The sequence below is a fragment of the Parus major genome, chromosome 5 (assembly GCF_001522545.3).
Source record: "Parus major isolate Abel chromosome 5, Parus_major1.1, whole genome shotgun sequence".
In the NCBI taxonomy this organism is placed as follows: Eukaryota; Metazoa; Chordata; class Aves; order Passeriformes; family Paridae; genus Parus; species Parus major.
The window spans coordinates 30,173,691-30,245,779 of NC_031774.1; positions in this window are offsets into that span (position 1 = coordinate 30,173,691).

The window sequence follows — 72,089 nt, forward strand, 5'->3', positions numbered from 1 at the left end:
AACAGTTATTAAAAAAAGATGCATGGAGTATTTCATGAACCAGCCAGTGAAGTCAACATAGAAAAGTTCCAGATAGCCAAACAGCAGTTAGCAGCTAATTGTATGATAGCTAAAATAGTACTGAGACTCCCTGCTCTTTTTATATATACCTTTATGCCTGATTGAATAATAGAATATACTACGCATAATGTGTGCATGCTTAAACCACTGTGGTCAGACAAAAAATCGAAGGACAAATTGGTGTTGGTTGACATTTTATGGATAGGATAGCCCCAAGCCCTGATTCAAACACATCTGCCTACAAAAATGGTAGCCTCACTCTGTCTCCAAGGCTTTCAGGTACGATTTATACAGTTGCAAGCCAAGCAACCACATACATGTTGCTCCTTCGTGCCCCAATGCATCTAGTACATGACTGGGCCTGTATTCCTGGCTGCACTTTAGGGTAAAAGAACCACCAATAAATCAAGACAAGCAGCATTTCCTAATTATCTTTCCTAGGTGACAAACTGAATTGGCTGTACATACTGCAGATTTGCTGTATACTCAGAAAATACCTCAGAAACTGAAAGCAGTCTAGAGCCAAATAAATGCTTTCTCCCCACACCAAAAATATTTCATTGCCTGTTACAATAGTGGCAATCTGCTCTAGTCTTCTTGACTGGCTACTCTTGGTATTGAATTTTATTAACTGATTTTTCTAATTTCTCTGTTAAGGAAGAGTGCTAACAGTGATAGAATAATAAGTATATTTTTGTATACAATTCAGTCTGGTTCAAAGGTCACTCCAAATGAGCCTGAACAGTCTTATGCTTTGGGAGTTTGCATTGTTCAAGAGAATTTACCAAGAATCAGTGTAAGTGCATCCATGCTACTGGTAGATATAATTTCGCTTTTCAAAGGAGAAATTTAAGATGTTTTAGAGCAGTAGAAATTGAAAAGTACAATGCAGACAGACAATTATCTTTTTTGTAGTCAAGAAGTCATTTATGTCAGTAACATTTGAATTAAGTATTACCATTTTCTTTATCACGACTTTTTGAGGGACATTTTTCTCTGAGTATGTGGGCTAAAAATTCCAGACACCACCTATGGTGATTAGTAGCAAGGAAAAAAGTCAGATGGAAGTCACTGTACCAATAAATGGCTTAGAATATTTGATTTTGGTTATTTGGCCCACAAGCTGTAAAAATGATTGAAAAGAGCTATAATACACTTCGTAGTTTATTTTTTTCTTTCTGTGAAAGCATTGAAAGCAAAATATAAACTCAAATGATTGCTCAGACACTGAAAAAAGAGTTAGACTTCTTCCTGGAAATAGGCATCTCCTGATGTGGCTGTTACAGGTGACTTCTCCCTCTGCACCCCTAAAGGCTGTCTCAAAGATCCCTTTATGAAGGAGACCACAAGTAATACTGTGAAACATTCCTGCTCTCCAGCTCTCCTGCTTTACACTCTCTGTAAACAAACCTTAGCTTAGATCAGAGAGTGTGGATACAAGATAACCCCTTCTGCAAACAGTGTATGACTTCTAAAGCTAACACAGCAAGTATATTGTCCCTCTCCCTGGACCCTTTGCTGGGGCGGAGGGAGTCTTCTCATAACTCAGCAGTCAAAGGATTCTTTGATGTGTTTGAGCCCCTGTGCTGAGATCCCTGCTCAGTGGCATGGGAGTGTTTAGGAGCTCCAGCTTTGTGAGGCTGAAGTGTCGGGTCAGGCTGAGGCATGATTTGCAAAGTTTGCCAAGACTGTGTCTGATCTCAGAGTGCCTGTGGAGCGACCAAAATAGTGCATCTGATGTACTGACGTGCACATAACACTGGAATGGTGAGTGTCTTTGATTGCATAAAGGGGTACTTTGCAGGCTCCTGTGCCTGTGACTCAGAGCAGATACTTTCCAAATGTCTGGGGCTTATTCTGTTAGAAGAAAAAAAAAAAAAAAGAAAAGAAAAAAGAAAAGTGCCAACATTTTCTTTTTATAAGTCCAAAGGAACATTTCACAATAAAAAATACTTTTTATTTTTTTAAACCAGCTCACACTGGTATTTTTAATGTGTCTCTGAGCTGCTGATTAAGAGCCTAATCCAACTTTTTCAGAAAGGAGGGTGTCTTTGACTGTTTTGAAAACAAATGTACGGAGCTATTTCTAGCTCAGAAAATGCAAAATTCTTGAATGGGGTATATTCTTAAAAGGCCCCTTTTGATTTATTTATGTATATCCTTGTGTTTTACTTCACAATAGTTCTTGTTTCTTGTCTTTTATAGAAGAATCTTTTAGGTGTTGGTTCTTTTCTGTTTACTGTTTTCATTCTTAACTAGGATTTTAAATTATGAGAGGATTAAACTAGGAAAAAACCTAGTCCCTAAGTAGGAATCTAAAATTTGGTACTTTTATCCATGTATAAGTTGCTTATATTAAATAGGAATGACCTGGTTTTCCCTGTAATGCCAGCATTGCAGAGAACAACTGAAATTATAGAGAGAAATGGAGATTTAATCAAATTTAAAAAAAAAAATCAATTTGTCTAAGTAGACAGTTAGGAAACAGTTATTTGTGGGTGAGTCTTTTTAAAACCACTATAAAGAGAAGATAATTTGGAATGACACAAGATCTTTAAGTTGCTGTTAGTGGTGTCATCTTAGTCCTCTACATCTGTTTTAGTCCAGTCAGTAGAGCCAAAGCTTCATCACAATTTTCTGCTTACCATACCCTAAGTTCATCAGAACTTGGGAACTGCAGCCCAAAGCCTCTATCAGCTAATACTGGCAATTTTAAAAATGAAAATGAACAAGCTGTTCTTTTAAATTGAATGCAAGTGGTTTGATGTCTGTGAAATTATTATGTCAAAGATTATTTCCCCTCACATAACCACCTATTTCTATCCAAGTGCTATGATATTCCACCCCAAGTATTCTAAGTCTATTTTCATTCAACAATAAGGTTTGGAGAAAACCAGAAAAGTATGTTTTCCTAAGAAGGATCCATCAACTTGCAGAGTTGAAAACAGAGCATTCCATACATGACCCTTTATGTCACTGGATTTGAGTGATCCTGGAGTTAGGATTCATAAATTCCTATGTTAATACAGTTCTTGCAGTACATTGCTTTGGAGTGTATGTCCATGATCATATTATCCTCATTGGCTTATCCCTTGCAAGGTCTGCAGGACACCTGTTGAGGTAGCTGCAAATTTTTCAAAGCTGCCACTCAGAACAGCCTTGAAAATGTCAAGGCTCTGCTCAGAGCCTTCCTGCTGCAAAAGCTGGCAGTCCTGTGAAAGTGAAACCATATTTAGTAGGTGGTATTAAGTGTGTTTATTTCTCAGAGCCAAAAATCTTCTTAACTCTCAAATCGTATCAAATCTGAGATTAAATCAATGCAATCTCCTCACATAAACACTTTGAAACACACCAGGCTGCATCAGTCTACTAGTTCTGCAAAGTACTGAAACTAAGCTATGTAGCTCTGCTTTTTTATTTAGAAAATTGCACAGAGCTTCCTTTTTTCCCTTTCACTTGGCAAATCTTCCTGGTGAGTTGAACTTATTTGCTTCAGTTCTGTGCAATAGGTGAGAGAATGCTTAAACATCTTGGGAATTTCCACATAAATCTGCTTTATTTTCATTTCCTCCATCTCAATTCCAGCTAAAAGGCAAATGTAAGAAGTTGTACACAAGGGCAATTTCAGGATCTATACCCAACATCTGCAAAGTTATTAAATGCAGTTATTTCTGCAAAGGCTTTTAGTTATACACAATATTGTCTAGACAAAACAAAAGCAGTTTGCTTTCTCTTCAAATAAAAACAAACTCTTAAATTTTAAAAGGCATTATGGAATCTGACCAAAACTAACAAAAGCTAAGTAATTCCAAGATAAGTGTGATTGAATCAGAGCAACTTTGTTCGGTTCATGCTGGTCAAAAGTACAAGTGCATCACAAAGCCGACAGAATTGACTTCAACAGAAAAGTTTTAGATCTTTGCTTTTCACTTAAGGTCTCCTTTTATTTTTCAGAGCTTTTGATATTTTGGGGTAAAGGTGTTGTGATTAACAGGAAGTAGTTCACATGCAATCAACAGAAGGAATAAGAGCTTCAGAGATTTTAAGAGCTAATGAGGTCTCTATTTGTATATATCCATTATGAAGTATTTCAGATGTCTTCACTAGCAATTTCCTCAATCATTTAGCTATTCTATAATTATGATTATTAAATTAGACAATATGCCAGCAGAAGTTTACAAAATTGTGATACATTCTGTTCAATTTTATTGAAATTTTTCATGGGACCCATGCAGTTCATGAAGGAGAAAAAAGGGGACAATATCTTAATTATGGGGGGGGAAATTTGAAGTGCTCTAGATGACATATATCCTCTTTATATCTAAAAAAAATATAGTGTGTACTGGTGGTGATTTCATTACCTTCTGATCAAAACCAACATATTCAATGTGGAGAATCTGACTCCAATCCTAGCTTTTGTCAGCTTTCTTTAAATGGTTCTACAAACAATTTACAGAACTGACCCACAAAAACTTACATACACTGTGGTGTGGGAGTTCTCTTATGAGTGAAATATTCTATAGATAGAATAACCATATCCAGCACTCACATAATGGAATTACAGCCTTGGTGTCGATATAAGCTACTTTTTATCCGAGGGTGCTCCCACTGCAGACCTGACTGTGGTTATGACCCAAAGATTCCTTTGAGCATTGGCTTTGTCCTTATGCAATCACTCCTATATATCTAGCAGGAATAAGCTGACCATTTGGTAACAAAGGGTTTTAGTTGCTCAGGCTGCACGTTTGCCTTGGAACAATTTGCTGGCACTAGCACCATCATGAAGCATACCTCAAGTGAAATTCTGCAGCGTAACTTTTCTTACCTAGCTTACATTAGTAGTTAAATTGATTCATGTTTTCAGGGAAGAAATATGTGAAACTTTCCTGATTAATTTTTATCTAGGTTTCCCCTTTACCCAGCTGCCATTCACAGAGGAACATTCCTCTTCCCCAAATACAATGGTGCTTTAAACTGGAATTGTCTGGCCTGGTTTTGGGTGTAAATTAGAGTTTAGGTACTAATTTCATAGAGCATAATAATTTTCAGAGAAAAAACTGGTTGGGATATATAGGTGTCCACACTGACCTGTCTGCCTTCCTGCTGCTCTTTGCTATGAAGAATCCTACAATAGTTGAGATTGGAATGGACCTTTGGAGATCATCAGGTCCAAAGTCCTCTGTTCAGATCAAGGTCAACTAGTGAAAGGTGTTCAGGGTTGTGTCCATTTTGGTCTCAATATTTTCAAACTCAGAGGTTTGTATTTGTGGCCATTGCTTAAAGTCCTTCCACGTGGCTCTGTCATCTTCAGTACCACCACCAGGTATGTGTAAACACTGTGACTGGATTCTCTGCTAGGTCTGCACTTTCCAGACTGAACAGTCCCAGCACTCTCTCAACCACTCCTTGTATGATGAGAGCCAACAGGATAGGTTCTCTAGTATCTTAGTGATATTTGTGGCCCTTTGTGGTACTGGCTCCATGCTCCTCTTATATTGCATTCAGCACACCTGATGTGGTCTCACCAGTGCTGGTTAGAGGGGAAGGATCACTTCCCTCAGACTCCTGGAGACGCCGTTCCTACTGCAGCCCAGGAATGTTTGCATTCTTTGCTGCAAGGATGTATTGCAGGCTTACATTCAAAAAATGTTGAACATGAGAAAGGCTGAAATCTTTACCAAGCAAATGTATTGCAAATTTTAAAGTCACTTGTTTTGCTGAAGAACAAAGTGATGTTCCCAGAAGTTTTAATAGTATCATGTGGATTTCAAGAGCATTAATGTGTGATCTTTTTGCATCGGAATTATTCATGCCTTAGTTTGGCTACTTTGGTGGTTATCTCTCTAGCAATCCAACCCTGGAGTCATCAGGATATCTTCTATACTAATGTGTATAAAAGAAAAGGAGGAGCACCCCAGGTGCTCCATGTTGCAGTTTCTTGCAGAAAAAGAAAAAAAAACAACCAAAGAAAGGCTAGATATGTTTGTTATCTGTCACTATATGGTGCTTCTCCTTTGTTCTTCTCAGGGATGAGGCCATGGAAGTAAGCATGGTCCTGTGTGTGCAAGGTTCACAAACATTTATCAGTAAGTCATGTAGAGACACAGATTTTAATATTATTTACATGCCAGCCTGGGTTTTTAATGCCTAACTAGTGTTAAACAACTGGGCTTTTTTTCTGTCTCGTTTGTTTTTCCTCCAGTTTTCCATCTGCAAAATTCAGACAACTCTATGTCCTTACCAAAGGAGAGCAAATCAAAAACTTGGAAAGCAACTTTGAACAACATAGAGAATCTTTTCTGCTTGCACTTTTTGGACTCCATCTTGTTCTGAAACAAAAACTTTGTCAAATACTGCTTCACTCTAATGCCAGGATTTGATCTTATTACTTAAAATCTCTGTTGGATTTTATAGACTTTTGTAATTAAAACTGTTCAAAGTTTTCCCTCAGGACAAACTGAGTAAGATCTTTAGGGTTTAATCCATTATTTTTTATTGATATTCCTTAAATCTCTTAAGGGTACTTTGCTTATAAGTGCATGTTTGTTTTCATACGCAAATACCACAGAAGGGCTTATCTTTAATGATATTTTTATTATGTGTGTTTTACAGTTTTTCATATTTAATACACCTAATTAATTTATAGAATGGTAACCCTTTAACCCATTTTAACTAGTCACTGTGTGTGATAAAGACGGGATTTTATTGAGAAAGAATTAAACTCATCCTTCCCCTAATAATTTTCACTGGAAGGATCACTCCTCTGCTCTGAAAAGTCAGGCCCTTTGAACCTTCTTTCAGGTTATGTGAAGTCCACACATTATAGAGCCCTGAAACTGGAGGTCTAAGTGTTTATCCTTCAGCAATTAAAGAGAAATCAACCTATCCCATATGCTGCAGTCTTTATTAAATATTTGTCTTCCTGATTCTGATTTTTTAAAATTTGTGTGCATTTTTGATTTGACTGATATTTACATTGCTTTTCCGAGTGATCTTTGTCAGAAATGTGAGCAAAAATTTCTCATTATTTTAATTTCTGTGTATTGAGAACTTTCCTCCTAGCTCATTTTACTCCATCTCTTCCAATTGTACTACTTCCTACATAGTGTGATATTTTTAGAATATTTTACATCTACTTTTCTTGTTTGTGGACCAATGAATAGCCTCTCACTGTGCTGCCTTTTCACTCTACTATGCTGAACTAACAAGTTTTCAGGGGCATTCTCCCCTCAGTACAAATTCCTATAACATCATGACCATTTTTCACTATGTTTGCTTGGATTGATTGTATATTTTGAAAGAAAGTTACTTCTATGTGCTGTTACTGAAATGAATATTTTTTAATTCTTAAAACTTTGGAAGAAATAAGTGTTAACCTGGCCATGTTATTAAGTAATTCTTTTTATGGTCACACTGTTATTTGTTAATTTTCATTACACTAAACAAACTGAAAGTCTAACATTGCTGAGTTTTGCATGTCTCTTTCAGGGCAAAATAATTAATTCAAAGTGCTTTGCTTCACCTTAGGCTATTTGGCCTAGGGAATTTATGGTGGTAAAATTCCTAACATTGAGCTATCATTCTGTTCAGTACTCCAAACATGAGTAGATTTTTGGCAATTGGAACAAAAAGACTGATAGAGTCATGCTTTTTTTTATTGTATCCATCACTGTTAGTATACAAGTAGCAATCCTATAAGATACTTGCTGCTCCCTTGCTAATTGTTTTAATGAAGATTGTAACATATCTGCAAGGCAAAATCAATTTTTTAATTTGTCATGATCCTTAATCTTTCTCTTTTTCTCATGATACTGTTTTAGAGCTCTCTTCAAGGATCCAGATATTGTAAAAATGCTTTAAAACTTACTCATTTACCCTAGCTCTTCTTTCTTTGTGCCACAATTTGCAATTTTACATTTACAAGTGCATTAAAACTGGTAGAAATTAATTTCATAATTATGTTATCACACTTCTATGAGATATCAAATCTTCCCAGAGTTATACCTGAGATTTAAAAAAACTGTGATAGACCATATCTGTTTCATTCTTCATCTAGATAACTATATTTGCTGTATAATGTTTTCTGTATATGCCTAAATTAGATGACAGTGATGTTTTCAATGAGATTGAGTTAGCCTAGAACTACAGGGTATTAAGTAAGGAAATGTGAACTCATTAAATAATTCAGTAGAGAAAACCTCACAGTTTTCACATCCTCTGTAAGTTCAAACTGTGACAAAGGTTTACAATTTAAAAGATTTTTCCTAAAGGACTGCAAATCCTCCATGAAAAATAGCCCCAGTGAAACCAAGGACAATTTGTTTTCATTACAAGTCATAGGGCCATAGAATATTTTGGGTTGGAAGGGACGTTTAAAGGACACCTAGCTCAACCCCCCCTGACATGGGCAGGGACATCTTTCCCTAGATTAGGTTGTTCAGAGCCCCATCCAACCTGGTCTTGAACACTTCCAGGGCTGGGGCATCCACCACTTCCCTCCTGGGCAATTGATTCCAGTACATCACCTAAGTAAAGAATTTCTTCTTAAAACCTAATCTAAACCTCCCCTCTTTCAGCTTAAAGCCATTACGCCTTGCCCTATCACTACTTGCCCTTGTAAAAAGCCTCTCTCCACCTCTCTTGTAGCACCCTTTAGGTACAAAGTGCTGTAGGGATGGACAGCTTCTAATTTCCCAACCTGTCTTCATAGGTGAGGTGCTTCATCTCTCTGATCATCTTCATGACCCTCCTGTGGACTTGCTCCAGCAGGTTCATGTCCTCCTTATGTTGGGAGCCCCAGTGCTGGGTGCAGCACTGCAGATATGATATCATGAGAGTGGAGTAGAGGGAGAGAATTACCTGCTGCCCATGCTTCTTTTGATGGAGTCCAGGATATAACCAGCTTTTTGGGCTGCAATTGTGTACTGTCATGTTGAGCTTCTTGTCAACCACATCCCTCAAGTCCTGCTCCTCAGGGCTGCTCTCAATCCATTTTCCACCCAGCCTGTATTTGTGCTTGGAATTGCCCCAATATATGTGCAGGACCCTGCACTTGGCCTTCATGAGGAATGCACAGTCCCAACTCTTCAGCCAGTCACGATCCCTTTTGATGGCATCCCTTCCCTCCATGTTTTCAAATGCACCACACAGCTCAGTGTCACCAGCAAACTTGCAGAGGGTCCCACTGTCCATGTCACCAGCAAAGATGTTAGTGCCAGTCCCAGTATTGACCCCTCATGAAAATCACTGGTCTCCACTTGAACATTGAGTTGCTGTGGTTCCCCAGCTCTTATTTTATTCAATTTATTAAAGTAGGTATTATATCATTGTCATTATTTTCTAATGGAACTGAACTCAGAAAAACTCTGTTTTCTTCTTAGATTGGAAAACCAGGGCCTTATTGTCATTTACACTTGAATGCCTTTGTGCTACTCTAGTGGTCTAATAGCAGTCTAAAGCACTCTGAGAATGGATAGAAACAAAGGCTTCAGGAGATTATAAAGAATATTAATACTCTCTAAAACATCGCCAAACAATTAGAAAATTTAATTTTGAAAAATGTTGTCTATCAAAGAGGTTTTACTGAAAACAACTTAGAGCAATGAAAAGTTGAGTCAGGATAAGTGTGCCTTTACTGTATCTAAATAGAGAGAAATAAGTAAAATCAAGGACATTTGGAAAATTCTCCAGTTTCATCTTTGAACAGATATTAGAACATCTACACTTTTTTAAAACCCTCAAAATCTCCTTTTTAGACTGTGTTTGAGAGAGGGAAGCAAACCAAAATACTGATTGATAAATTATTTAAAAAAAAATATTTTCTATTAAAAAATATTTTGCATCCAAGGGCAAGGGGTTTTTCATAGTCTAAATCTCCTGCTTCTGCTGTCACAAAATGGCATCTGAGCTCTCTAGTTCTGCAAGACTAAATATTGCTCATTGTCAACATCAGGCCAGGGTTACTTTCTGAAAGAAATTTTGTATTTGGGGGAAATTAGAAAGCATTTTTGTGGCATGCTGATGTTTGAAAAACAATGGTTGTTTAGAATTGCTTAGAGGAGTGGAATGTCAGAAGTAGTCTGAGAGAAAATGGATTTGTTGGCAGAAGACAGGCAAAGTGGTCAAAGCTGTGTGTTAAGTGCAGCTAGTGACATGGCTTTTTGGGTTGTGTTGTACATAGCACACTTGTGGATTTGGTTAATGTGGTTAATACGGCATGTTGATTGCCATAGCCAGCAGCCAGATGTTAAATTCCTGTAATATTATCAACATATCTAGAAAAATGTCAAACTTTTTGGCTAACACAAAATTTGAATTCTCAAATAATCGGAAAACAAGGGCTCAATGGATTCCATTTATTTTTAATGAAGCTATTTAAAAAATGAGAGTGCAGAATGTGGAATTGCCTTCATTCCTCCTTCCTTGGATATCTTTCAGGTGTGTGCCTCAACTCCTTCATCTGTAACTGGTTCTAACAGTCCTTGTAGGACTGTGCCTATGACAAGAGCTCATACCCCTCTTTTGTTACAAGTATAATGGAACATGTATTTAACTCCAATGCAGTCATAAGCTTTCTGGTTGAATGTGCCATTTTAGAGATGAAGATGTTAATTAAATGCGCTATGAATAAAAAATGCAGATGAACTCAAACCCAATGTTATATATTAACATTGTAGGACACTATGCAGATACATATATAGAATATTATATATGTTCTTCTGGCTGAATGACTTCTATAGGACATTCTTAAACAAAAATGTTGCAATGTAGGAGTGATGTTTATACCAGGTGCAATAATTTCTTTAATGTTTCATCTTCATCTACTGAAAATGCTGAAATACTTACTTGGTCTTTTCAAGGCCAATAACCTTAGAATATTTAGAAGTTTTATGTACAGGAAATCATACTTGATTTACTGATACCTCTAAACGTATTCATCTGTTTTCTTCTTGTTATCACATTAGAGTACAATCCTTGCTTCACATTTATGGTGCATATAAAACTCTATTCTATTTATCATTCTTGACACACATCTGCTTGCATTTCCTCAGAATGAGCTGTTTTCAGCTAAAAATAGCTCTCAGCTATAGATATTTTTATTTTTTCAGTAAAATTTAATATTTTTATTTGGAAAATATATCCGTGTCTTCAAGATTACTTTTTTGTAACTCACTGCAAATTATTATGACGTGCTAAACCCACAGATTCTTTGAATGTCCAGCACAAGTGTCTGTGGTTAAAGGTTACTTATTTTCTAGCAAGCAGAGGTCACTTGGTTCCTGCAAGTGTTATAAACACTTTGTTAGTATTTGCTTAGAAGCATAACCTTTTCAGCATTGTGTATTTTCTTAACACTTGCATTTGGTCTCTTTGTTTATTTTTATTTTTATTTTTCTGGAAAATTGAAAGTTAATATCAGTCACAATTCATGAGCCTTTGAGAGATTAACATTTCAGCTTTGTACTGTTCATTATGGAATGGCACAGGCATTCATCCATCTAAGTCCAAACACACACATGCAGGATGTCTGATGAACAGGTGCCCTATGATACTTGCAAAAGTTAGGTAATACCAGAATTAAATGTTGGTTTCCTTATGAGTGGGCATATGCACACAATTTTTGTCACAGGGAAACAGGTATTTTTCTTCAGAAGCTTTCTGTCTCATTCCCAGTAAAACCTAACTGATCTTCATTTAACAAGAGTATTATCTTAATTTTTCTCTTTCCAGTTGCATGGATGGCCCTATGTTATTTTAGTGCATATTATTGAAACTCTCTTTTGTGGTTGTTTATATAGTGTATTTCTCCTTATATCCAAAGTTTAGGAGCACAGTGTTTGAGAACAAGTCCTTTTATTTTTCATACAGATGAATCTAGTACTCATTTGACATGGATGGAGAAAGTAGGCTCTGTAAAACAGAGTTTAAATACAGAAATTTTGTATTCCACCATCTTGATCCCAACATTGTTTACAAGCTTTTTTTGCTCTTAAGTGTGTTCAGAAATACAGGAAAAAGTGGTATTCACAGTCCAGGGTTCCAGTCTGCATCTTATGCAGGAGCATCCATTGAAAAATATATGCTTTTCTGTCCAGATTTTGCTAGCTTCAACTCTGCTGCTCATCTCCTTCTGTCTGTCCTTGTTGTAGTTCTGTGTCTCCCCTACTACCATTTGTCATCCAGCTCCATTCCTTTCATTTAGCAGACACACTTTCTGCTTTCCAGATTTTTCATTTCAGTCTTATTTTCATCATAGTCTTGTCATACATTTCTCAGACAAACCTAAGTCTCTGTTCTGGACCCAGCCTTTGCCTGGTCACTACTATCTGATTTGGTTATGTCAAATACTGCTTCCCCCTGAAACACCCAACTCATTTTAATCTCACTTCCAAATTCATGTCCTGCGTTTCTCACCCAGTTTTAACGTTGATGTCTCTTGCCAGTTTGCATTCAGATGCCCTTCAGTGACTATCCACCTTTGTAGTGTCAGGTCCTGCAGAGCTGGAGGTGCCCAGAGCACTGAGGAGAGTGCTGTACTGGGGAGTGTGTCTGCTCAGCTAGGCATTCCAGCTCAGGAAATAGGAACTATGCATTTTTATTTTGCCTTGGGAGAAGTTGTCTAATTCCATTCAAAGTCATAATAAAAGGATGTCCTAAAAGAAAGCATGAGAAATGAGAGAGTTTCAGTTCCCTGGCTCTGTCCTTCCGTGACCTCTCAGACAACAAGGCTCAATCATGCTTCCTCTGGGTCTAGTAGGGAAGGGGAGGGCAAGAGATGCCTCCTGCCTCTCATGACTGGCACCAGACATGGTGTAGCGGAGGAACTGCTGCAGTAGGAGAAGCTGGAGTGGGAAACCATTCCTGTGCATGGGTTTTAATTCCCTGGTTTGTCTCCCTGGTAGCAGCCTTTCCTGGGTGCAGCCTGTGAGGAGTGCTGAGGGGTGCTCTGGGGGGATGTGCAGGGGATAGGGGTTTGTGAGGAGCATGGCCATGTTTGTGACCTGACTTTTCCTGGTGTGGTAGAGACATCTACCTCAGCTTGTTCTGCTGTCTGCATGCCAAGCCACCCCCTCAGACAGAATCTTTGCCACTCATTTGTCATGTAAGTCTGGAATGGAGGGATCATGTCAGCTGACCAGAGAGATGTGTGGTTTGGGCAGGAGAGGCCAGAGCTCATGCTCACCCCATCCTCTGTGAGCCTGGTCCATGCTCCTTCCCGTCGTCTCTTTTCTATGCTCAAACCTGTGCTGCCCCTCTACTCACTAGACCCTTGAGTGGTGGCAGGAGCAGAGCACTGGTGCCATCAGACAGACACTGCAGATGACTGCCTTCCTGCAGACCCTGTTGAGTGGTGTCAGGTTTTTTTAGCATAAGATGATGCCTCATTCACACTGCTGTTTTTCAAACCATAGGGGCTTCTAAATCTGTTACAATGAGAAGAACACTTCAAAGTCCTAAGAGAAAGCAGAAGTCAGATAATAACTGCAGGGAAGGGGAGAAAATTCCCTGAGGAGGAAATCAGAACAAATCAATAAACTGCTATTTTTATTTCTCACAGTCTGGGGGTGAAAGATACCAGAACTTCAAGAATTAACAGTGTACAAGCACTTTAGGAGTTGTCTGGAAGGAGAAGGAAGTTTCAAGTGTCTACTTTTATCAATCATGCAAGTTTTCACATGGTGTTTCTATCATTTCCAGGCCTCCCAGTCATGTGTGCATGCTTGGCTTTCTAAGTGATACAGGTCAAGGGCAAAGTGCCATGCAACAGTTTTAAATTTAGTGATTCCCAAAACACAATTGTGTTGATGAGGTAACCAGCATAATGATGTGCTTTGTCATTTTATAGAGTAATTTTTAAAAGATTAAAAACCTTGGAAGACACAGTAAGGCATGAACGTTTGGCAAGAATTTCATAGATCCATCAGTAAGGCAATGAGACAAATTGATTCTGTTTCCAAGGGTTTTTTGTTTTGTTTTGTTTTTTATTTTCAAGTGCTGCTCAAATTTGCCAGATTAACAGCTTTTCAGAAACTGAAGTTCTTTATTACTGAACATATATTGAACCATTCAGGACCCAAAAATACAGTTTAATTTTTCTTTATTGAACAATACTGCAGTTTAAGAAACTGTCCTCAGTTTGACAAGCTTGAGGCGTTGACCTGTGGGGCATTAAATGAATAAATAAACTATTGCTAAGGTTACCAAACACTGTACTTGAGTAAACAGATGCTTCCAAGAGCCATAACTCACATACAGTTTAAAAGAAGCAGTATTGCTCAAATCATGTGAGTACTTGATAATCTCAGATTCCTGTTTCAAGTTAAGTGCTGTGGTGGACAACTTTCTGAATTGCATATTTTTTGCCTATTAATGCTGTATTTAGGAATTAAAGGCTGGAAAACGGATCTGTTTGAGATCAACATATTGCCCAACACTTCCATAGAGAAACAACATAAATCACAAAATACATTATTTTCTCAAAGGAGGCCTTGGCATATACAGACATCCAGCTTCTTTTGGAATGAATCACACATAGAAGCTGAACTGCTCACTTCTACAGTGACTCATTTTAATAGACTTCTTTGTTAGACCCGGCTCAAGAAACAAACAAATTGATCAGCATAAATATACCCCATCTGCACTGTTTGTTTCAATCACTGTTGGTTCTTATCATGTCATGCTTTGTGTGATGGGGGAAGCTAGTGCCCAAAAATGGACATAAAACCATGTGTAGTGTGAATGGAATGAAACCTCCTCTCCTTTTCAATTAATGCAACAGAGTGTAAAACATTCCTTAATACGTGAAAGCTTCAAGGAAATGTTAACATGACTTAGTAAAAGGACCATCAGCAGCCCTGTGGAAATGAATACAGATTGTTTTGACTATTTCAGTTGAAAGGCACTTTGGTATCTGAAGCAATCTGCATTGTGTGGTCAGATGTAATATGGTTTTTATTCCCCTTAATTGTCAGGAAAAATAGGAGAAGATAATATCATTAGGCCACTGACAAAACCTCAGGCCCATAATACTTTCTGATGCTGAAACTGATAGTTTGTAGATTGTATCTATTTGGATATTACTATAATCCAAAAAATGAGAGACTAAATTAGATATCCAGTCAACTTTTGAATGCTTTCTTAGCCAGCCTGGTGTCTGTGAATATGCCATTTTTGTTCTATTTGGTTTAAGCAGCTTGAGTAGGAGAATCTGGTTAAAAATAACTATTTACATTTTTCATATTTTTCATTTTCTGATCATCTCATTTTTGTGTGTTATCTAACAAATATGTAGGCAACATCTGGAAAGGCCACCAGTTTGCAGTATTTCACCTCTAAGGTAGTTTTTTTATTAGATAGATGTCAGAAACCAGTAGAATTACAAGTACTTTCATGTATTTTAGAACATCCATGAAAAACAGTATGTTTTTAAGCTAAGACTCAATATTGCATTGAGTCACTATCAATATTTGTATTTCTCAGACACCTTTGACTGAAATGATTCCATACCATCTCTGTATGTAAAGTCTTACATGATGCTGCTAAGTGCACTGGTGTGGGATATGTAAGTTCTATGTAGGAGTCATTTAATATAATTTTATGCTTGTTAATCTAGAAGTCTATCTTGTGTAACATTATCACATTTACTTTTTTCATTATAAGCTACCAGTTACTTATCCTTTCAGTGTTTCCCTGAGGAAAAGGATGATTTATCTAAATCCATCTTTTCTGCCATATGAAATGGCTTGACCATAGGAGAGGTTGGAGGAGGAGCTGCTAAAAAAGATGGGAGGGGACAGGGTGTCTAGGGTCACTGATTTCTATGCCAAAAGGATTACAGCACGATTTTCTCCTTCAAATAAGATGCCTCAAAAACCAGTTTTGGATCATGCTTACTCCGTAACTGTATCCCTTCTATTGTGCAATATGGAAATTTCCTGATAGTGACAATACCTGCCAGAAGTAATGTCTAATTATGGGGCCTTAAATTTTGGGTGACTGGTATAAAGAAATGCTCCAAAGAATTTCCAGCTTTGGAAAGACTTGCTTATATATTTGGGTAGTCTGATGAAAATCTGTTAAGTCTAAATTTTATTCATTCTTCTTGCAGGTGACAAAGAAGACACTTTAACTTGCAAGAGTGGAGGGAAGGAACATGGGTACAAGAATTAACTTCTACAGTTGAAAGATGTACTGTGTTTTTTTAATGTATGTTTGAAGCTGGATCTTCCAACATATTTCTTGCCAGCTCACCAACTTAGTAACACTTGGCACAGCTAAAAACTATCTTAAATTAAAATACGATTATGAGTTTGTGGGAGGTATCAAAGATCAAATAACTCAGAAAATGAAGTCCATTCTCTTTTTCCAAGATGGTATTTTGCCATATTATGAAGTAGGTATATTTCAGGCTAATACAGAGAGCTGGCCAAATAAAGCTCCCCATAAAGGTACTGCTTGTATATACTGACATTATCAGCATATTAAAATAAGGGTGAAGTATTGAAGGAAAGTGCTGCCAAAGCCTGAGTGTCCCGACAGCTTCCTTCTCTGTGTGCTAACAAATATTCCAAAGCTTCAGTCTACCTGATGTGTCATTTACTGAATCACTGTATTCTCAGTGTATGAAGAAATTGTGAAGAAGATGGGTTTTTTTTCTGACTGGGGAGAGAAATGTGTGATTTCTCGGAGTTTCCTTTGTTGATTTGTCATTTCTTGCTCAAGTTGGCTAAGCTTGACATAGCTGAAGGTGACCTGATTTTGATCCTGACAAATTCCATTGACTGTGATAGCAGGAAGAGCTGCAGAAAATATATAGTTGAGTGGCAGGACATAATTAATCCTGCCACTCAAGCTAGGAATGCACAATGCCTCATCTTAGAGATAGCACAATTGCAGGCTTTAGGCTTGTTCTGTGATAGTTTTTCTATGAGTTTCCAAACTCTTTCATTAAGCACAGTAGAAGCTGCACAGACTACACAGAAGGAATGATGGCAATCCATGACTATTTTGCAGTCTGATTCCATGGCCTGTCTAACCAAGATCTTTAAAGTTTAAGTTTCAGAGAGTTAACAGTAACACTTCTAATCTGAACATTGCATATTAAAAAAATTATGTCTGCTTATTGACAAAGAGGACTGGCTGATTCTAAATACCTTAGGTGCTACATACTTCCTGATCCAGAGTCACCCTGCTGGGAAAAGCAATTGACAGCAAATGATTGATTAGAAGAATGTTAAAAAGAAGTTTTTCTAACATGTATACTTGCTGGAGGTTGTTTTATTTACAGCACCTTTTCCCTCCAAACATTCAAATAAGTTACCTGCAACACTTATTTTGTCAAATCTCATGAGTTTTAGACATGTTCCCACTTTTAAAAATGGCATTAAGTGTATTACTGGACTCATCTTTTCCACTGCCCTTTTGTTTTGAGTGTGCTCAGTTAACAGTTTTTCTCCCTAAAAGCACACCAATTCATTCAGGACTGTGCAAATAACTGTAACTTCACAGTTTTTATGCATTGTGTTCTGTAAGAAAGCCAAATTTTTATACCAAAAATTCAAACATTAAAAAAAAAATCTCCCATGCTACTCCACTGCCTCTTCTAGCTGTGGTTTGTGAGAAACCATCAACGTACATTTTAATTCCAAGAAAAAACCCTTGAAATTCCTAGAAAAATTTTGAAAAACTGTGAATCCCATTCTCCTTTTATGGAGAAGGAAAAAAAAAGTTTCCAAATGATGCACTGCTTTTGTGGAACACTTTTTTTAGTTGCTTAACTTTGCAACACCTTGGAACATGAACTGAACTGCCTTGTTCACAGCCATCAATTCCCTGAGGTGATGGAAAGGTAAGTGTTGTGACAGTGATGGCAAACCCTTTGTGGATCAGTTCCATGGTAAATAATTCTGTTGATGATGCAGAACACTGTACAGAGAATCCTAGGCTTCCTCCAATGCTTTCAACCTTCCGTCATATGACCTAATTCTGAAAGTAGATAAATGTGCATTATTGCCTCTTGAGGTAGCTTTCTCTTTTTTTATTCTGGAAAATGCCTTGCTTTTACGATTAGCACCTGGGTGTGGTCTGGAATGTCCATCAGATTTTTGAGTTGGGCCATACTGTTCCTTTATAACACATGTTTCAGGGGTTTCTCTGTGCTCAGGAGGATTTTTATTTCAAACACTCTAGTGAAAAAACAAACCCAAAAAACAATAAACCCAAACAACCCAACCCAAAACAAACAAACAAACAAACAAACAAACAAACAAACAAAAGAAGTGTGGTTGGGAAAATATGACACTTGCATCCCTCCCTGGATTTTCAATCAAATCAGTCATTAAAAAAGCAGTTCCTTCCAAGCTTTGGGTGCAGCCTTGTAGCTCTTCAATGAAAACTTTCATTAAGGGGTTATTAAATTGTGAGCTATAGGGAGCAAGGTGGACTTGTAAAGTTGGTTTTTAGTAGCAGTGTAGATCCTTCATGTCACTGAAAATTCCATCCAAATAGGGACCAGAGTCTGTATTCAAGATAGCATTGCCTTCCAGTCTGATAAGAGTACATATAAGTGCTTTAATTGAAACAGAGTGGTTCATGCCCGTGCTAAAAATAAAGCATGTCTGTACATGCTTTACTGAATCAAGAGTGGTTTGCTGTGAGATAACCTCAGTACAATTTAATCATTACTATGCAAGAGTTCAGTAGTAGGTAGAAAAGCCCAAAATTTATTAATTTCACTCCCAGACAGATGCTAAGTTATCTTCTTACATGGAGATAATTTCAGCTGTTTTTTTAATAGGTTGAATTTAAAATTTAAAAAATGTCTCTTCTGTAGCTTTCTGCTGAGAAATTGTTATTCCTTTTTGTATTTAAAATTAGTGTACACGATTCCATTTATTTCTTGTTACACAAATCAGATCTTACTACAATTAATAATTAGATTGTGATCATTTTTTTAAGAACCACTTAATATTTTTTGGTTCTACAGAATTTTAATTGTACACTATACTCTTGTAAGACACATGTTATGTTCCTTCATGTTATGTGAATTTCTGTGGAAACAGAATTTAGCTTACAATGCTATAGAAAAACAGATTGTTTTACATAATTATCATGAAATCAAAGGAGATAAGCCTGTCAGAAGAAAATCTAATATATAACTCAGCAGGTGAAATGATGCTGGAGTGAAATAATTTTCAGATCTCACCAAATTAAATCAGATAAGCTGTGTCTGGGTAAATAGAATGGGTAGAAGTAATATTGTCTTTGAGAAGGTTTTTCTTTTTGTTTGTTTTATATCCATGAACATTTTGGCTATCTCCTGGGAAATTACTCAAATACTTACAGGCAAAATAACATTAATTTCCAGAAATTCTGAAGTCATCTGTCTGTCTGTCTATCTATCTATCTATCTATCTATCTATCTATCTATCTATCTATCTATCTATCTATCATCTATCTATCTATTCTATGTATTCTATGTATTCTATGTATTCTATTATCTATCTTATTTTTAATCATAAACTCAGTTGAATTCATTACTTCAGATTATAGGGAGCTGTTACATTGTTTTTAATCGAAGTTTGGGAAGAAAAAACATCTTATTACTTAAGTCATTAAAATAGAAAATTGTAAATAGGTAAATAGTATCTCTATAGTGCCTTTACACAAGCTTTTCCTGTAAATCCATGTTGGATATCTCATCTTGAGCCTGCAAGGCTGAATGGAAGATCAAAAGTGACATTAGCAATATAGTTTATCATAGACCATGGATGCAAGTGCGCTGGATAAAATGCAGAAGGATAGAAACAAGATAACACACAGAAGAAAAGATGGAGTTGGCTCCAGCTCTCTATAGGGAAACCACTGTTACTGGCCTTGAATCCAGAAATGCTTTTGTGCATATCCAACTGAAAAACACTGGGAGATGGCAATAAGCCACTCCCATAGCTCAGAAAACTGCAGATGAACTATCTTTTTAAAAAGTAATTTATTTTATTAAAGGAATTCAAAATAGTTTAGGTGTTTGTCCCTTGCTTTTCCAGGTACTTTTCAGGGTAAAAAAAATAAAAAAATTACAGGGTTAATACAATATTTTAACTGTTTTTTTTCCAAATCAGAGTCAGAGACCCCAAAGTCAGAATTTTCTTGAATCTTTTTTTATCCTGACATTCTTAATGTTTTGCTTATCACAGCTCAGCTCATTCATTAGTTGTCCTAAAATTGTGTTACTGTGGTGACAGTACTTCCATACCACCTTAGGAAAAAACTTTTTATACTTTCATTCTTCTGGTTCCTTTAGTAGCAAGAAATTTTTCAGTCACAGTTCAAAACAAAACACACTCTAAAATCTAAAAGAAGGCAAGAACTAATGTTTCGTATGCATCAATCATGGAAGTCAAACACCCAATCTCAGCCTGGGACCTCTGGCAAAGGTACCAAATTCAGAATGTCCAGATTTTTGGATGAAAAGTGGAATGAATGGGTCATGATATGGCCCAGACCATAGGGTCTGGGGCTCGTCAGCTTGTGGCAGGCAGCTACTAGAAAACTGGGTCAGGGTAATTCTGGTCTCTGAAGGTGACACAAACCCACAGTGGGGGCACCACACCCTGTCAGTGACTGCTTGGAAGGATGACTTTGTGAAGTTCTCTGGAGCATACCAAGCTTTTCATTTAGAAAGAAAAATGCACTACCCTTGAATTGGCATGAGCCCACTAAGCTCCAGAAGGCTGAAGCACTCATAGGAATTGCTCTTCCAGCATTGGATCATTTACAGAGAGCTCCCATCCCTCCCTTTCCATGCTGCAGCTCTCTGTCTATCTGGAGGATATTCCTATAAGATTGTGAAGCTCACAAGGTGAAGTGGAGAAAAATATGGTCTCTTTACAAGAAAGAACACCTCTCTAACTCTCTTCCTCTGTGGGATAAATATACATTTTGCTGAAGTATTTGTTAAAAATTTAGACATTTTGGGTGCAAATGATATAATACGTATTTTTTCTTTGCCTTGTGATTGCATCAAAACAGATCTATTTCTAGTCCTGGATTTTTACAGGGTTCATGTTTCTTCATTCCAAGTTTTGAGAAATCCTTACATAGCTGAGGTGCTGGAGATGACCTCAAAGACACTAATTAATATTCCAGAATGTTAATGGCATAGCATGAGGAGGAAAGTGGGTTACTAAGGAATGGCAGTAACCACTTAGTATCTGAAGTTGTGCCACAGCTCTGTTATGAATTTTCATTTTGACATTATATCATCATGCCTACTCCTCCACCCACAATATTCTGCTAAAAGAGAAATCCTGGAATGAAAGGATTTTAGCACAATCCATCTCGTCCTAGAGAAGATTGTTAAAATATGAAAACAGGTTTAAACCTAGGAGGAAGAAGGGATATGAGGTCTCACTGGTTTTAGGATTGGCAGGATTTCAGTTGTGTGTATGTATAAAATATAGTTGCCTTTGGTTTGCTTGTCCTCTCCCCCCAGTGGTAACTGACTGCAAGTGTGGGAAATACAGCAAAAACAGTAAATCAATTATATCCTGAACCAGACTGTACTGGCCTGTGCAGTAATTCAGCTAAAAGGTGAATGCTCTGTGGGAACTGAGTACCATCTGAACCCACAGTAAGGACCTGTTGGGTTATTGCAATCCTTTCTTCACTGTAAGACATCTCATATTTTTCAGAGGTTAGACTGGCCTTATTCAATATAAGTTTAAAGTTTATCAGAATCTCTCAGATGGTAATAATTGAATAATCCTGAAGCATCCAAAGTTTCATCCAAAACAGCTAATATTTGCTGAAATCTGGAACAGTTACAGAAGTTTGAAATTCTGAAGAATATTTGTTTCAGGAAGTAACTAAAATTTTGACAATCCTAAAAGGACATAAAGAAGTTTGTCTTAATAATTCTTCCATTAAATGTGTATGGTAATAGATTTCTCTTATTGTCAGTTTGTATGTATCACTAGGTCCTGGAAAGCTCAACTGAAATTTTAAACATATTGTACTTGACACAGCTGTGAGAAAAAATAATCATGGAATGAAAATCTGATATGGATCTATCATTTTCCTCGGTCTATGGTTGGAGATCCATAAAAATGGCATCCTTATATGTTTTCTAGATTTCAAAAGTCATCTTATTTCCCTTAGGCCCATTACACTGCTTTAACCTCAGGCCTGTTCTTCTTCCCATGACTTTTTTCAGTTTTTTCTTTAAGATATTATCAATGCAATGCTCATCAAATGCTAGGAATTTACAGATAATCCCCAATGTCATCAGAAAGAAAGCAAACTTCCAATAACTTTGTACACCTCATGTCACTTTGGTTTTAAAATTCCCTGGGAAATTTGGTCAGCAACCAGATTAAAATAAACATTTAAGCATTTTGAAAATGGCATTACAGTTCTGTTTTTTCAAAGTTCTTGTTGTCGTGTTCTTGGCTTATAATATCATTGACATGACTTGGTCATGTTTTGTTAAGTTGACCTCGCCGAGAAGTGCAATTTTGGGACAAGCTCAAGAGGCAGCAAGAGGTTGTTTTTGAATGTACAAAGATCATCATTTGTCCTTATAAACAGTGCTAGATTTGAACTGGTCTGTCTCTAAATTCAGCTGCTGGGTCATGGAAAGCATTGGTTTCCTGGCATAAGAACCAGGAAAAATGCAGAAGAGAGGATGAGAGTGAGTATGTTTGGTGAGTAGAATGGAGATTGCTTGAAAGGTCAAATAGTGCAAGGATAACAAGTCAGCCAGGAGCTGGAAGGCCATGAGAAAATGATGTAGCTATAACTTGTCCCAGTACGGTGAGATACAAGGGACAGGACAAATATCTGCCAGGGACCTGTTTGATGAGGAAAGCCAAAGTGTGTTTGTGTCTTCGTTCTGTTCCTTTTGACCTTCATTCTTTCGAGACCATTTTTAGAAAGCTTAGTCATTGTGTGGCATTAGCAATATATTTCCTGGGAGTTCTGGGACTTTCTGAGTGTTGCAACCTTAAATGTTTCTTAGGAAAGTGTTTTATTTATGAAGCATCTTTAAGTAGTAAGGTCAGTGCTCTGTTTTGGGGCAAAAGCTTCCCTCTTGTCAACAAGAAACTATTCCTTTATTATTTCATTTTCTCTTCTTGATTGTAAGTTTTCTTAATGATGACGATGACTCTTGTATTGTCAAAGAAATAAATTACATTTCACTAGATGGAGTTTTGAAGAAGGGGCAAGAAAAATGTATAATTCAAAATGAAAATAGTTAAAAATTGCTGAGTTTATTTTAATGTAACTGTATGCATGTGTTACACATTTTAAATCTTCATGCTTTGTTGCTGGAAAAAAAACCTGGTATCAGAAAGCTACAAGACAGGAATGTTTGCTATATTCTTTTACAGACAAGTTTCATCTCAGCAATTACTAGGAAAGAGTTATTTTCAGATAAACAAAACTATTTAAAATGTTATCTATTTGTTTATAAGTTAGATATAGAATATCTATGAAATGAAAATATGATATTTCCAGGAATTACCATAAAAAAAAGAAATACTTAATAAAGGATGTTATTTAGTTAATGGTAAAAAGTGTTACTTATGGGTAAATCATCAGAAAAGTCCTCTCCAGACCTATCTGCAACACACTTGCCTTCTGCAAGTCATCTCTTCATAGCACCAATTGATTGCAACAATAACTGAGTGTTTAGCTTTCAAAACTGAATGTCTATTATTTTTTATGATGCAACAATAAATCATACATAAATTACTATGAACAGATACAGAATATTTTAGTGAACTTTGTCTCTAATACAAATTTTCATTCATGGAGGACAAAATTAATAGACTAATTTAGTTTAACAGGGCCCACAAGAAAACTTAAGGAACGAAATTATACTGGGTTCATAACTTGATAAATTACTTTAAATTAATTTGAAGTGAAGGAAAAGAAAGAGGAGTCTTGAAAAGGTGGCAACTTGATTATTAGTTAAATGGTTGTGATTGAAAAACCTGGAATACTGACATCTAAAAAGCCATCAATCTTTTGTGTGCTACACAGCAAAAAATTCTATTTTGAGTGAACTGGAATTGCCAAGTAATTATTGCTCTATAGACATATTTCAAGTTCTAAACATGGAAGATGCTACCATCTTTTCTGAAACATACTTCCATTTATAGGAACTGTATTTTAAACTGTTAAAATTTTCTATACAATTGCAGAAATGTTTTAAGTGTTATTTCAAATCTACTTGACAATATATCTTTAATGCTATCTTTGCATAGTCAACTTTAGATGTATAGGACTCCCAAAAGTTTGGCATAAGAAGATAAAAATATGGTCCATAATTAAACTTTAAATGTAAAATCATTTCTGTCATTAAGAGACTTCCCAGAACTATTCAGAGCTATGGGGTTTTAAGAAGATATGTTGCTAAAGCCAATTGCTAAACAAAACAGAACTTCTTTAGAAAGGAAAATTTTTTACATATGACTCTTATTGTCTCTATTTGCTCTTACTGAATTCAAGCTAGAGCAGGTCTACTGCTTGGCCATTTCATTCATTAAAATGACAGCTTGAATTCTAGTACTGAACATGTAGCTATCCTGAAAGATTGATGCCGTTGCTCCTCAGATGTCACCAGAGATACAGTAAAGCATATTTATAGATGCAGAGGCACAAAATGAATACAATTCAAAGGGAGCTGGTACTGTGTCTATATCAAACTTCTGAAAGACTGCTTGAAAATATTCTCAGCAGGAGTTTTGTTTTCTTCTTTGTATCAGGTCTACATAAAAATTATATGAATTTCAGCACAAGAAGCAAGGAAGACTGATCCTGGGGCAATGAAGGGAATCTTAAGCAAGACATGGAGGGTTAGTCATGCTGATATTTTTTCATTGCAGTTTGTTTGCATTAAGGTGCCAAGAATTTTTAATATACATTAAGAAGAATGGTGTGCCTGCTTACTGGCTGCACAAACAGATCAGACTTGGATGGTTTGTTTACTATAATACAAATGCTAAAGTTTGCAGTTGAAATTACTACAAGAAGTGAAATGGTATGTTGTTTTTCACAGCTTCATGTTATATTTCACAGAAACTTATAACCTGTGTTGCTTACAGATCTTATTGAGGTATAGATTCTAGAACAAGTAAATGTTTGTTTATTTGCATAAAAAGAGTTAGTCACTTTCTGAAACCAAAGCTAGAGGGATGGACATTCTTTGGCTTCAAAGATTTTAAACTTTTCTATCAATGTAAAAAAGCTATTTTCTGAATGATTTATTTTTATTTTGCTATGCTGTCCACAGTAGAGAACAAACCAGGATATGATTGCCAGTAGCAAACTAGTAAAAAAAACTGACTCCTGAAAAACAAAGGTCTTGATAAATGTTAAAATTGCATTAGAAAGTCAGAATTAGAGAATATTAAGAAAATAGATAAGTTTTTTAGGTAAAAAAAAACTTTAAGTCACTAAATATTAGGGTCTTTGGAAGAGAAAGTGAGTTACAGATGGATGAATCCATGAGATAGCTCAAGTACTGTAGCCCTGCCTGCTTGTCACACATTTTCTGGCGACACACCACCTTCTTTATCCTTGTGATGCAAGTGGTGCAGAAACCCTGAAAGAAACATCTCAGTAAGCCTACATTTCTTATACAACTTTATTATAGAGAGCATGTTGAGTCTAATACGTCTTTACTCACAAATATGGACAGGAATGTGTATATCAGTGCTTCAGTGTTAATGATGGTTACTTTGGTGCTCACCTTCCATGAAATGGTGCTTCACAGACATAGGACATCCACAGAATTGTGAAGGAGCTTGGTCTTTTTGCTCAGGTGGTCGCCATGAGCAAAATGAACATGGGAAATTTATACTTTATTGCTCATTACCAGAAATTTCTGATCAATGTTTTGTGTATTAAGAAGAACAGAATTAAAAAGAGAAATGCTATTATTCCCCTTTCCCCAAGTTCAACTACACTTCCTACTTCCGAGTCTCAACTTCTCTCATTTTTATTAAGGGTTACACTTTGCCCATACAAATTTCTCCACTGAGGTGAGGAGAGGTGCAGGAGACTGGTGCTGTGTGCTCAGATTTCAGCCTGCAGCTCTGGGGCTCTTACAGGTCCTTTGCTGCAGTTCTTTTAATCAAGTCTCCTGCCTGTGTGTAGGTTGCCTGTGCACTCAGCCCCTCAGGGCTGTCTGTGGCCACGCGTGGGTTGCCCACGTGTTGCTGCTCCTCAGCCTGGTCTAGGAGGGCTTGCAACTTGCAGCAGTTGGGAACCTTCTGCCCAACACTCATCCTCTCCACCCCCAGTGTGTGCATGCTATTCAAGGTGATGGTATTTCATGCATAGAACATTCTTTGAGTGTGGCTGGGGGATGGCTTCCCAACTGTACTGTAACTTGTCTGCAAGAGAAGCGACCCAAGTTCTGCTCCCTATCCTGACTGAAATCTAAATATTTTATTTTACAGATTAGAAGAGCTTTAGCTAAGGAGGCAGAAAGATACATGGCCCAAGTGATTCCTGAAACAATGCCTGATAGGTAGGGATCTGAAACTGAATCCAGACATGAACTCAGACTCGAGGCCTTGTATGCAAGCATGAGTGATTTGATCCCTAATCTTCCACATCCCATGTAAATGCTTTCTCATCTAGCTAGTGAAAGTGATGTCAGTCACCACCATGACTGTGTCTGCAAAGAGCCTAATCTTGTCATTTAGCATGCCTTTAGTTCAAGTACTGAATTTAGGTGCCAGGTGGTCTAACCACAGTTTTTCTAGAGATCTCAGGCAAGAGTAATGTCCCTTGCCCAGGCCATAATATTCCAGGAATGCCAGTGTATCAAACATGATAGATTAAAATAAGTTGCTGAAGCCTTAAATAATTTCATTTCCTGTAGAAATATCTGGCAAAGATTTTTGTGTGTGGGTGAATATGTTCATAGAAGCTGCTTTGCACTTCTTAATACTTTCAGCTTGTAAGTGTAACAAAAAAGAACAATAAAATATTAATGTGATTGTCCAGAACACTCAAATAGTTGCTGTTCAGTCTGCTAGAACCACACACATAGCTTCTATCTGTTAAGTTTTCAGGGACAATATAAATTTTATGTTCTCTCTTGTATTTTACAGTGATGTACGTATCTTTTGCTTGTCAGAACATTTGTTTCTCTTATTTTTAACTTATTGGGAACTTTCTTTTCCAGTTCTGACTAAGCAGCAATTAAAAATACTGTTGGGTATTTTCAAATCACTTACAACTCACAGAAGGAGTCTGCATTGTGGTTACTTGCTGTTCTTATAAGTTCAGTGCTTCTCAGCTTGCTTTGGTGACTGCTTTTGTAAGTGCTGAATGCTGTTTCTGACAGATATAGGCACGAAACTACTTAATTCCACTGAAATCTCTGGGACTACTTGTGTCTGTAGGGTTACATGTGATTCCGTATTTTGCTGGACTGGGGTCAGAAAGTTCAGTGCTCTTTCAGCCTGGCTTAATTGACACTGACCCTGCAGTTTTAAAAATCTTAATTTAAAGCTCAATTTAAACCTGGACAAGGCCAGATTTCTATCATGTAATGCAATCTGCTCTTTTCAGTTTCCAGTGTAATGTTAAGTTGTATGTAGACAGAAGGGCAAGGGCACCACTTGCACAGTAAATGAAGGGCTGCCCAAGTCATAGGGTAATGTGTTGACAATACATTTAACTAACATATTTAGCCTAATTTTTAAAAGAGTCCTAACTGCATATTGTGTATAGACAAACACGTCTGATGCCCAGCATGACTCATGGTTAGTTGTTAATATAATCCTGGAGATAAGGTATTTGACTAGAGCATGCCTTCTTGCATGCTGAAACTAAGATTGTTATATAATACCAGGAGCAGAAAACAACTTTTTCAAAGTCACATGGAAAGCATTCAGGAGCGGGAATTGAATGCCAATTTCATTATCACCTATAAGGAGCCAAACAATAAGGCATTGTAGACTCACAGTCTGAGCTCAGAATAGGAGGTTTAAGTGCACTGGCCAGTAGGCAAAGTCAACCAGGCTAAATCCTGCCAGATGGAATATATCTGTTAACAGAGCCATTAGGTGCATTTTAAATGTTCAAAATCTTTCGTGAGAAATGTTCACAGGATGAACAAGGGATGATGCAGCGCACCAGACAATTCATAGTAAGAGTGAGTTCATACTAATCTTTTATTCACTGGCCTCAGGGTATTTTGCCATGCAAGCAGCTCTTTTAATCTTCATTTTACAGACCTGGAAATGAAGAAGTTAGGGGCTGTGCTCAACAGGAACAATAACATTTTAAACTAAGGAAGGAAGATGCTAGGGAGGTGGAGAAGAACTGATGAAAATGCTTTTTGTTTAGTGTTTTTGTGGGGAAAAATTGCTCTGATATTCTAGTTCTGAATACATACTAATGTTGTTATTTACCAAGCTACCAATTTTATTTCAAAGTATAAAAGTACTGGTAAGAATTTATTCCTACCAATCTCTTAGGCATTTATAAGAAAATTCTCTTTATTCCTCATCAATCAATTGAGCAACTATGAAACAAACCAATGAGCAGGGTCAGCGTACTAGGATCTTTCCTTTGGCTAGTTAGATCCAGCAGTGAGATAACAGGGAAAAGCAGCTGGACTTGAGAGACAGAAGAGCCAAGATGGATCTGACTATACAGAAGTCCTGCCCTGAGGTATGAACTTTCTGGGAAAGGCCTGCAATATCCTTCAAAAAAATCACAAGAGAAATTGTGTCCTGGTTAATGATAAGGGCTACAGTAAATAATAAGGGGCTTCCAGTAAAACTGAACAAGGATACAGACAGCTGTTATCAAAACTGAAACAGTGGTTTGATGAAGGAGTCAGATTTTAAATGTTTACAGTCTCATGTTGGTGGAATACTTCCTTCAAGCATTTTCTGAAGAGGACAGAGGCAGAGCACCATTGAACAATACTTGCAGTACTCTTCAGGATGTTCTGCCAAGAAGAAGCTCCATCTATCTTCCTGGCAGAGGTGACAATAAAGATTTTCATCTTGAATTTATTTCCAGGCAGCAGTTAGTGTTCACCCTCCAAACACAGCAGATTGCCTTCATTAGAAGTCATGTTCAAAGATGTTGAAGAGGAGAAGGATCTTTGCGGCTGCTGAACTCCTACAGATGTGCAGATATTCACATGAATACCTCACACATTGAAAGGCTGGCAGTCACATGTAATAAACATCAGATGGTCCTTCAGTGGTGTCATTTTTTATACTCATTAAAAGAAATAGTTCTCTAATTTGAATCTAATTGTGGTGAATCATATCACTCTTCACAAGTGAGATATTGTAGTCCCATCTACAATAGGAAATGTAAGAAGAAAGAAAATCCTGGAGAAAATATAAAAGAATTTGTGGTTCATAGCAGATATTGCATAACTATATGGGATAAGGCCACAGAATTTGGTACTTCTATTTTTATGTGCTTATGCAGCCGCTCTTCACAAGCAGCTCTACAAAGCAGAAGAGTATTAAAAGCTGTAAGTGGGATTATTAATTCATCTCCTGTGTATCCCAATGAAGATTCTTCCATACCAAATATAGGACTAGTCAGTCTTTAAAATAACATAATGTAAGGGAGTTTCCAAAAAAATTTCTTTCTATTTGTTTTATATTCAAGGGGCTCTCCAGGGAATATTTCTTTAAAATTCCAAAGTAAACAGAAGAGTCTGGTGACAAGTTATTACAAGAGCCTTCACTTCCTTAGTGCAAGTCCACATGTGAAAAAGTTTGAAAATATTTTTTGTATTGCAACACTTAGATATTATGGAAGTTAGTAAGGCCCAAAGGGACAGGGAAACACAGGTAGCATCTGTTTCTCAACAAAAGTAGAATCCTATCTGTTATTCTGAGAAACAAAATTTTAGGTCCAGGTTGGGATTTACATCTAGCTGTAGCTGTAAACTTCCTCAAATTTTTGTCAGATATTTCTGTGGATCCATAAATCCTCATTGTTTTGTACATATAAAGCATAATCATTAAAAATTTCAACAATAATTATAAAATAATGAAATTTATAATCCAGTCTGGAAAACTGAACCCTTACAAGATGTTATTTAAGAAGCCTGAGGTAATTTATTAATTTAGAACACAAAATTCTTATGTTTTGTGCACAATCTCAGTATTAACAGATCACATAGGCATTGTGAACACCAGGATTCATACAGTACAGTAGGGAGGGCCAAGAAGTCAAAATTTTTAGACTGAATTTAATATTTGAATTGGACTATAGAAAATTAGTTTGTATGATGTCCACACCTCAATTTATTTCTAGTGTCATCTACTTGTGTGCCCTTCTGAACTCAGCTAGAATAACCCTTCAGGCTTTTATTCCCTAAAGACCTGTTATAATGTAAAATCGGACTGAGCTATTTTCCTCAGATGTGGTGCAGATTTTTTCCAGTTTTGAGGAACAGATGTTAGTATTAAGTCCACTTCACATCTCCTTGCTACATTTCCCCCTGGGTTTCACATGCTTGTAGTGCTCCCATTGGACTTTCAGCTTAGGTGTTCCAGTCTGTGACCTGGGGAAGCTTGAAAATTGTGTTGTTGTAACATGAACGTGCTCTTATTCTGTCGCCCCTGACTTAAACAAAGCTAATAAATGTTTCTAAAATAGAGCTTTAATTCTTGAGAAAGATTTGAATGTTATCATGTAAAAGGAGCTGAACTCATGTTTACTTCCAGGGTAGTTACGTATTTCAGAGAAAACTAGCAATGTAGAAAGTGGATTAATCCCTTCAAAACTAATGTCCTCATATAGGATTCACCTCTGAAAATGTCATTCATGTGCCTGACCTTTGAAACCAGCTCATTGTAGACCTCTGGCAGAAACACTGCTTGTATAATCGAAATAGGATTTGGTTTATTTTGATTCTGTTATTCGTGAATGGGTAAGGAATGAACTAGCATAACTTTCAATGACACATCTGATTTGTTGTCTTGCAGCTTTTTCACAGAGTTCTGTTTCTGTGTGTTTACATGTACATATTCACAAGAATTAATAAACCTAAAGACCCTGTATTTTTCACAGAGTGAAGTTGGTAGTGTCAGTAGTGTGTCTGCTGGAGATTGTTTGTGTTTGTCTTCTGTTGTCACTGTTTTTGTTCAGCCAAAAAAAAAAAAAAAGCTGAAAAACTTTTGCTGCAATTAAGAGTTTTGGCATAGATTTTTAGACCAGTGTTCAGGATCCAGATGAAAAGAATTTGGTATTTGGTAAAGTTATTCCCTGCACTTGTTTCCAGAAGTCACAATTTGCTATGCAAGCCAGAAGGTTAAAAAGAAACATTTTAAGCATTCCTGCTAGGCTAGTCAGTATAGACCTGACTACCTCCCTAGGTTAAAACCATTCTCCCATTATTTTTGTTGTTCTTTGAGCCCAGGTTTTACTGGTGTGATAATTTAGAATTTTGAATTTATACAAATGGTGTAATGTGTTTCAAGATTTGTTATTAAAACCCAACCCCATATAGGAATGCCTTCTTTTTCCTTACGCCAAATTTTTATTGTGAGAGAAATTTTGTGAAGTGCACTGTTGCTTTACACTTTTAGACTTAAATGCATCTTCTTACAGCAGATATATCTCCTTTTGTTTACTTTAGTAGCTGTTATTTTATCACAAATCTGTAGATTGCAGCAGTCTCCATCAGATGCTGACATGAATTATTTTCATCATTTTGCATGTCTCTGTCTTACTGAAGTTATGTGCTAGTCCAAGCCAAAATTAATTATGCTGAGACACACATGGCAATGTTATGATTATATCTTAGCATTACTGGGAAAAGGCATCAAATAATGTGTGACGTGTTGTTTTTAATTCTTTCCTGTTGTAAATTCTGTAAGTGATGTGGCAATTGAAGCAAAGCAAGATAATCTGAAAAGTGTACAGGGAAGATTGTAAAAATTTCCCTTTTTTGTAGTTTCCATATTCTGGACACTGGAAATTCATTCTTGTTACTTTTCACCTGTCTCACATAGTAATGATATACCAAGAGAGAAATTCAGAACACAGCAAAACTCACCTGACATTTCAAATGGTGAACTTTTATCTTATTGTGGACCTGTAGATGTTTTGCTTCCCATATCTTGATGCAAATGAAAAAGATGAAAAATATATTTTATTGGATTCCTTTCTATGCTTGACTTTTTTATGCAACCTGGGAGGCATTATGATAACAGGCTGCCGAGGACTGTGGATCACTTTGATTGCAATCCTATTTTTAGTGGACAGTTTTTGAATCTTCAAAACTGTAAAATGTTCTCAGTTGAAGATAGAACAACTGGGCAAACATCACAACTTCAGTTATCCCTTCACCAATAATGTTTTTCTCCAGACAGAATATGCAGAAAATAGCATGTGGCAGGCTTGATGGGCAGTATGTAGATTGAGTAGGTGCATGTTCATCATCATAATTGTTTTCTAAATAATGTCTAAATGTACAGTTATTGAAATACTTTTTAGATTGCTGATTGAGCAGTGCAGGCCTATCCCGTTTGCCAGTCTTGTGCCAAGGTCAGATCCATGTGTCCACCAGTCCTTCCCTCTGTGCTTACACTGGGTTCCTGTGAAATGAAATTCTCTGCATGAACTGGGGAAAAAATTGGGCTGTATTTCAGCCAATCCCTAGTCTGCATAATGGGAGAACAGTATTCTAGGGGTCCGGAAGGAACTGTCTCAAATATTGATGTATAAAACTTGGCAACAGAGAAAGTGAATAGGAGTAAAGTGGAAGCAGGGGAGAAAAGGGCAGATGGGATTTTGTAGGAAAGAAGGAAGGGTGAGAGGGCTGGGCAGTGGGAGTGGGATAGTAATATGAAGAAAGGTGGGCTGCGTGATCTCCTGTTTTTATAGATACTCTTCAACCTGATGCTTCTCCTGTTTAAAGGAGCTCTGGAGGCCTCCACCCAAAGTACATGGCCTTGCCTCTTCTCTGCTACACTGAAAACAGCAGATTCTTTCATGGCTTTTCTCAGGGTTTTGAGGTTTTTATTTAATACTGATAGTTATGAAATAAACCGGACTAAGGTTTAATTCTCTTCATTGACATCACTGGATTTGTGCAGTAAATTCTAGGCTTTAAATGTGTTCTGGTTTTCATAAGAACTTGTCACCCAAAAGCTGATGATGCTTCCATCTTGATAAGAATTATGATCTAGCAACTAGGAATGTGATTTTGGTCTGGAGGTTTTTTTCAGTGTAAATTCAATATCTTTTCCTAGAATATACTCTGCTTAATCTCTGATCCCTTTTACAGATGTTAGATGCTGTGCCATACCAAAATTTGCTGCATATGGGAGAATCTCAGCTTTAATTCAGTGATACTCTAGTCTTGGTGGCCCTAAGGAAGGAAAAAATACTTAACTTTTTTTTCCCCAAAGCTTTAGTTCTGGAGTCTTGCTATTTGAGTTAGTTATTGTATATGTTATTTCTTTTCTGCAACTGATACTTTGCAAGTGATGACACCAAGCACTGAGATAAGATTTCTTGTGATAGCAATTGTAACTAATAGGATCTACCTGTTCACTAATTACTTTCATATAATGAAAGTAATGCACAGCATAGTGGTTGCTCAGTAAAGGAAAATTACGTTTCAACATCCTATTTATCTCCTTGACTTAGAACAATGATCAGTGGAAATAACTTACAATATTATTATATGTTACACAATTTGTGTCTGTGATTGTACCAACCAAGAAAAGACTATTTAAAGGTCATCTCATGGATGGGGAAAGTTATGACTCATAAACCCTCCAAAATATCTGAATTAGCAAATAGTTTTTGATGAAATATAGAAATATATTTTAATTATTCTCAGTGATATATTATTAATCATTTCCCGTCTTTGCATAATTTTTTCCCAGCTTGCACAAAGAATTCTTTGGCAGATAACAAAATGTTTCATGGCTCTGAGTGATAGTACTTTTACTGCACAATATTTAAGAAGTTCTGACACATAAAAGAGGTTCCAGGAAATATTAATCTACTTGGATGTGTAAAACCAAACACACAAAAATGTGGCAGCTGTAGCTGCTGAAGTTTTTCTCCAAAAATGTGGCAGTGAGGCTACCAGAGCTAAAAGGAGACTAAATTAATGTATTAGACCTGCTGTAAAGATCAACCTGTAAGGAATGACGGAGGAGGAGCGGGAATTGGGAAAGCTACTGCACCTTTGTCATCAGCAAAGAATTTCCTCTGTACTGTTTGCTATCCTCCTTCAAAAGATGAGAAAGTGTGCAGATGGAGAATGAGAGGTTTTTAAGAAAGCTGTATTCAGTTAGACCATCTCAACTTTTCCAAAAGAACTTGTTTCAAAATAATTTAAGCTGAATGCAATTCTGAGAGATGATTGGAGTCATCTGACTGGCAAACATATAGGACTAATAGATGTAGAAATGTCCTTTATGGGACAAGTAAAACATCTATCACCTTAAAAACATCATAAACATTTATCTGTAAATAAAAGAAACCTTGAATTTATTGTGAGTTAAATTCTGCAGTTCATTGAGGTAGATTTCCCACTGAGAGTGGCCCAAATCAGGATTTGTAGAATTTGGCCCAGTCGTACAATTGGCACAGGGTGTATCTGCATCAGGTTTGTGTAGCAAGGCTGTGGTACCAGGAGGGCTACAGGAGTGGTTTCTGTGAGAGGCTGCCAGGAGCTTTGTCTGACAGTCAATTCCAGCTTGTTCCAAGACAGACCCAGCCTGAGTCCATGAGTGGTGGTGGTAGTGCCTCACTGATAGTCTGTTTAAGAAGGGTGAAAAACCACTGCAGAGCAGCAGTTGGAGAGGGAAGTGGGAATATGAGAAGGAAACAGCTCTGCAGATCCTGAGGTCAATGCAGAATGAAGGCCTGCTCCAGGCACCAGAGCAGAGATTCCCCTGCAGCCCCTGGCGCAGACCATGGTGCAGACATCTGTGCTCCTGCAGCCCATGGAGGTCCATGGTGGAGCAGAGATCCATGTGCAGCCCATGGCGCAGACCATGGTGCAGACATCTGTGCTCCTGCAGCCCATGGAGGTCCATGGTGGAGCAGAGATCCATGTGCAGCCCATGGAGAAGCCTGTGTAGGAGCAGGTGGATCCCTGGAGGAGTCTGTGACACCATGGGAAGCCCACATTGGAGCAGGCTCCTGACAGGACCTGTGGACCTGTTGGGAGAGAAGCCCATGTTGCAGCAGGTTTGTTGGCAGGACCTGTAACCCTCGGGGACCCCGTGCTAAAGCCGCCTGTTCTTAGACTGCACTCCATGGAAAAGTGACACACACTGGAGCAGTTCATGAAGAACTGCAAAGTTCAGAAGTCCTCCCCTGAGGAAGAAGGAAAGGCAGAGACAACATGTGACTAAACTGACTGCAACCCCCATTTCCTGTCCCCCAGCAACACTGGCAGGGAGGTAGAGAAATAATGAGTGAATTTGAGCCCAGGAAGAAGGGAGGGGTGGGGGAAGGTGTGTGAAGGTTTATTTCTCTTTACTCTACTTTTATTTGATTGGTAATAAATGACATTAATTTCCAAGTATTGAGTCTGTTTTGCTTGTGATAGTAATAGGTGAGTGATATCTTCTTGTCCTTATCTCAGCCAATGAGCTTTTAATTATGTTTTTGCTTCTCTTCAGCTGAGGAGGGGAAGAGGTAGAATGACTTTGGGCACCTGGCATCCAGCCATGGTCAAAGCCACTACAATATCTTGCCATTTGATATGTAACTCTTCATTATCCTCAGCTGTCTTGGACAAACATGTAAGTTGTGCATACAGAGCACAGCTTACATTTTTTCTTAAGAAGGAAAAAATTCTGCTTGCCTGTTTTCCTGTGGTAGAACCAGTGAATGAATTGGAAAGACTGGAATAACATGATTGAGAAGGGAGAAAGTTCTGAGCCCTGGTTATCAAACAGATACAGACTTACTGGGAGAGACTAAAGGAAATTTTGCATGCTTATTTCATGAATCAGTGGAGTACATACTCATGCAACAGCAAGATGCATCTGCCCCTACAGCATTGTACACATGAACCCAGAGGCCCCTGTGTAGAATCAACAATCAGTTAGCTGAAATTCATTTACCATCATAAATTAGGCATACTCATATTTTCTCATTTCATAGCCAGATAGCGGTGTTTGTGGGGTAATTTGTTCAAATATGTTCAAATTAATGATGACAGCAAATATTAATGAATGAAAAGACCCATTCCAATCCAAGAGCTAAAGCAAAGTTATCAGAATTTCCTGAGGGAAATTCTGAGTTCTGAGGTCTGTTGCCTCACTAATGATGCCATATTAAAACACTGGGTTGTATTGGCCTCCACAAAATGAATTCTTCATGTTCTTTATCACTTACAGGAAGGTTTGAATGACCTATTTAGTGCTGGTAGACTGAAAGCGGGGGGGTCAAATGACTGCTGGAAGCAGAGATGTTTTTGAAACATGTGAGCTTGCATTGATAATAAAAATCTGTAAAAAATATTTAGACACTGGTGTTTCACCAGTTTCATGTTGGTGCTTGGTTATCTTTGAGGATCTAGCTCTTAATTACTATAGTGGAGGTAAACAGAAACATATTAGATAAGACAACCTGAGTTTTAAAGAGCCTGAATAGTTGCAGTTATTATCAGCTTTGGTGGGAACTGCCTGTTTGGTGCAGAAAAGTGGAGACTGATTACTAAAGGCATGAAAAATCACAATCTATTTTAATAAATTTGTCCAAATAAATAATTTCTTCATCTTCAACTAGAAGTCAATTCAGGCCTAATAAAAAGTCCTAATAAAACTGTGTAAAGATGTGCATGTTTGGAAGAAAAAGCAATTGCGAACAGAATTAATTCCATCCATTTTGCAACCTAAAGGAACACAGCTGCAAATACAGGTGACTGCATCTTACTTGCTGAGCTGCAAGACAAATCAAATCCACAAATATTTAATCCCCATTTGAAAACAGAGAAGCTAGGAAACAGTCTACATCCCAGAGAAACATATCTACTGTCACAGACACTGTGATTTCAGGGAGGTACAAAGAAACTGATTTAAAAGTAATCTGTTGGCGACAATTCAGTTCAAAACAAATAATGTTAATTTATCAGTATTTAAAAAGGGTGTTGTGGTTTGGTTTTCTTCCATTATGTCCTCTAAATCCTCTGATCATCAAACTAGGACATGTTTCATAGTGAAGGAATAGAAAAAAATAGCAGAAAAGAATTAGGATGTTAAAGTGACAGAGTAAAAACCCTTATATAGAGCTTTGCAAGAAAAACAGCCTCACAAAACATATTGAAAAACTCATTCCCACATAACTGTAGAAAAGGCAGAGGACAGTAAAAGAGGGTTCCCTCTAAATGGTTGTCATCAGTGCATGCTCTGAGGTAGACCTGATCTCAGAGTAGAGAATTCTTTGGCATTCAAGGGGGAGTTTTGCAATATAAAAAATGTGCGTACATCTCCTTTGTGTATACACATATTGAGATAGGTATGTGTCTGTTTACATGTCCACATCAATGCACATTCTCCATCTGCTTAGCTCAGAAACAGTTAATTAATTGCATTGTTACCTCTACGTAGTTACCTTCTACCAGAGAAGTTGGAATAGGCTTGCCCGTCAGAACAGAGATTGGAAGAAATGTGTAGCTCAGGGCAAGGTGGGGGCAGTGAGTGGGATGTTGTGGTTTTTTTTCCACAGCTTTCCTCAGCCTATGCCTCAGAAATGCTGCTAAGGCAATGTGAGGTATACAGGAGGAGGGTGGTTCATAGGAAAGAGCAAGAAAATCTGCTGCTATGGAAGTTAGGATCCTTGAACTGTGAGTCAGAAACTGGCTTTTCCCTGGTAAAAGAGCAAATGGTACCTCTTGACCCGATGTAACTAGAAAGTCATGTGTGTGAAAATATGGCCATTTGGACTGGGATATAACTTCTGATTTTCTCTGATGGCCAGTGTATTCCCCAGATAGAAAGGTGATAGAATAGCCAGCTTGCTGTGGAACACAGAGACTGAACTCCTAGTCTTATTTTTTGGTAAAAGAAGTATTTCAGTGGCTGTAGAGTCATTATTTTTTAAACCCCCTTTTCATCCATTTTGTTCATAAACAGAAGGGAAGAAAAACTTCTCATGAAGTTTCCCTGAGTATGTCAGGGGTAATCAGAGAGGATATTGAGCTCCATCTTGCTCTGTAATGTTTTCCCCACAAGTTTTGTTGCACAACTACCTCAGTGAGAAATTATTGATTCATGGACAAACTGGGAGAGTATTTTAATGAGTCACTCTCAATTTTCAAGCAATATTGTAGTGTAATGATTTAAGTCTTGGAATAGAAACTAAACTCAAGCTATTATTTTTTTTAATACAGGCTAGGAAATGAATGCCATTGATGATCTGGCAATGACACAAATGTAATTTACTTAGAACTCTGTAAGGCTTTTGACATTTTCTCACACAAAAGCATTTTCTCTGAACAGGAGAGGTACAGATTTGAGGGATGGGCTGTTCGGTAGATAAGGAATTTTATGTTTTATGAAAAAAAGTTGATAGAGAATACACAGTCTTGGATAACTCTAAATACCAAATACTATTTATATTGCTAAGGGAGTCCTTGATATCACATCCTTTACAAAGTACTGCAGGAACTGAAGTAAGTCAGAGGCCTCTGATGGTGCCTGACTTGCTCATCCCTGAAGAAAACAGAACAGTTTGATTCTGAGCCAGGTAAATATCCAGGCTCTTCTGAGTGATCTGCATTAAGGCCTTATGCACAAGTGCTTTAAAAATGTCAGCAGACCTGCTGGCAGCTAAGAAGCTGTGCAGAATAATAAACTGTATTTGCCATTCTTCAATTCACTGTCTTGCTTGTATTATTTAACTAGTGAATGAGAAGAGTAAGCTGTAAGAAGAAATACCATTTCATACAAGAAGGAAGGAGATGAAGTCCAGGGAGATAGGGCCTGATGAGATGTTTTTTTCAGTTCTAAAGGTAGTGGAAAAGATCTGTTATAACACCCATCCCTCCAGATGGAAGAATAATGTAAACAAGTCTGTCAAATGGTGATGTTAAATGTCCCAGTTGTAAGATAGAGCTGAGCCTTTCATATGCTGAGACTGAAGAGGCTAGAATAGCACAGAGTTTGATGATGATTGTTGGCAAGATCACCACCATCAAAATAAGACTCAGTTTTTAATGTCTCCTGGCATGCATGTGGCTCAGGCAATACAATAAGCCATTATTTCTGACAGAACTTGATGCAGACAAATATATACACATATACAGGTTTTTATATAAGAAGAGTTATGTCTTAGGAGGCATACTGAAAGTTACCTGTAATCATGTGAAAAAACAAGCAGCTTACTTTTAATAGTTCTACATCTCTAGTAACAAAAAAATCTGAAATTGCTGTCTTATGGTGCCACAATGCACAGGTATATAAAATATACTTATGTCAATAATTACTGGATCAATGGTCTTCATAGATTAACTTGCCATAAAGGGTGACTGAATAGGAAATAGATATACAACATATTCTTTAGAAAAGTTGGTTTTGGTGCAACAGACAATAGCTATACCATGCTCTCAAAGGTTTGTGCTGGATTTCTGAAATTCAGAATGGGATGAAAGAGCCTGAGTCTGCACAACATGGGTGAATTTTTTCATAAAGAATTTTGTGCTAATCATTTCAAGACTAGGAAAATCCAGACTCATACAACATATTATAGCAATGCAATACAGAGATTGCTGACTAACAGATAGAAAGAATATGAGCTTTGCAACAATGCCCTGTGCCTCACACACTTCGCTTCCAAACTTTGCTGGAGCACTTAAAAAAAATTCCATAGCTTTGACAGTGCCAGATACAATATCAATTGAATTAAATATGTCCTTTAGCATAATTTATTGCTCCCATTCTGTAAACTGCTGCAAGCTTCAAACATCTGGACCTGTCATATAATATTATCTCAGAACAATAACCATAAGCTGAGAGACTGATATGTTTATGAGAATGGTATTTGTGCAGGGCTACAAAATCAAAACCAAGAACATTCATACTTCCCTTCTTATCATCTTATGCTACAGCAATTTACACTGTACCACTTTGTGCCTTCATCTTAGATCTTGAGTGGAGATTGATTTAACAGAAAAGAATACTTTGTTTATGGCTGAATATCTATTAAATATAGGCCTAAACAATTCTTGAGCAGCGCAGGAAAAGTTAGAAGTCCTCCATTAAGTTTTAATTTACTGTTGTGCGTTATATAAGCCTTTTAATGGCTATTCAAACAGATGAACACTGATCTCTAATGCAATTTATGTTTCATGGTCATATATCTTTTTGTTGACAAATGCTGTATGAATAAAACATTCCTTTACTTAATTATTGGTGGGTATTTTTTTTTTTCATTTTTATGAATTATGATAAATACCTAAATTAGTTGCCAACATTCTTTTCACAAATTATTATTGGTATGATAACAACCTACTGAAGATCCTTTGGACACATGGGAACCTCGTATAACCCCAAACCTGGGACATTCTGTGTGACTGTAGTGCTGGATTGTGTCCACAGCCCACCCATAGCTGCTATTTGCCTCCTTGCCTACCAATGGCAGGTCTGGGGAGAGCTAAGAGTAAGTTTATAGCAGAATAACTTCACCGCTGGCTAAAGGGCAACAGGAGCCTGGGGAGGCACTCAAGCACCACATGGGGATGCATTTTGAAAGACAGATGGGAGCTGTGTAAGTCTTGGCTAAAGTTTTCAGGAGTGCTGAATGTGTGTGCTGACACAGAGTCTCTTTCTCTGCCTGTGCTTGTGTCCACCCAGAGCAGCACCGTGTTGGGCTGTTGTGAGCCAAGGCTGTTCTGATAGGATAGACGAGGTGAAATGCAATGTAATACTAATGTATCTACCTGGCTTCTGCTCTGAACCTGATTTATGTTTGTCAGGAACATGTGCAGGGTCATAAACATGCTTTTTTGCACCCATGCATATACAGATTATGTCATATAAATTTTATTGACTGTAAATTTTCAAATGATTTACACATCTTTAAAAATTTCCTTCCTAGTGGCCTCTAAATAATTTAATTTTGCACTTTCAGCCTGGAAGACCAGTGCACATTAAGGAACACACAGCATCACACAGATGTGACACTGCCTCCAATTTCATTTTTAGCTTAATGGCATAAGCCACTAAACTACAGAAAGATTTCTGTAACTAACTGAAATGTTGCATACAAGTTTTCTTTTAGAATATAAAACTAAAGATATATTTTTACAAAAATATTTAGATATCAGTATTGCTTACTCTTTATTGAATAATTAAAAATGACACTTCTGAGGAGTTAACTCACAAGTGATTACTGAAGCACAGATATTTGTAATGTATGGAGTCTGTATTTTTACATAGCATCTTTTGCTCAGATAGAATGACCTTTCTTTTTTGTTACTGCTTATGATTTCTTCACATTTCACCATTGCAGTAAAGAAGCAGATGAGTTAATTTAATTGATTTTCTAAAACTAGTGATAGAAAACCCGTTGGGGAATAAGAACTAAAGGCAGAGTCAAGTTATTAGTTTTTCTCCATGTGCAGATCAGAAAAAATCCCAATGAAAATGGTTTAAAATTATGACAAACCTTCACCTCAAATCTTTCTTGAACCTTACCCAGCCCCGACTGTAAGCTCACATGGAACTCATCTGACAATTCATCCTTCCCTCCTAGTGAAGATCTCTGCACACAATGTACCTGTAGCCCAAAATCCCAAGCTCCCAATGGCTGATGCCTTCTGTATTCATGGATTGTGGAACTGGGATAAACATTTCCTGAGATCCCCTTAAAGGCTTTACCTTAGAAGTTCTGCACCCTGGCAAAAGGAAGGAGTGTGTTCTGACTGATCCACTTCACACTTCAACCTACCAGTCCTGATATTGAAAAAAGTTTCTTTTTATCTATCCAATGGGAAACTTTACAGATATTTTTTTCCTTAAAGGCCATTTTCTTACCTGAGCTTCAAGTGCAAAAATAGAGACATGAAATAATATTATGGGTTGCCAAACAGTCTCAAAGAGAAAAATAACATTTATAAGTTTTATTTAGTGTGTACAATCCAACACAGTCTTAAAAAGGCATGAAATGAGATTCAGATTGTTTTGAGCACCATGGCCGGGTTTTGTTGAAAGACTGAATCTCTTCAGCCTGAATTCTGCTTTGAGAACAAAGCATAATCTGCCATTGTGTTCCTCTGTGTTGCAATGTTACAAGGCTGAGTGAGTGAAATTTCTTCTGTTCATGTGACAAATGATCAGATGAAGACGTTTCCTTATTTCTGACCCAGGGCTGCTCATCATAAGGGTCAAATGGAAGATCTCTCATGGTGGAAACACCCATTCTGTTGCAAGAGAGCACTGCACTTTTTGCTTGAAGGGTCCATCGATTTTGTGTTTACTACAGTAGACACTTGTCTTGAATTATGAGAGAGAATGCAGGGTTTTTGTTGGCTTCTTTTTTTTTTTTTTTTTTAATTAGGACATGTAAGCCTCTGAAGTGAGACCCTCAAATTGTGTTTTGTAGTGGAATTTGAACTGACATATTGTCTTTCTGATGCGTTTAGATGAGGAACACTGAGATGTGCTGGAAACTGCAGCTGGTTACTACCCACCACAATGATTCATAGATCAGAAAGGATTTCCACTGCAGTTTTGCCATTTTATTTCATTTTTCATATCAACAGCTCTTTGTTAAATGCTACAGAGCAAACCTACCAGAGAGGCCAGATTATTAAATTCCTGACAACAACGAGATAATTTGTATATTTTTGTGTCTGCAAGAAAACACAGAAGAGTAACAAACAAGAAATACATTTTACCAAATGAGTATCTCTTCTGTGTAAAAAACCGTTTCTGTTCTCAAGAAAAAACAGTTTAATTCAAAATATTTTAATTTAATAAAAGAAGCCATCTCTGGGTTGAATTTACTCAAATAGTACACTAGTGCAGGATGAACAGCTGATGTTAGACTACTGGCAAACAGCACAGTCATAAACTATTTTTTTCTTATGCATGTGTAGCTGTGAGGCTGCCTACCACCATTTCTGTGAGCTCTTGGGAGGGAGAGAGGCTTTTGCAGGTGTTTATTCATGCCTTGGCAGTGCTCCAACTTCTAGCAGAAAATTTAACAAATAAAATTATAAACTGCTAGACACTGTAACATGGTCCAACTTCTAAATTTTTGCTATTTTGTCAGGAAATAGTTTTAGAACATCACTTTTAGAAACTTTCTATACTGTGTCACATTTAAAGGCAGTCTTTAAATCTGTTAAGATTTTCATGATATCTTTACAGCAAAAATCATATTTAATTATTTTTTTCATTACTTCTATAGCTGATACTATTTGATCTTATTTGACAGCTGCTTCCACAAAACACTAATATGGCTTAAAAATAACACAGCAGTAACATCAATACACTTCACAGAACTGCTGCAGCTGCTTTGGGATGAAACACAAAACCTCCCAAAAGGCTGCAAATGAAAACAAAACAATATGTGATGATTTATGTTGCATTCTGAAGGTCAGTAAAACTGGGATCTAGCAAGAAGCACATGAGAGCAAATTCCATAGGAGACATCTGCCTCTGGTAAGGGGTGCTGCCAGTACTGCAAAACTCAGCATCAGAATTTGACAGGATAAAATGTCCTGACTGGTGTTTAAATGTTTAATTAGCTGCTGTTAAGCACTATGAGAATGAGAGAATGTATTTAGGCTTATGTTGGTGAAAAACATATGGTCACATGGTCAGTCTAGCAGGATGTATTTGTAGCCTTCAAAGTTATGTCACAGCCACAGTGTGTGAGTGGACAGTGGAAGGCTGATCCCTCTGGGAGCTCCAGCTGCAAAACACCACAGACTTCGGCCTGGATGTGTCCCATGGAGTCACCTGTGGTTAGTCCATTAGGTCCAGTTTGTGTCAGTCCAGACTAATAATGCCACATGCATTGCAAAAATATAATTATTTCCCTTCAGTTAGGAAAGAAGACAAAGTATGGTTCACCTCTTGTCCCTGTTTCCTATCTTTACATGACATGACACACTCCTTAATGGCCACAGTTCTTGATGGTCTCACCAGGAAGGTCAAAAATAGGTTAAGTTCTGAAGTCTGAATTACTTTTTTAAATTCCTTTCAGAAGTGAGACCTGTGCAATTCAATGGAAACATGAGGGAAAGAGAAGCTGGAGGAAGGTAATGTTCCTACATATGATACTTGGTCTGTGTCAGGTGTGCTTTAGGTAGGCTCCATATGCCATGCTGTGAGAAACTGCCAAGTGGGGAGGACAGAGGTTTCCTATTTCTCTTACCAGTAATAAATTTGATGCCACAGTGGTATGGTGGCAAGGGGTGGGACAAAGCAACTAAAATATAAATTTCTTGCAATTCACCAATTCATAGCAGCCTCTCTTCCTGCACTCTTACATTGATTAAAACAACCCAGAAAACATTTTCATGCTTCTAATTTTCATGCTTCATTTCCTAGTATGTGATATTTTCAACTGTATACAGGACAATGAGAAGTGAAGACCTGCAGACAAGGGAACAGGCTCTTTTCATCTGAACTGTGGGTGTTCCCTTGGCAAGCACAAAAGTAAGTGTACATTAGGAACACAAATTTAATGTCAGGAACATTAAATATGCAAAGAAAGGGATTTTTAAATGGTAAATATTTATAACAATACCTTGAAAGAATAAGATTCTAATTAAAGTTTCATGGAAAATGTGTCAACTTTTGGTATGTATTTAAAAAAAACAACTTTCTATTTTAAGAAGTGGAAGAGTGCAAATTAACTTGAGAATCTGTAATTGGAAAATAGAAAATGAGACAAAAATTTCTTGCTAATATTTCTCTAATTTGAATGGTGACAGGACTGTTCACAATTTATTTTAACCTTATCTAAGAGCTTGTCTGTCTATATGGCAAGACAGCTAGGCAATAAATATGCTGTAATAGCTGTATACAAAGAACATTCTGAACTCAGTTGTATTTTTCTTACTATAATTGTTAATTGCTCTTATAAAGTAATAGATGCAATTGATTTTTTTCCCTCAGATTTGGAGGACTTCAAAATACTGAAATACAAAATGTGAGATCAATAAACAGTAATCCTTAGAAAGAAAAATTCTGGAGTGCATAAGGGGGATTGTATAACACAAACGTACTATGTGAGGAAGCCTTTTAACTGCAGACATCATTTTGGACAGTGTTTCTTTAACCCAGAGTTAGCAATTGGCCAAATTGTCCCTCACCACAACAAATCCAGAATACACAGGCACAGAGATGTAACACAGCTGTAACAGGTGACCTTTGCAGGAAAACTGGGGCCAGAAAGTGGGTCTGTGCCCCCTGTGTCCTTGCCATGACACTCTTCAAACATTGCTATTGTTGACTATTTCCTTGCCATCAGCTAAGCTTCAGAAGTGCTGTATCCAGTCTTTTTGCTGATAAACTGGGCTGTAGTAGATTCTTCTATGCCTGAGAATCTTTGCCTGACCCAGAGGAATGATGTAAGAGAGAATTTGTGTGCATGAGACCCTCTAACAAGTTCAGGCTGCAACCAGGTGTGAGAACGTTTGCCTGCTGGGCAAGTTGGTATCTGAGAAAGGGCTCAGACTCCCACTCCAGTAGGAATTTAGACCTGGAGTGTACAGCCTGTGGCTCATAAATTGTTTTTGACTTCAAGCCTACAGAAGGCAATGAAAAAAGGAAAAAAGCAGCCTACTGCTGCTAGCCTTATATTTGCTTCACAGAAGTCTTGTCAGCCTTGGAAGATTTGCAGGACTCTAAAAATTAAAGAAGAGAAAAACATGAGGTTAGAAAAAAAAAGACTGATTTGTGAGCCCTACCTTTCAATGGAGATTGAAATTTAAATTGTGTAGTCAATTACAAGAAGATTTGAGCTACACTTGGGGAGTTGTGAGAATGATGATTTAAGTACCTGGGAGGAAAAATTCATTAGATGAAACATATTAAATTCAATGGGAACAAGTTTAGGCCCAAAACTGGAGAAGATTAAAGAAACTATGAGTATTCTAATACAAGTCTTGTGAAATAATATATTTATCTATTAATCAAAGAAATGTGAAGATATTTTTAAAAGATAATTTAAAATTAAAAAAAGTCTTAAATACCTAAAACCTAATCAACTGGATAGAAAAATATAGTTGTTTTTTGTTGTGAATGCCCAATGATAAATACACAATGCAGCTTCGATTTACATACAGTACAACATGATTTTTTTCAACTGAAAACAGATTATTTCTCTATTATGGTACATATTTTTAGTAGTAATTTTGAGAGATTTATGAGGAATCATAATGAACATAATTAAAATAATCCAATTATCCTGGATGTGTACTTTTGCCAGTTGTGATCTGTGTTTCATTCTCTGATGCATCAGCATTTGAATACAAAAGGTTAAATCAGACCCCACAAGATTATTTATATGTGTATTTGCCAAAGAAAAAATAGAGCTTTCTAAGCTGCTTTGAAGTGCATTAAGTCATTTAAACCTTCATAAGGTGCATAATAAAAGTGCATATTACAGATGAGTCAATCACCATATTTTTCCAGAGATAAAAATAGGGGTCAGGGGAAAATTCAAGCACAGACTTTATATAAAAATTTAATGCTCCTCACAATCTGAAGAGCTTTTGTATCCCCCAGAAGATGTTTTTAGTCTTTAGTTAGCCTCTTGGGTTTTTATCAGAAGTGGTCAATATGCTTACAGATAAAATCAAACCAGTCTCAATTCTCAGTAGTCTGTATTCAAGAACCCCATATGAAATTTGTGAAGACTTTCTTTTGTAGATCACTGAGTGACAAACTTCATATGAATATTTTGTACAAACTTTAGTCTTAATAATTTCACAGTTGAGATTTACAGGTGCATAAAATTTCTCTATATTGAAGGAAAAAAGACTAAAATCTGTGGCCCAGATCCTCCTTTGGATTGATTCCACTTAAGGAATCAGTGTCAGGATACCAGATTTAGGCCAGGTTGAAAAATCTTGCTGAGACAAGAAGCTTATGTTTTAGTGGCCTTGCCTTGTGTACATTTCACATACTTTCCATATAATCCCATATTTTGGGAAATTCTCTGTTGGATGAAATATTTATTATATGACTCAGACAATATGTTTGAGAAGAGTTTCATCTTGTAACAGTAGCTCACACTGGGACAAGTCTCAAAATATCTTGTATTGTGGGGCCTTGAATTTTTTTCTGGTTATTGATTTTCTTCTGGAATTATTAATACATAATTTATCTATCAGAAATTTCATGGAACTAGATTATTTGTGCTTCTTTGAAATGACTAAAAAGAGTTACAAAGATTTTATTCGTTTATTTTTATATTTCCCTTTTTACTTTAGGGTTGTGGCTTGAAAACATCTCAACAGTGGTAATCCCTTGAGATCAAGCTCTCTATTATCAATCAATATTTTTTTAAATACAAGTATCTGTTCCGAGAGAAATAAATTGCAGTTAATTGATGTTCTCAGTTACAGATAAAATTATTGAATACTGGCTCATAGTAACTACCTCAGGTTAGAGTAGAATCTGCTCTGCCTAAAGTTAATTAATTCTTATGTGTGGTTCACTACTGCAATGTCCATGCTCTTTTTTTCATTTAAATCCTTTGCACACAGAATTTTGTAGGGCTACCAGGAGTAGGCATCAGAAGGTTCTCCACAGTACCCTAATCTGATAGTTATGATCCATCAGTCCTTGAAGCTGCACATTCCTGTGATGTGCTGTAAGCACAGATAATGATCTTCCACAAAAATACCACTGTGTTGCTTAAAGGACATAAAAATGCACAGTGGTTACAGAAGAGACACCACATCATTTCTGTTAATCAATTACTTCGATAAATTTCTCTTTCTCAACTGGTAAAAAGCATGGTGATATTTCTGAATGTAAAGCATATCCTGTAAGGGTATTTATTTAAAGGGTGACTGTTTACCCTAGCATTTAAATTTATTTAAAAATTATGTAACGTATTAAGATATGGGTGCCAATAAAATTCCTCATTCAACTTCAAACATGTGACACATCATGTACATAAAATACTAAATTTCTAAACTTGATATGTAAGAGAACTTCAACACTCAAATATTTGCAAGCTTAGACAATGAGATATTTGGTGTTTTCATATCACTTTGCTGGAGTCTCATAATCAAACATCAAAAAGTTTCTACATAAGCAGCAGAACTAGTTGTTTGTGTCATGTTTCCTTTACGGAAATGGAAAGATCTTCAATAAGATCTCTCCTCCCTATTGCTGGCCTATCTCTGTAAAGTTTGTAGATATGTAATGTCTTTATGATGTCTTCACCTCCTGTTAATTTTGTCAGGAATCAGCTTGGAAAAGTTATTAGGACAGTGTGATGAACTTAGTCCTGGTTCTTCAGGAAATTATATTAAATTACTACTTTTTTTTTACCATTTTAATACAGTGCATAAGCAACACTCTATACACAGTACACTTGCTTCTTTAGCTAATATCAGTAGACCAAACTATTAAAAATAAATAGGTAAGATACATGACATAATATTGAAGTGTTTTTCCACTCTGGAAGTGATATTTTTTTTTTGCTGAAGTGCTTTATAAACCTATTTTCTGCATTCTCCAGCTGTCAGTTTGCCAATAATTTACCAGAACAGCAGCATCTCTATTGTTTAGCTCTGTGATCAGAGATGCAGAAATCATGAGAGTCCGCCTTCCAAAATTTCAAGAAAAAGGTAATAGGTTAGCTGAACTTCTTCCTTGCAGCTTTTCAGTAGGGGTTGTGAGGGTTTCACGGAATGAGGAGCATCAAGGCAGATTGCATTACAATGCTGAGCACACATCCTTTCATTAAGAGAGGAAAGGCTGAGAAGGTCCAACACTAAGAAAGGCTGGGGTGTTGGCATGTCCTGGCATTTCCATTTTTAATGGAAAACTTCTGGCACCTTATGCTGTACATTATATGGAAAGAAGAAATATCTAGAAGATTAGGAAAAAAATTTTGCCAGGCATATTTCAGTAATGTTAGTAAAATATGAATTAGAGTTAATACAGGATAAACACTGAATTGAGAGTTTTTCAAAGAACTCTGATTTAAAGCATGATTGAATACAACATTAATTTAGATGTTTTCTTCAAGGAAGTATTCAGTAATCAGAATGAAAAGACTTGAACTTGAGTAAGAGAAATTTTTAGAACTACCTAAAAAATTTGCTCATTAAGATTTTAGGAAATTTCACAATAATATCTTTTCCTCGTGGCTTTCTCAATTCAACTTAGAGATGCCAGAGTAGATAAGTTGCTTGAAGAATTTTAATTTTAACACTAAACAAGAAGTCAGTTTCAACATTATTTTATCTAAGCTAGGTACCCATTCAACTTTAGACAAAAATGTGCCTAATAGCTAGAGAGTCACAGCTGATATAGTGTGATACAATCCTAATTTGCTTTCCTTCAGATAAAACTCCAGATCAGATTGTAAAGTTCAAGGCATTTCTGTTACCACCCCGATTTCAATCATTGCCTAGAGGCTTTAATGCTTTATTTGTAGGTATTAAATACAAGTTGAATCTGAATGTTATTTTATTAAATGAAGAGACATTGTTTTAAATGAGTCACAGATGAAAACTATATTTCAGGAGTCCAAATATTAATTAAAAAGAATATGCCATATTCAGTAGCATAAAAATACCAGAATGATGAACAATTATTATAGGATAAGAGCCTTTTCTGGCAGAAGATACATTCCTTGGATTTTCATGTCAGTGCCTAAACCAGTAAGAGCTGCCACAGTTAGTGGTTGGCAATTTAATCTCAAATTGCAGGAGACATGCCAGGTAGAATTTTTAAAACTTCAGGATTCAGAGACTTTGTGTTGCATGTGCTTGTAACTTAAAACTATTGGAGACCTTCACCAAGTCTTAATAGAAAGTTCAGGAAAAGGCAAGATAATTTATTTACCCTTTAAGCTGGTATGGTAAAACTATAATTTTGAAAAGAAAATCCCTTTATGGGTATTTATCACCATTCTCCCCCTCACCTCTGACCCCAAAATTGCTTCAGTATTCCTAGGCACCAAACACCTCCCTTATTTTAGGAGATGATCATATTTTAATGTCAAAACAACATGAGGAAGAAAGAACAGTACATTCTAGGAAATGTGTCAAATTCAGTTCCAGTTAATAATTTAAACTGTGACAATGTTATATTGCAGTTCTTAAAACAGGTGCTTCTTTGTGCAAGTTATTTCCTGTTAGACTATGGAGTGGGATTTCTCAATAATTTTCCACTTGTGAGCATCATCATTGAATTATCCTGCCATATCTGACTAAAGGCTTTATAGTAATGCCTAGTTCCTAACTCTGGAGCCATCAAACATTTGAATTACTATAGATAAGCCAAATTTTTCTGAAGGATCAAGTTCTTTTTCCATTTAATGGCAAATCATACCTTCATGGGATAAAAACCATGGTGTCTCTACCAACAGCAGTTAACGTCATTACAGCCTATTGGGTAAAATAGACAATGAAAGATGCAGTCCAAACCCCAATATTTCCTTTGAATAATTTATTTTAATTTGAAGTTGAATATTGTTCAATAAAAATCTAAGTGTCTGCTATTTAGACTTTTGCTATGTAGAGAGCATCCATTTTTCAGATTGCAATCAGTGCAGTCAGTAATCCAGATAATGATTTAAATTCTCACTTAACTTCCTGGGCTCCAGCATTGCCACTTTTCCTTCTCAGGCATTTGAAAATATTTGTATGCTCTGAAAATAACTCTTGCTCTTATGAGGTCATAAGAGTTACACTGTTTTGTCCTTTGAGATTTACTGAATGCACAAACAGTGACAGCCTGCCAAGACCTAGGACATTGTGGGAGTTAAGGTAGCTCACCTGAACTAATAAAAAAACTTAGGTTTTACACATTTCTTACTTTCAATTTTGAGAACAGAATTGATGATGATGGGTTGCCTTTCAGACAACACACCTGTAGGTAGCTTAACTCTGGATGCTCAACAGTAGTGATAGATTGAAGGACATTTTTACCATGAACAAGCTGTCTGACATTAGGACAAGGAGGCTTCCTTTTCTGGAAGGACCTCAGGGTCTCACCAGTGCACATGAGCCAGCAGTGTGTGCCTGACAGCAGAGTACTCACAGGAGAAATATGAAAGCAAGGGAAGTGATTTCTTTTCCGATTTAATTTTGTCACTTTTCTGTTAGAGAAAGGAGGTACCCTAGCATAACCTAGTAAGGATAGGTTAATGGCTCAATCTCACATCTCTTTGAGACACAAGTTGTCTAAAAATATGTAGGACTTCTTAAATGGTTGTTTTATGGATCTTGGCTTCTTCAGAAGATGCAGATAAAATCCAGTGTTGCAGAGTATACAGATCCAGTCTGTAACAATTTTGACAATGGAAAATCCCAAAGGTTAGTACTTCTATACAGATTACAATAATTAACAGTATTTCCTTTTGATATGATGGCAAAACTGCCTGAAAATTTTCAAGAGATTCAAAACCAAGTAAATGAGTCCTGAAATCAGTTGGGCCATGGCACGCTGTGATATTTTATCAAAGAATGTTCAGATTTCACATTCACCCCATAGTTAGTTCTAACAGTCATGTACTGTAACTTGTTTAAACTACTTCAATATTTCTAATCAGATAATGTGGCAAACTACTAAGGAACAAAAATGAAATAAAAAGATGTGATTAACATTTAGCACTTGAGATACCTTGAGAGTGAAAACAAAAGCTATCTTAGGGCTAGTAAAACTGACGTGCATTTTTTCAAAAATTAAATGTGATCAGATTTTGATATATTCATATGTCTTCTACTGCAATAATGGACAGAAGGGTTTGAAGTTAGTGGGCATGATACTCTTTCCACAAAGAGATGTAGAGATGGAAGTTAAAATTGCTTAAAATTCTCCAGTTTTTTTATCTTTAGGGAGACTTTTCTTTATGTGAAAAAAAAGAACACAGAAATTTACAGATGGCCTGAGGCCTGACTTAAGCTCTTTGGTGGGGATAAAATGATAACCTACTGCCTATCCTTCTGTCAGGGGACAGATTAATCCTGCCATTTGCAATTTGCCATAGACAATGATCTGCCAAAGTCTTAAGAATGAGAGCTTTTTTGTTCTGTCAAGAGCTTGGTTTTCCCAGCTGAAGCAGAGATTTTTGACATTCCATGTTAAAATCTCTATTTGACAGAAGTTGTATGCTACAATCAATACTTTGAATTGGGACAAAAAATGTTAAAATCTTGGCCAGCCAATGAAATTTGAATTATCTGCTTTGAGTGTGCATTTGAATGTGATATGTTCTAAGGTTTCATGTCCTCCTGGCATTTGCACACAGCTAGTCAGATCCCTTGTTTTTTTCTGTTACGAAATTCTTTTTCAATCCATTCATGGTTATACTGTGTTGAAATTGACTCCTCTTTCAGCTGGTAATGCAAAAGCAGAAGGAATGCATTGTATCTTTTCTGAAGAAACAAATAAGAATTTCAGAACCTGGCTCTGAGATTGCTCTGCATCCTGTGGACTTATGAGAAAAAATAAACCCTTAAATACCTTGGGAAGGTTTTTCTCATTATTTGAAGTCTTTTTTCTTAACCAGAAATACATATGTCCTACATCTATAGCATAAAATAAGAAAGGTAAAATTTTCTGGTGTTCTTTTTTCTTTTTTTTGAACTTCCTGTATGGTTTGCATGTATTTGTAGGAAATTTCAGTCTTTTTTAAATGTCAGTCTTGCATGCATTTTATAAAATCATTTTCCATCTCTGAAATTTACAAAAAAATTTTAAGTGTTACAACTATAATCAGGGTGAAATAAATATGTACTATTTATTTTTCCATAACCAATTATTACTCTATATCATATAAAAAAAACCCCAAACAAACCCAGGAGAAAGCAATATTCTGGTTATGAAACTTTGATGATTTAGAACTGAAAATGTCATAAAAATTCTATCTTCTGGGATGTGGTTACAGGTGCTGGAGGAGCTGGCATTTGTCTGGAGCTGATATTTTTACAAAGGAAATCTTTTGCTTGCAGAGACAGAACCGTTGGGTCTCAAAGGCAATGTTGCCACTAATGAATCCAAAAGTATGCAAAAATAATTCTACCTATGGGAGAGAAGCCCAAGAAATGGCAACAACTGTAGAGAAAAGGGCTACCAGCTACAGAGGATGAAAGGCATTTCAACCAGCCTGTGCCAGAAAATAAAAAAGAAACTTGCTATTTGAACCAGGATGGGCAAATCAGAAGGAAATTCATGATTCCAGCATAACCTTTAGACATGTCTTAGAAATTTCAGTCACTTCTAATTGTTATTTAATGGTAGATGTTTTCCACCTATTTTCCCCTTTCTCTTTTTTTATTTAATTGACCTTTATCCAGGTTTCTCCAACTCAGACTCCCATTTCAGGCAGGTCTGAAGATCAAAGGTTTCATCGTTAAAGAGAGAAAATTCCCACATTGCTTGTGAGTCCCAGTTGTTCCTCAGTCTTCTCAATAGTTTTGCAATACACCCTGCAATAAAATTAGCTAATCAATGGAATTTACATATAGTGGATGTGGTAATTTATAAAGTCTGTGGGTTTAGACATAACCAGGCAGTTCTGTCCAGCAGTGTCTAAGGTGATACGGTACATTTCACATTGAAGAATCAAATGAGGTCGAGCAAGTTCTCGGCGAATCAAAATAATCTTTCCTTGATTAGGCCAGAAGGAAATCTGACTGAACAAACACAGCTGGATTTTAGATTCATGGCCGTACCTCTCCAACATCCCCATACTGAGAGAAAAAATAAGAGATGATAATTGGCATGGCTGGCAATATTATGGGATGGCTTCCGAAGGATGGACTAATCAGATACTCATTGAGGTTATCTGTCCACTGATCTCCTGCTGACAGGCAGCAAAAGTCATGGCTGCCAAATACTTTTAAAGCACAGACCTCTCTGGATGCCAAGCCTGCAAGGCCTGTTATTTTGATGTAACTTGCTTGGATGTAGAAGGCCTGATCTGGAAATATTTCTCTTTGACAGATGTTGTTTTTGCTTTCGGCTTCATAGGGAAGTGAAGCAAGTAATAAACATCATAAAGTCAAAGAACTTAGAGGTAAGCTTTCAAAGCAGTCCAAGAAAAATATTGTCTATATAAAATAATTCTGAACCGAAACCAGAACTGTCTCTGGACAAATACATAATTGTAACCCATGGCATTCTCTTCTGACTGAATGGCATATGAGTTTTATATTTACTTCACCATACATTTTGGGAAAGATAGCCTGCCTGTTTTTGAACAGTGAATATTTAATATCCAACACAATTTGTATATTTAATGGTTACTTCTGACTAACAGCAGCTGCCACTTCTGGAGCATTTGAGAAGCAGAGGTAGGCTACAAATGTTGGACTGTTTTCTAAAATCTTGGAAGTGTCTTTGAGCATTTCTATCACAGCTTTGCTTCACAGATTTGAGACTTCTAAATCCTCTCTCTGTGTGCCATAATATATTGTGTTTTTATGGCCAGGTTTTGGTGGTGGTGGGGGCTACAAGGGCAGCTTCTGTGAGAAGCTGACAGGAGTTTCCTCCATGTCCAACAGAGCCGATGCCAGCCGGCTCCAAGGTGGACCCACTGCTGGCCAAGGCTGTGCCCATCAGTGGCAGTGGCAGTGCCTCCAGAACAACACACTTAAAGGAGGGGAAAAAATGACTGTGCAAGAGCAATTGTGGCCAGAGAACAGAGGGGTGAGAACATGTGAAACAAACTGCTCCACAGACACCAAGGTAGTGCTGAAGAAGGCACAGGACGTGCTACAGGCACCAGAGCTGAGATTCTCCTGCAGCAAACCATGGCGAAGCAGCTGTGCACCTGCAGTCCATGGAGGACAATGGGGCAACAGAGATCCACTTGCAGCCTGTGGGGACAATGGGGGAACAGAGATCCACCTGCAGCCTGTGGAGACCCATCCTGGAGCAGGTGGAAGCCTGAAGGAGGCTCTGACCGCATGGGAAGCCCACACTGGAGCTGTGAACCTGTGGAGAGAAGTCTGCACTGGAGCAGGTTTGCTGGTATTGGTATGGAATTGGAAACTCTGGACTGGCAACTCTGTGAGGGTCACGCACTGGAGCAGCCTGTCCTTGAAGGACTGACCCCTGTGGAGAGAGACCCACACTGGAGCATGCAGAACTCATGCAGAACTGCAGCCCATGGGTTAACTCACATTAGAGAAGTTTGAGGAGGACTGTCTCCCCTGGGAAGGATCCCACCCTGGAGCATAGGAAGTGCATGAGTAGTACACCCTATAAATTAAACATAGAAACAGTGTCTGATGAACTGACCACAGCCCCATCACCTAGGAGGAGGTAGAGAAGATTGGGATTGAATTAGAGCACAGGAAAAAAGGATGGGAATGGAAGATTTTCTTTTATTTCTCATTACTCTACTCTTATTTGATTGGCAGCAAATTAAATTTCCTGCATTGAGTCTGTTTTGTCCCCAATGGTATTTGGTGAGTGATCTTTCCCTGTCCTTGTCTCAACTCACAGGCCTTTTGTTGTATTTTCTGTCCCCTGTCCAGCTGAGGAGGGGAGTGATGGACCACTTTTGCTGGGTGCTTGGCATCCAGCCAGAGACCACTCACTACCAGTATCTAGGAACTTGATTCTTATGTACTTTTCTGTTTGGAGTGGCAGAATTAGAACTTAATGTAAACTGAAGATTATGAAGGTTGGCTTATCTTATTTGCTACATTTGAGCATCTTAATGTGGTGGGGGTTGGTTTGGTTGGTTTTTCTTTGGTAATTTTCTTTTGCTCATTTATACATAATATGACCTGATTTTTAAAACTCTCTTGCACAAGCCAATTCAATCAATGTGACCTAAAAGCATAAACTCTTCTGAAACAGTAGGTCATTCAAAACAAGTGATAGCTTCTGCCAGTAATTTTTCAGACTACAGGTTGTAAGCACAAATTACAAGAAAAATCTTGTTCTTCTTTGGTCTACTTCAAAACCTGCATTAGACACAGTCTTAGAAAATCTTTATTACTTCATCTAAATCAGCACCATGATGATGTCAAACAGCAAGACAACCTCTTTGACATCAGAGGTTTAATTCTAGTACTTAAAATTCAGTCAATTTTTAAAGAGGCATGTTGCTTCAGGACATAGAGCATAAAGAAAAATGAGACAGATTATTTCCCTTCTAAAATCAGCTACTAAGAAAACCTAGCAATAGGTGTTATTCCTTCTCCTCTGAAGTTTCGGTCTGGCATGCAATTTATTTGTTGTTGGAACAATGGGAAATTCTTGCTGTGCTTTTGGACATATCCTTGCATTGCTCATGAACAACCTAGCCTTTTTTAAATTTTGCTTTAGCCACAGAGGTGACTGCTAATTCAGGCTCATAGGACAATTCCTATTAGAAGAGATCTTGGGGGTATGTCTAGTCCTCCCTCTTGCACTGACAGAATCAGCTATGTGTCAAACCAGGTGTCTCAGGGCTCCACCCAACTGAGGTTGAAAATGTCTGTAGCTGGAGATAACACAATCTTTTTGGACAAGGTGTTCCTCTACTTGACTGCTCTCATGATGTCTCTTCATATTCAGTCTGAACCTCTTCTTCTTTCAACTCAATGTCCATGTGCTTGTTTCCCACCTTGTACAGCAAATAGCCTGGCTCCAATTTCCTAATAATCTCCCAGTAGGTACTGTCAAGGCTGCTGTTAAGCACCCCTAAAGCTACATGTTCTCCAGGTTGAACAAGTCCAGTTCCTTTAGCTCTCCTCACATCTTAGGTGCTCCAGCCCTCAACCGTCTTGATGTCTCTGCTAAACTTGCTGCATTTTATAAATTTATTTTGGGAATCCAGAACTGTACATGGGACCTACATATGGCCTAATGTATTAAAGAGAAGGGGCATTTTCCTGGCTCACTTGGCTCTTCCCATATGAATTCAGCCCTGGGTACTTTTGTCCTTCTTCAGTGATGGAACACACTGATGTAACAGTGTAATTACACTATGTGTAATTTGTCCCTGTCCATGCACCAGGAACCTCAGGTCATTTCAGCCCCTTTTCAAAGCTTTCTCCAAGGTATCTGGTTCCCTCATGTCTGCTAGGATCTTTCTTCCCAGGTGCAGGAGGCTGCATTTGTCATTTCTGGATTTCATAAAACCTCCCAGTCTATTCCTCCGACCTGTCCAGGTTTCTCTGAATGGCACCCCTTCCCTCAAGGGTCCTTTCTCCCTAGTGTGATGCCACTCATGGATTTGATGAAAGTATATTCCTTCATCTGCCACTTATAGATAAAGATGCTAAAGGGTAGAGGTCCCACACAGACCTCTTAAAATACTCCACTTCTTACTGGCTCAGTGACACTACTCATAGAACTCAATTATCCAGTTTTAACTTATCTTGTTATCCATTTAAGTGGGCTGTAACACCCTAATTCAGATGGAAGACCCTTATTTCTGCAGGGTCTCTCTGAAGACCTTGTCAATCTCCTTTTGAAGTTCCCTGGTCCTGCACAATCTGCACAGCTGCTCACACATTTCCTTGACTTGGCAGCATGGCTCCTCAGCCAGGACATGCCTCCTGCAAACAAAAGGACATTTTGCCTTCTTCAGCCACCATCCCAGGCACTGCCTGGAGGGGTGTGCTGTCCCTCTAGAGCTCTATATCTGCTCTCTGCTGTGCCTAGGTAATCATTCCAGTCGTAGTCCTTTCCCTAGACTATGATGATTGGGTGTTTGACCTTTAACAGTGAGTCAGCTGAAGACAAAAGCTCAAAGCTTTTGAGAAAGACTGTGAGAAACTGATAAAATTCACTAGGAAGGAAAGGCTGTAGTTTCCCTATCTCAGCTGCAGCAGACTAGAATTAATTCGGTCATAATATATTGTTAATAATACCGCCTCAGTAATAGTTGAAAATAAAGTTTCTTCCTCTGAATCATCTCCAAAAGTCATCAAAAATGTATGCTAACAGGAGAAAGAGAGCTGATGATTCTGTAGGGGAAAATCCTCACAGATTCTGTAGGGGAAAATCCTCACACTTGAACCAACTCTGAATCAATGGTACAACTTCAGGAACTGACTCAATTTACTCACTTCAGAGAAACCTACCTGGGGGATTAAAATTGTGGGTAGTTTTATGCTGGATGAGTTTATTCAGTGAAGTGTCTCAATAAGAAGCAGAGACAAGGATCCATGAGGTACCCTCATGAGAAATGAGGAAGAAAAAGATAAGGAGAAGTGATGAAGGAAGTAAATGAGACTTCTTCATTTGGGCAGCGTTAATAACTTCCTTCAAGCTTGCGTAAATTCAGCTTGAGTGGTGTGAAATTGTAGTGTCAATGGCTCTGCAGAAACTGCCAACTCCTGACCCAAAATAAGGAGAGGTCCCTTTATTTCTGTCATAAGCTAGGTTGTATGGACAGGCAATTTCAATTGTCTATTAACTTTCCTATATCTTTGTCCTACATGCAGACAACTGTCTTGTTTATCCTTGTTATCTGCACAGACACTCAGACACTTCAGTTACGTGGAATAACATAGGAATGTGGAAAGGTTGAGTTTGACTTTCACTGGACTAAGTGGAGAAAGGAATGCTGTTTATACCCTTAATTAAAATTAAGAAGTCCAATAATTAACTTTGGATTTTTAAAAAATTTAATTTTAACAGTAAATGTATGAAAGGAAATCCCATCTTGATCTTAATATTTTCTAATTTCTGATAACATTGATGATGCTAAAGCCATGTAGAAATCAGGTATCATAAAGTCTCATGGTATCATAGGTTTCATAAAGTCTCTTATTCTTCTTCAAGGAATCTGAAAAACTTCATTTCTGTAACATCCTTAAACATGCTGTACAATTGGTATACTTTTGATTGTTCTTGTGGCTTCCTTTATTAACAAACTTGAGTCAAACTTTAAATGAGAGGTAAGCAGAAAGAAGGTGCTAAAACAATATTACTATGGCTACTGGAACAACAATGAAGAACAATAAAACCATATTGAACATAAGTGGCAAAAAACATATCTACTCCTCCCTCCCTGTTTATTTTGGTCACGTTAACTCTGGTAGGTGATGACTACACTCTGAAGACACAAAGCATTCAAGATAAATTTTTGTGGGATATTATGGGCTATTTTCTGCAATTGTCAGTTCCATTTTCATCAGTGCTTTGAAGGACAAATGACACTTGGAGATGAAATAAAATCATAATATTTGTATGTAGATTTATGGTTCACCATTTTAAATACTACATGCATCCAGTTTAAGACTTTTGAGTATGTAATAAAACTAACAAAAAAAGAAAAAAAAACCCACACCAAAAAAAAAAAGAAAAGAAAAGAAAGAAAAACAAGCCAAAAGAACAGAGAAAGTTTACCACGGAATGGAACAGTTTTGTAGAAGGGAATGCTGATCAGGTAGGGACTGTCAGTATTGAAAGGAAGACAACAGAGAGAGATATGATACAAGTCAATGAATGAGAGGGAATAAAGAATTACCTTTCACTTTTCACTGACCCTTAAAAGTAAGGGGTACCCAATGACAGTTTGTTCAAACCAAACTAAGTACTGTGTCACACAATATGTAATTAGATTGTGGAATACATTTCCTCAGGAGAATATACAGGGAAACCCAAGATGTGACTTGATGGAAGGAAGTGTAGATGGCAGTTGAACAAAATGGCTTGAAGATAATATTTGTCTCAGGAAAAGCCTATATCAATGATTTTTGCAAAATACAAAGGTGGCCAGGAGGAAGGCTCACTATTGACTTGTCCTATTTACTGGTAGGTAATGGGATTACAGGCTGTTCTCTATGAACACAGAAGAGCAGAGAGGCACAGCAGGAGATGCTGGAACTCAAATAACCTGCTTGGAGAAAGAAGCCCCTGCCCCAAGCCCTCTGCAGGTCTGTACAAGGGATCCTCAGCCCCATGGGGGGTCCCCATCCATGACTCTGTGCCAGAGGCTCTCCAGGTCTCCTTTCAGGCTTGGGGGGTTTAGCCCAGGGGTGAAGGAGTTACACAGGTGAACTTACTAGGAGAACTTAGAATGTGCTGCTTAGGGTAGGTATCAAAATGGCAAAAGGGAGAATTCAAAGTCTTTTGAGAAGGAATGGGTGTGGAAGACTAGAATATAAAGGGGATAAAAAACAGTTGGCATATCGTCAGTACACTTGTCTGGTGGTGTCCTACACATGATCAATTCAGTCTGACCCATCTTCTCATCAGGTTCCATTCTGCATTCTTTTTGTGGGTGAGGAGCTCTATTTCTCTGTTCCACATATGTGTATGGAGGTCTAGATGTGGCAGCTGCAGCAGGGACCATGGGTCATTGAGGGTCATGCATCTGGGGTGCCAGAAGTGAGAGTGAGGGCTTAGGTCAGTGTGTGATCACTGAAATAATTGGTGAGCAGGTGAAGTGATTTGTAAGCCAGGGGTGCTTGTATGTGTGTGTGAGTGTGATGACCAGAGGAATTGCAACTGAAGAGTTCAGGGGATCCAGGCCAAGTGCTGAAGACACCAAGAGGTTTGAATGCCAACAGGGATGTGTCTTTGTGTGTGTGTGTGTTCATCTACGAGGGGTCTGGAGCAGCACGAGGAGTGGGACTGCAGCCTCAGCAGCTCATGTGTCCAGGTACCAGCAACAGGGGACCTCAAGCATCCAGAGACCAGATACTGGACCTTTGAGGGGTCTGAGCCCAGTCACTAGAGGAATGTGCACAGTACATATGGATGTATTTCCCACTAATGGACCTTGTCGTGGTTTAAAACCAATAACTAAGAAAATTACTTTTTTCTTGCTGTGAGATATGGATTAGAATAAGGGCAAAACAGGCATAAAACTTAAAAGGAATAAAGAAAGTTTATTGACAAACAACAAGAATAAGAACACCAGAATAAACTTCTAGAAAAACTTTTTCATCTTTTATCTATTTACTATTCTCTCGTTCACATGACAACAGAGACAAAAACTTTGGAACTTTGGTGGTTAAAACAGTCTTAATTTTTGCTACAGTCTTTTCACCTGTCTTTGTAGGGAAACAGAAGTTTCTTCCTGTTAATTTATGGAGTTTCTCACACGAAAACTATTTTTTGTTATAGTTTTCCATTGCCCTGATATCAGCTGCCCAGAGCTGCTGTTATCAGAGCCTACCCCTCCCATTTTCACATCACTCTGAGATGTGTATGGGTCATGATTCGAGGGATAGCATTTTTAAGGATGAGTATTCAAAGGTAAAAAAAGTCTTCTTCATCTGTTTCTGTGAGCTTCACTAGACAACAGTTTTCTCATTGCCTCTTAAGGCTTCAAATCTCTCAGCACTTCACTATACCATAATTACTCAAGTTTACACTTTGAATACTTTATTCCTCTCTGCATACTTATCATGAATTAAAGGAGTTTTTTCCAGGACTTCATTGTCCATCTCCATAGTTTAACAGAAAGACATTTCAGCTAAATTAAAGCATCTTCTTAATTCTCTACCTTTCTTGAAGTTTCTTTTCTTTCTTGTCACTGGTAGTTTATAAAGTCTCTTTTCATGTTGATCATTCTCCTTTTTTCTCTCTAGATAAAAAAAGTTAATCCGCAAGTCTCATCTGGGTAATGAAAGAGTTAAAATCTTGCGCAGGCTGTTGTAGGTAGTTCTGTGGCTTCGGCTGGTGCAGGAACTGGAGCCGTCTGTGATGGAGAGTTCCTCATGGCTGCTCTGGAGAGTGTGGTCACCGTCTCTGCTTGCTGCAGGCTCAGAGCCCCTCTCCTTCTTCACTCGGCAGTTTCTGGTGAATTCCATCACGGCAAAACCTGCAGCCAAGCCAGGAACCGGCCCGGCCCAGACAGGGCTCGGGACAAGCCCCCCGCAGGCCCCATCTCCCAGCCGGGAGATGCAGCAGGCCCGGCCTGGCCCCCGCCCGGCCGCATGGCCGGGCAGAGAGCGAGAGGCCGGAACTCTGCTACCTTTCACCGCCAGGAAACAAAGAGAACTCAGAGAGCTTTGGTTTTACACTTTAAAGTAAGGTTCACAAGTTGATCCCACTTTTCAATGGCCTAAACTGCTGTCAATTCTTAGAAATGACTGATAATTGGTCAGGAAGAAGAACTCCCATCAGCCATCAGCACTTCTAACTTCCCTTCTTTCCTCAGCTTTACTTTAAAGGTAAAGCTACCCCGTGACAGACCTTCAGCCTGATCAGCTGGGGAGGGACCCTGGATTGGAACAGAGGTTCATTGTGCATGGCCAGAGGGACATTGTGCTGTTTGTTACTGCATGAGTGCCCCGTGTCTCTGTCTGTACTGATCTGTGCAGCTGGCTGTGTGTACCCATGAGTACGTGTTGTGCGTGTGTTTCCATGTGCACCAGTGGGAAGAATACATGCTCAGACTCTCTATTGGCTGGACCTGGGGCATGAAGCTGTGGCAGTCTTGCCTCCTTTGACCTATCCAGTTTGACCACTACCCAACATTTGCTATCACTAGTTGCTACTAGAACACACTGAGCAAGATGTTTTTTGTTCTGGCCCAGTAGAGCAACCCTGAACAGACAATTAAAGGTTCATTGTAAAATTTCAACGGACTTGCCTAGCAAAAAATAATTAAAAATAATGCAATAAATTCCTTCTAAATGCTCTTTACTTCATGCTTTTCTTATCTGATTCTCTTCTTTGTCTTCCCTAAATGATGTCATCTGTTGTCTTTGTCATCAACTAGCTTTACCTTTGCACATTCTTGTGTAACATTTTAGTTTTACTGCTTTTATATTCTTTGATTTCACCTGAGGGAAGAATAATCACCATAAATTTAATAATTATTCCACTGAACAGTGAAAGAAAATATCAAGAAGGAATCCAACAAACAAAATTAAAACTGGTGTAAATGGTGGCTAAATACTTAGTTGGTGCATATTCAAGGTGAAGTGTGAATTAGGATTTTTTTTATTTTTCTTTACTTTCCATAAAAAAACACAATAAAAAAGATGGGAAGCTGACACATAGCTACTTAAGTTTCAGTTTGCTTTTCTTAATACCAAGTTGTGTTACAGTAGTATGTATCTATGGAAAAACCTCATGCACGTGTTCTAAAGTTACTATATTATCTCCTTAGTTTTTAAAAGCTTTTAAAATTTTTTAAGAAGAAACCTCTACCTTTACTCATGTATGTGACAATAACTCTGACCACACCCACCACATATATATGGTAGGATTCAGTGGATAAATTAGAGAAAAAATTCAGCCTAAGAAACAAAATATGCGTCATAGCCAGTTTAAATTGCGATGAGACTAAATTAACAGATTTTAATTAGCAGGAAGCACATTTCAAGCACCTTTATACTGGAGTTAGTAATACAAGACCAGATTGTCCACTAGAGGAGTCTGTGGATGGGAATTTAGGACAAGACTTGAGCTCTAGCAGAAGTTTTATATCCCAAGGAGCATAGATTTTACCAGTGATGGATTGAATCTTGGCTCAAAATAATATTATCTCCTTACTTCAAAAGACATGTGAGGTCTCTGGTGCAGCTCTTTACCCACATGCACTGAACTAGAGATCAGAGAGTATTGCAGCCTGAAGTTACATGACTTCAAGTTAGAAATGGATGTGAAGTTTCTTGGAAGGAGCTGAATGTCTTCTCTTCTGTGACTGAGCTCTACATAACCAAAGGCATTGCAATAGCCCGGGGCTATGTGCTTAAGTTATTGCCCTTGTGCCTAAGTTGCACACAATTTAACTGCCTAAGTATTTACATATTTTCTGAGACTTCCTTGTTGTAAAAGAGGAACGTTTGTCTACATAATTGTCAAAACATGCTACTCTTTAATCTGGTATAATATTTACTTCTGTGGTAGTGTGTGTCAGGAATTCAGGCTCAGGTTGTAGATGGTATCAGATTTTAGTAAGTGATAATGACATTAGGGAAGGTTGCCAGGAGAAACATCTGAAATATGCAAGTTAAAAATTGCCATTCAAGAATTGATTTTGCGTGCTTCTGATTATAATATTCCTTTGAAATGCTGTTTAAATTCTTATGCCTATTTGTACTAGGCAATGCCTTTTGTAATGCAGTGCAGCATTTTTTTATCTCTGAAGCTCAGCTGCAGGACATAAATTCAGCCCCCAAGAGCATCCACCTCACATTGTTTCACCAGCAAATCCTTTTACATTTCCCCCCACCCCCAGCAAACGTACATAAATGCCTGGTGTTATTAACCTAACTTTGTAAAACATGTATTCAGATGACAGGGCTGGAGATGAAGACATGAAGACAGACATTCTTAGCTGGCTAGAATGTAGATGCAGAGCTAACAAGTGAGTGGACCATTTCAGCATATCTGTTCCACTTGATTGGTACAAAGCTTTCCAATGTCATTTTGACTAGCTATGAAATCAAATTATTCCGCATGAAGTGCTGTGCAGCACTGAGCTGCTCTAATGCCCACTGGATATTGTGAGTGACTCTTTGTGCATGACTCCTCATTTCTATAACTATTCTGGACAACTGTTTTATCCTAAGCAACTAAGAATCCAAAATTTCCTCTCTGCCTGACCCTGGATTGCCAGGTCCAAAGCGAGTCCATGGAGCACCCACTGAAACTCAGTGAGTGTCAAATTCCCTTGGCATGCTTAACCCTCAGGGACACCCTCTGCAGATGCTATTCAGGTGGTCCTGATTTAGGATTGGGGATCCTATTGCCTAGAATCCTGAGCTCCTGTTATACTCACAGTTGTCTTTTTGACATGTATTTGACCAGAAAGTTGTTGCACTACCTTTAAATAGCAAATTTCCACTACTGAAATGTCCCTTTAATGCCTGTAACTGCAACATGCCCAGAGCAAGTGTTTGGAATGACTGTTGAGCTTGTGTACTTAAAAAAGTGTATTATCTGGGGTTTTTCTGTTTGGAGTAGTGGAATTCAGATTACTTTGCAGTAAATTTAGTGAATTTATGGTATGACCAAAATTAATTAAGATGTTAAGTAAATAATGTTATTGGTATATGATACATTGAATTATCAACTTTTAAAATGTTTGGTCCCATTTTAAGATTATAATCACATTATGGCTGACAAGAACTTTTTTATATGGCTGTTTGTAGCAGTTTCTGTAAGAAAATACCCAATTTAATATTTAATTAAATGTTAAATTAGGAATTAATACTGCAGTCAAAATCTAGTACTGAATGTTTATCTGAAAAAAACCAAAACAACATGCTAAGAAAAGCAGTTATTGGCTCACTGTAAAAATAATTAAAAAAAAATTGCCTAATGAAAGCTCAAATTCCTCTCAGTGAATAAAGCATACTGGGGTGAATGATCAGAAATAGCCAATTAAAAATCTACTTGTTAAATTCTGAATGAAACAAACCCTACTGATTCACCAAAATTTCTCTGTCTTTATTACCCAAGTCCAAATTTAAATATTTTTATATAATAGCTAGCCACATAAAAATAAAGAAAAAATTAATATAATTTTTCAGAAAGTTATGTAGAGTTGCTTTTCTCTACAGTCAGTATATTCAAGGTCAGCTGACCTAAGTGACTCTAAAATAAAAATATTGAGCTTACTTTATAGCAGTGTGAGTAGTACCTCTGCCACAGAAAGCAGAACAAGAAACAAAACAGAAAAGAAAATGCATTTATTAGTCTGCTCCCAGCTCCGGATGGCATGCTGATTTAGAAAAGAGATAGATAATAGTTACCTTCAGGACATGAGATGAACAGAATGAGGGACTGATTTGACAGGTTTATTGTACTCTGTTCCTTTTGTCAAATGTAGGATTCTTTAATTTATTGCTTTTCTTCTCAGGACATCTATGGTAATATTAGAGAAGTGCTGATAGTGTAAATAACACTACAGTGAGCCACCTGTAGGTAATGCTGATGTGACCTGTTTCTCACAGGTATCAAATTCTCTAATTACCCTAAAAAATTTCAGCTCACATGTCTTCTATTTGCAACTATCATTCTTTCTTTTGTTTGTTCACTCATTCACTCATTCTCTCTTTCTTCTTTCCCATTAAATACATGACTCTGGACAGAATTTTAGAAAGAAGTGGAATGATTTGAGAAATGTTATTGACACTGTAATCAATGCTATGCAGTGTGTGAAGCTATCAGTTGCTGGTATCACTTATATCACTGCATGTAAGGGAAAAGTTAAAATTTGGTGGGAAGAAGCCACCCACAAAGTACCAGTCTATGTACTGTAATTAAAGTAATTAATTAATTAACAGACAGTAATTAAAATAGAGGCATAATAAAATCACAGTTGTTTACATAATTTCTACTTCCAGCTGAGTCATTTTACAGTATCAATAGTCAGTGTAAGAAAAACAACACAAGTGTAAGACACAAGGCAAGTGAAAGAGTTTGCTATATTAAATCTGAGAAACACCATTCAGAACTAAAAGCCATTACTATACCTTATTTACTTGTCTTCCTTTCTGAAATTACTTTTAATCTTCACTATTCATTTTTTCAGGCAAGTTACTGGATCTGAAAGTTGTTGACAAAATGGAATACCATCCTCTGGAGAAAACCTGGAGGAGAGGAAAATGGGCATTAAACATATTCAGAGTTAAGGTTGTCCATATTTAGCCTTTTGTATTTAAAACACATTTTGGCAACTGTCTTGCTTTATAAATTTTAAAAATTCAAGAAGTTTCTTCCATTCCAGGAACAAAGTGAAGAGAGAGATTTTAGACATATTTTCTTAGAATCTTTATTTGAATAATAAAATTTTCATATCATCTTCTCTTAAAATTCTTATGAAACAATTACATATGAAATGCCAAATTAGAAAACTCTCTGAAATAAAAAAACCCAAAACTTCATCTCAAGTCTGGTGACAACTTTGCTTTTGAAATCACTGCCAGTTTGTGAAACTGCATTACAACTAATGTTAACAGGGAATGCAAAAGATTATATTTAGGTATTGGTGTAATTTCTTACTGATTCTTTCTGTCATTTTAAGAACCTGCTGATGCTGGCACAATCTATTCTAGCCTGAGTTGAAGAGAAAATATTCTTTTGAAAATCCAGTTGTGCCCTGGCAATTTTAGTCCCAGCTCATCACCATGAACACACCCCGTGTTCTACAGACCTGGCAGATATTGTGTTCTTATTTTAGCTTAGGGACAGTTGGATTAAATAAGTGCAGGGTCAGGGGAGAATTTGGGTGGTTGTTCCCTACTTGAACTTCTATGGCATATAATTCAAGAAAAAAATACAACTAAAAATATTGAAAATATGCAAAAATATCTTCATAAACACTTGCTATTAGATATTTACCAATAAGTAACACTCACATAAAAAAAGTTTATTGTACAGGCTGTGTTCTGTTGAAACCTTCCTATTTCATTACTTGATAAAAATTTGTAGTCTAATCTTTTTGAGAGTCTGGACTTTCTCTTGACCACTTCCTTCAGATTATTAGAGTTCAGAGAGTTTAGAGGACTTTGTGTCTTTCACATATATTATGTTTTTAATTGTTTTATAATTTACATAGACTGCCTATTTATTTTTTTCCCAATGGTTGAATAAGGCATAGAATGACATTTTACCAGGCCATTTTCATTAGAGAGTTTTGCATCATGGGTTAAACTTTGCTTATTTTTAAACTATTTTATGGAGAAGATATACCATTGGAACCATACATTTATCTCCATTCAAAGTTGTGGAAATTAGTTCTCTTCCTGCTATAGAGTGTAGCCTAGGCTGTGGTAATTATTGCTATAGAAATATCCCCTTTAATCAAGGATGATTTTGTATGTAATATTGCAAAGAGCAACTGATATGTTTTGAGACCAAAATTCATTGAATTTTTAGCTTTTCCTTTTATGGTATAAATGAATAGTCATATATTTTTCCCTTTTCAGTAAAAGATAAAGAGGTTAAGCCAACACGGAAATATTTCTACACTGAACTGGTTTGTGGGTATCTTTCCAGCAGCATTTGATTTAGCACTGCTAAACTCATTACATTTTTCTTTTTTCTATGGTGGATCAAAAACAGAATTTCCAAAAATATTACTACCATTCTTGGATTGCTTGTTGACCCTATGAAAGATTCAGTTTGAGGTAAACTTGTCCTAGGTATCACAGCCAGTTTGGAGACTGGCCGAGCCACATGCCCTTTGGTATCTTCTTAAGTGGGGAAGCCAAATTTGCAATTTGCTGAAAAAATATGTCTGGGATTTAAATATTTTCAGAGCTACTTTGAATGTCAACTTTTGGTTTACTCTCCAGCTGTGAAACACAGCATAACAGTCAAGAGATAAAAATGGTGAATGAACTGAACAAGTGTCTTTGTTCATTAATGGACTTTCAGACAATTTATGACAAGCTAAATTTATAGATTGTAGAGCTTTTTAATCCCCTTGCTGCAAGCAAACTGCTTTTCAAATCCACTCTACTTTTTTATCTTTGGTATTTATTTTTTTTTTATTGTTTGTACATGGCTGTCTCTGTGATTTAAGTTTTGAATCGTTTGGTTTAATTCTAAACCATAATTTACCAGGAGTAGTTTTGCTGTCCTCAATTTTCATAATTTCCATCACACACTGGTAAAACTTGAAGCATCCAAAAATATATTGACTCACAGTCTAGGTATTTGGTAAATGATCTGCATCTTTCCTTTCAGTATTTCATTGCCTAGGTATGTGTGACCATTCTTCACATAGCTGTCATTATGCAACAATAAAATCTTCTTTAAAACATACAAATGAAAAGCCAAATGAAAATGGTCAGATGAACAGAGTGTTTGGAAGGAAAAGCTTCTATATGAAATTTTCCTCTATAAATTTGCTTTTGTTTTAATGGCTCCATTTTAGTATGCTTATGAACAATTTGTCCATTCTCTTGAAAAGCAAGTGTATACTGTAGAGGCAGTGTGTACCCCTTAACCCCTATTCTTAGCAGAGTGAGCTTCCTTTGCATTGTGTGTGTTTGTTCATTTTCCTCATGAATGTAAACTTCAGTGGTCATGCCAAAATTTTTGACCAGGAATCTTTGAAGGAGAACAGTTGTTTAGAAACACAGACTCTGTCTTGATAACTCATGAAATTACAGTGATGTAAAGTAAAATTGCTGTGCTGCTGCAATTCAACATGGGTGTTGTCTAATTTACTGCTGGGTCGAGGAATTCAAGCATAATCCAGAATGAGTTTGTTTTTTCTGATGGAGCTAGTGAAGACATAAAAACTACCAACAAAGTATTTATAATGCAAGTTGTTAATATTTAACCCAGACAGAAAATGTGAACTAATAATCACATGCTAGCAGGCATTTTAATGAGGTGCTTATATTGGTCTTAAACAAATTGGAAAGTCCATATTCATTTGGCTTTTAAATTCATAAATCCTCATTAATGTTCTTACATTACTGCTAGTTAATACTGATCAAACTGAAAGATAAAATTCAGCTAAAAATGAATTTACAGTTGTTTGTTTTAACCAATTCCAAAAGATCTGTCCACAGGTGACTTTTATCCTAGACAACTCTTGAGTTACTTTTTTGATGGGAGTTTTTTTCCTGTTGGTTAATTTAGTCAATGGAGATACAGAAGCAACTTCAGAAGAGATTCATTCCATTCCAAAATCAGTTTTGAAGGAAAAAAGTGGAATGAGTTAGATGCTGAAGATGCTTATCTTCCTCTGCTGTCTGTTGAGAAGACCTAGATGCAGATAAACTGGTAAAGAGAGAAAAAAAGTTATTGAGGTTCTAATCCCACTTGCTAGTGTAAAGAGAAATGCACATCTAGACAGCCCTTAACATACCTATTTTAGATACTGTCTTAAAAGATCCTTTTTGTTCTCTCATTTGCTCTAGAGGTAGCCTAGTTGATAGCTGCAAAATAGATGCCTATTAGGTGAGCTGAGTCACACCTTGAGTTATTTTCTGAGGCATAGTTAAGAATGTAAGTAGAATTTGTCTCTCCCTGCTCATTAGCATAGGCTTCTGCTTTTAATCTGCAAGATTATGAGGTGACTGTTTTTCTTTGTAAGTCTGCAAGGAACCATGGTTATTACAAAGGCAACCAAATCAAGATGTGTGTTATTCTCTTCCCACAGGCATGAGAAGTACGGTTTTGGTTTTCAGTGATTTAAATATAGTGGTAGGTTAATCCGCAGAGATTCAGGTTCTAACCACAAAGATTTCCTTGTGTAAATCTGAGCTGGCATGTGTCAAAATGCACTGGTATGGGATCCCATAGCCAAGAACAGCTTGTGCCTTGGTGCCCAGCACCAGAAAGAGAATAGAGAAATGGTAGAATGTTGATTAACTGATGTAGTATTGCACCATCTCCCTGCACAGACATTCTTCTGGAATGACACTTCCATTAATTGTAGACAAATTCAGGCTGTCTACAAGCATCGGCTGTCTTTTCCTAATTCCTGGCTTGCCTGAGCTGGAAAAGTAGCATGAATTCATGGGCTGGATTGACATGAAAAGGTGGAGAGATGTGACCCCATATACATAATATGCAAATCATCTTCAAATTAATATAAAATGAAAAGAAATAAAATGAAATGAAATAAAATATAAAATAATCATGAAAAATAAAAATAATAACATTCCAAACTGCTCAAAGTAGTTTTCAGAGTCTGACAGGCAAAATTTCACTGGAAAATATAAAATTTTTCATTTTGAATAATTTATACTTGGATTTTTTTGTAACAGATAATGTTTTTAGTATTTTCATATAGCATAACCTGGTAAAAATTGGTAATATCTGTCTTCCCTCTTGAAATCCATTTCTGTTTTGCATTGTAACACTGTCTGTGGAGAGATCCACTGAACACTGTTGTATAATGACTTGTGGCAAGTCTTGATGAAGTGATCAAAAATGTAAAAAACTCAAAAATGCATAAGGCCATGGAGGATTGCTGGAAAAGCTCAGGTAATCTCAGGAATGGGTGCCAGTTACATCCATGGTGACTGGTATTTCTCAAATACTGCTATAGAAAATAGTAAGGCAACAATGATCTGCTTTTATGGAAAACTATGGACCGTGGCTTGCCGCCTTTCATTCAGTTTTGCCTCATAGGTGCAGAGGCAAGGAAACCTTTCCCTTGCCCAGCAGATATTACAGATATTGCAGCCTTTCAGTGAGAGATGCCTCAGCAGTGAAGCATACAGCTCTTCAGTGGGCCATGCTTCCATGGGAGCACTGATGTTCTGGAACAATTAGGTTGTTAGCAGACACCCAGTTCTAGTTTGGGACTAGAACTAGAAAGGTAGGTGACTTTCTAATGGAAAACTAGTGAATGAAAGGACATTTCTTCATGTAGATGAAAGTGAATCTTTATAAAACATGGTGGAAATATAAAGTTAAATATAAATGTTTAACTAAACCTAAAATATTGTCGGAATTTCTTTGTTCATTCACTCACCAGAAGCGGCAGTGATTTTAGAAACACTGGGCATAAATATGCACTTATTTATGTAACTACGGAAGGGAAGCTATTACTGGGTTAATTATCTATTTATAAATAACAGATAAAAAGACAAATCTTTCTAATAGTAAGGTTTATATAGATAAAATTTTAAGATATTTAAATAATAAAAAGTGAAAACATTATGACTTCTATGTCTGTGTTATGGATGCTATACTTCTGGTAAGTAATTAGAAACATGGAATATGGTTACAGAGAATTTTTGTTTCCCTGGAGATTTTTGAACAGATTTCTCAACTGTTAAATTATTGGAGAACCAGAAGGAATCACTTGTAGGCCTTTTGACTGCCTGTTTGCTTTTTACTGCTTGGCAGCACTATTTTCACCTAAAGAGAGAAATGTTTATTGAAAACATTTTCTTGATTTTTTTTGTTTTCAAAACAAAAGTGAGACTTCTTCTGTTTCTTTATAACAATGATATCCAGAGATGATTGCTCTGAAGTAAATTATTATTTTTAGCTTCTACATAA